At 43.9% G+C, this 70,875-nt stretch overlaps 4 protein-coding genes and 1 long non-coding RNA gene across 6 annotated transcripts; 2 read left to right on the forward strand and 3 right to left on the reverse strand.

Annotated features, from left to right (window-relative positions):
* Positions 1-1,146: 1,146 nt before the first annotated feature.
* LOC308612063 (dual specificity tyrosine-phosphorylation-regulated kinase 3-like) lies at positions 1,147-10,672 on the forward strand (the record flags this gene model as incomplete). Its single annotated transcript, XM_081224293.1, has 3 exons — positions 1,147-1,490; positions 3,361-3,469; positions 9,098-10,672. Exons 1-3 carry the CDS (start codon positions 1,414-1,416, stop codon positions 10,670-10,672), a joined length of 1,761 nt encoding a protein of 586 aa, XP_081080419.1. The 5' UTR covers positions 1,147-1,413.
* On the reverse strand, positions 10,593-17,579 carry LOC308612062 (eukaryotic translation initiation factor 2D-like). Its single transcript, XM_081224292.1, has 5 exons — positions 17,290-17,579; positions 14,604-14,711; positions 12,514-12,767; positions 11,901-12,018; positions 10,593-10,728 (listed from the first exon to the last, which is right to left on the reverse strand). The coding sequence occupies exons 1-5, from the start codon at positions 17,397-17,399 to the stop codon at positions 10,716-10,718; spliced, it is 603 nt and encodes a 200-aa protein (XP_081080418.1). The 5' UTR covers positions 17,400-17,579; the 3' UTR covers positions 10,593-10,715.
* A 343-nt stretch (positions 17,580-17,922) lies between these two features.
* On the reverse strand, positions 17,923-21,389 carry LOC308612064. The gene is made up of 3 exons (XR_014015062.1): positions 20,409-21,389; positions 19,899-20,089; positions 17,923-18,406 (listed from the first exon to the last, which is right to left on the reverse strand). It is a non-coding gene; the product is annotated as an uncharacterized lncRNA (long non-coding RNA).
* Positions 21,390-36,746: 15,357 nt separating this feature from the next.
* LOC308607369 (dual specificity tyrosine-phosphorylation-regulated kinase 3-like) lies at positions 36,747-45,962 on the forward strand (the record flags this gene model as incomplete). The annotated part of the gene is made up of 3 exons (XM_081219215.1): positions 36,747-37,047; positions 38,918-39,026; positions 44,388-45,962. Exons 1-3 carry the CDS (start codon positions 36,971-36,973, stop codon positions 45,960-45,962), a joined length of 1,761 nt encoding a protein of 586 aa, XP_081075341.1. The 5' UTR covers positions 36,747-36,970.
* On the reverse strand, positions 45,934-55,951 carry LOC308607352 (eukaryotic translation initiation factor 2D-like). 2 transcript variants are annotated; one of them, XM_081219196.1, is made up of 8 exons: positions 55,824-55,951; positions 54,723-54,913; positions 53,149-53,232; positions 52,585-52,675; positions 49,903-50,010; positions 47,811-48,064; positions 47,193-47,310; positions 45,934-46,018 (listed from the first exon to the last, which is right to left on the reverse strand). In XM_081219196.1, exons 1-8 carry the CDS (start codon positions 55,877-55,879, stop codon positions 46,006-46,008), a joined length of 915 nt encoding a protein of 304 aa, XP_081075322.1. In that variant the 5' UTR covers positions 55,880-55,951; the 3' UTR covers positions 45,934-46,005. The 2 variants fall into 2 exon arrangements, with proteins under 2 accessions (XP_081075322.1, XP_081075323.1); XM_081219197.1 differs by lacking the exon at positions 49,903-50,010.
* Between the last annotated feature and the right edge of the window lie 14,924 nt (positions 55,952-70,875).

The following is a 70,875-nucleotide window of genomic DNA, read 5'->3' on the forward strand; positions in this document are numbered from 1 at the left end:
AAGAAAACATTGATTGTAAAGTTCCCCAAACGGACACATTAGTAATTTATAAAGTGAAGAGCCTTTGGATTTTAAGGGCATTTTTACTAAAGACATGAGAACAGGGACTCTGACTTTGAGTCTCACGGAAATGAGCCTTGGATGCAAATGTTCAGGTTTCTGGACTATGCTCTGCAGGCTTGGGGCAGTGAGTCCCCAAGCCCCACCAGGTGGCGCCCGTGTTCGGCATTTCCATAACGTTTAGTTCTCTCCTCAAGGGTCAGACAGCCTGCCTCGTGTTTTGTAGGTTTAGATAATCCGACTGGCTGTTACGCTCAAGAAAACAACACTTGTGTTCTTCTGTTTTAACCTCCTTCCCTTTCACTTTCGTTCCAACTATCCAAATCCGCTTACCCTTGGTGTTGCCGAGGCATCTTAACTTTTCAGAAAAGTAAAGGGAAAACCCCCACCCATTCCAAGGAAGAAGACAGGAAGAGCCTTCTTTCCAGGGGGTCTGGTGCAGCAGGACGAAGGCTGGGAATTTGGAGACATTTAGTTCACGCTTTGCCAACCACAGATCTCCTCTGGCCTCACTTTCCTCATCCTTAAAATGGCTCTGAGCCCTACCATCCGTGGCATCCCATTGCAGGGGAGTCAGACATACCTCAGCTTAAATTCCGGATCCTAGTTAAATCTATATAAAAGAGGGATGTCATCTAGTATGGTTACCGAGGCTAAATGAAAAGATTCGTGGCGCCGGTGGTGTCACAAAATGGGTTTATTATTATTGGTTTCCTTTGTTAACTCATTACCCTCCGGAGGGACGCCCCTCAGTGGAGAAGTCTGAGAAATTACCCATGTCTTTCGTTCTTATTTTATTCATATTCAAGGGAGGTTTTAGAACTCTAGGCTGCAACTTGCTAAGAGATAGCTAGCTGACCGTGAGGTGCCGGCTGCCACTTCTGAGGCAGAAATCGGGGGCTGCTATTTCACAAACCCCCGTCAGGGCCCTTCTACCTCCCCAGCCGCGGCCCTCAGGCCTCGGCCAGCGACCAGAAAACCTCAGGCGGCGGGTTCCCAGCCTCCCGCCTCCCACCTTCCGGGGCCAGCGAGAGCTTCCGAGACACGCGCCGCTCAGTGGGGAGTGGCCTCGGCCCCGCCCCTGTGCGTGGCCACATTGTTGCGCCGAGGCGTTTCAAGGGGCGTACCGCGGTTGCTAGGCGACCACACCACTCCCCTTCCCGCCCCTGCTGCTCCTCTGGCAGTTGTCGACCCCAGCCAGTCCCGAGCGGACGCGCTGGGAGCTGCACTGTGTGGAAGAGAGGTACCGAGGAAACGTCGCGGCCCGGGAGGCAGCCGCCCCAGCTCAGGTGGACGCTGCTCGCCTGACCGTCCAAACGCCGCCCCTCCCTCCGGGGGGTCCGGAGCTAACGGATGGGAGGCACAGCTCGCGGGTCCGGGCGGAAAGATGCGGGGCCGCCAGGAGACGGACTGCCGCCCCAGCCGCGGAGGTAACGGCGCCGGGGGATAACGCGCTGGGGCTCCCGAAGGAGCCGCTGCAGCTGGCAGGCGAGGTCGGGGGGCGTGGATGGACTGCGCTGGAGGTTGAGCGAGCCCCCAAGCAGTAAGGACGAGGGAAGGGGTCTGACTCCCTCTCCGGGACTGGCCCACCCTCTTCCTCTCCATCAGCTCCCCTGCCCCCAGCCCAGCGCGGGAGTGGGCTAGAAAGGAGTTAGGCAAAGAAGAATTCCCACCCTGGGGATTATTTCTCAAGTCCTACATCGGGGGTATATGGTAGGAACTCTGAGAAGCTGGGATTTTTTTGGTGGGGCTTTTTAGCAAACTGGGGGAGACAGGGAGCAATCCCTTTTCAAATAAGCCCTGTTGCTCAGAGCAGATAACCAAGGGCTTTGCCGTGAGGGGTGTAGGTGAGGGGCTCTGCCGAGTAGGACTTTTTGTGGATCGTGTTTTGAGAGATTCTCCACCTTTCATAGGATTTTACACCTTGATGGAGAGTAGGGACCACCTGCCCACTTCATTTGCATGGAGACTACCTTTGGGTAATTTCCTTTGGCTATTTATAGGAAATCTTGTAGGTCTTCAGTCTGTCTTTTTCTTTGTAAATGTGGACGTCTGTCCCATTTTGTTTGTTTTATTCGTGCTGTTGGCAAAGAATCAGTCACATCCAGAATTTTTGGTTCTTGTCAATGAAGCAGTTTCCGTTAAAGGTATAATTTTATCAGAATGTAAGCATGTTTTTTAAAAAGAGAACATTCCAAAAATAATTTGTAGTGGGTTTTCTGTTTGGTGTTTGTTTTTGTTTTTTTTTTCTCTTTGTACTCCTATAACACATCGATTAAGAAAACTCTAGAATTTTACAAAACAGTTTTTATAAGCCACTAAAATATTCCAGCATAGTTTTAAAGATTAAAAAAAATTCTTCCCTTGCAGCTGGCTCATTATCATTGTATTCATAGTATATCATGTAAAAATGATACAATGAAATGCTGATGTGTGTTACTGGGAAATCCATGTTCTTGGTGGCAGATGAAATACATTATTCAGATCCATCCTGTGGATTAAATAAATCCTCTCCGTCTTTTGTGTTCCCTTACAGCGGTGGAGGGAGGCACAGTGTTAAAGAGCAGAGAAATTATCATTTGGCATTTAGCTTCCACCATCCACCCGAAAATTAAGTGGGTAAAGATGTGAAATCCAGTACGTTTTGTAATTTAGAGAATCCCTATAGTATTTGCTGTAGAATTCACTGTAGTTTTCTACAAGTTAGATAGATGTTAAGTAGGAAAATAAATAAATAAATATAGAGAAAGCCCTAAGAAGGCCTTTTATTTCTTGCTTGTGAGACCCAGAAGTGCATAGACTGGAACTATTCTTCCCTTTACAACATGTGGCCAACGGCTCAGAGAGGAAGGTAGAGTAGCCAGTGGTAGAGCTGAGATTAGAATCCAAGTCTCCGACTTGAAAATACAGTTCTCTGTCTTGTTTGTTTGTTCTGGTTAGCTTTTAGGCTTCAGATTTCAACTAGCCTTCGTTTTCAAGTAGTAAGTTAAATGAGATTCTTTTGATGGTCCCTATTGTTAACAACATTCAGAAAGTAAGACTTATTTTAACAAGTTCAAACTATAAACCTAGAAATGCTGTCCTTTCTTTAAAAATAAAAAAAAGGAGGAAAAGTTGGGTTTCCTCCCTTCCTCTGCCAAATACCCCTGTGGTGTGTATTCAGTGCCAAAATGCAGTGTGGACATTTGTTTGTATTAATTCTTCTTTGTAGCAGATATGAAGCAGTTAAAGGGTGTTTTGGAAATACAAATTTATATACTTCAGTTACTGACAGATTTTATCTGTAATCCTTTCAACTAGATTGGATGATTTTGTCTATGATACTGTCCTAATAGATGAAGCCAAAGGCTCACCCTGTTCAAATGCACTCTGCAATCCTTCTGAACCACCTCTACCCAGAAGACTAAATGTAAGTAAATGAAGTAATTCTTTGAGCTCTAATGGGCCTGGAAAGGAGGAAGTGTTACTTTAAATGGTCAAGGTACAGTTACATGTCACTGGTAACCCAGGCTCTTTTTTATTCACTTTTGGTTTCTCTTGACTTTGAAATAATAATTTCTGTGGTCCAAGTTCAGCTTTTCAGAACGATTTTGATTTGGAGCCCACCTATTCCTTTCAATCACTGGGGTAAATAGGGGATAAAACGACATGCTACTTTTATCTAGATAGTGTTTGTTTGTTTGTTTTTTTGCGGTACGCGGGCCTCTCACTGTTGTGGCCTCTCCCGTTGCGGAGCACAGGCTCCGGACGCGCAGGCTCAGCGGCCATGGCTGACGGGCCCAGCCACTCCGCGGCACGTGGGATCTTCCCGGACCGGGACACGAACCCGTGTCCCCTGCATCGGCAGGCGGACTCTCAACCACTGCGCCACCAGGGAAGCCCTAGATAGTGGTTATTTTTTTTTGATAGAATGATATGTGCAGTATATTATGATGGCTCATTTTAACAAGAACAAGAAACAGAAAATACCTCTGAACTTACAGATCTGCAGATTTTTCCTGCACGGTAGAAATGCAGTCCTAGCTTCTTAGTATGCTTAAGAGAACCATTTTATAGATCATAAATGAAACTTGAGCAATACATTTTGGTTTCGATGCATTTAATCATTTTGGAGCTTGCAGACATTTAGCTTTTGACACCGTTTTATGTTTAAGAGAATAAATTAATTCCCATTCCCTTGGCACTCATAGAGAGGTAGGGAGAGCAGGGTTTCGGACAAGTTCCATGACAGGGAGAATCTATCCTGTGACTTTAAAATTTGCTGCATATATCATCAACGAACAAACTGAATAATTGAGTAGACTAATTTATCAATAATTCTCCCTCCTATTTCTGTTTAAGACCTAAAATTATTTCTATGTAAAGCACTGCTTGCATTTTTCATAGTCCTTCCCAACGCTTTGTCAGCTTTTGCCATTAAAAATCAACCCCTTCACTACTTTCAAGGCTAATAATATTACAAGATACGGGCTACATATATTTGGAAGGCTGGTCACCCTATTTTTAATCTCCTTTCCAAAGTGCAGTAAGTTTCCATTCTCCACAAGCTTATTGTTTTTAATATGTAAAAACCTCTAAGAGCTCCAGAACCACCTATATACTCGTGTGTTGACTATCAGATTTCGTGGTTACTTGCTGACAATTAGCACATCTCTCTGGGAAACTTTTACAGTCCGTCATCATGTGACTTAAAGTCCATTTTAACTTTACTTCAGATTTGGCCAGTGCTGATCACCATATAGTAGGGCAATTAAATTGTATGTTTCAGGATCAAAATGAATTTTTTTACTGTGTGGTATTCAGAGTAACACAGCTTGCAAAACACAAGATTTTAGATTCTAAAACAATGGTGTCTTTGCAAATTTTGCTGAAAAAAGTGCTTTTGACCTCTTAGTAACACTTATAGTTCATTATGCCATGACTCCATTGCGAGACGCTATTGCTCATTTCACAAAGTGCTTTGGCTTCATTGTTTATCCAAGATGCCCTTACATTCTTGTTGGAAACTATAAATCATCTGCTCATAGGCTTTTATTGGGTTAGCTTTGTGTTGCAGAGATTTAGGGTCGAGAACGAGGGAGGGGTGGTGTTTTATATCTGGACGAGAAGGATATTCCTTTTCTGAATTTCTCAACAAGATCTTTAAGACTTGATTAACGCAGTTGAAGATTCTATTTGAAATGTCAAGAGTGCTCCAAATTGATCAGCTCGGTGCTTTGTGACCACCTAGAGGGGTGGGATAGGGAGGATGGGAGACGCAAGAGGGAGGAGATATGGGGACATATGTATATGTATGGCTGATTCGCTTTGTTATAAAGCAGAAACTAACACACCATTGTAAAGCAATTATACTCCAATACAGGGGTGTTAAAAAAAAAAAAAAGAGCGCTCCAAATTAACAATGTACATGAAGCATTCTTAAATGAAACATGATTAATCTGGCATTATTTGTCTCTCTGGATATAATTACATAGTTAAAATATTTGAAGTCGATAGCAGACATTGGTCAGTTCTTGTGATTATAACCCTAGACTAGAAATATATAGTGTTTTGTAACTACTTTAACATGTGTGAAAATTGTAGATTCTCGTAGAACAACGGAAGGAAGATTTTATTTATAGCACAGCAGACTTGATACATAATTGATTCAGACCAGTATTTGAGTTATTACAGGAAAGGAAAGAAAGCTAAGGCGAGAACCCCTCCCTGTGTGGAAAAATTTCTTTCTGGAATTCTTCAGATTCATTGGAGGTTCAAACCTTGACAGTCCACAGGGGACTAGACCTGAAGTGTCTTGTTCTGTTCTGGAAGCCACACTTGCAGAGAGATATAACGTGCAGCCCATAACGTGCTGAGAACGTGAATAGGATATAGTAAGGCAGCCTGACCCAGGCTGTGTGAGGTGGAGGATGTGATGGGGATGATGAGCCTCGAGAAAAAATGGTGAAGGCAGGACAGCCCCTTTTAGGTATCTGAAGGGCTTTAACATGGAAATTTGGACACTCCTGTGTAGTTCCAGAGGGCAAAATAAGACTTAATTTGCAGAGAGAGAGATTTAGGCTCACTTTAAGGAAAAACCATGAGTCAGGAAATCCAAATGACATCCTTAATCTTATTGTAATAGTTCTGTGGAAGTTAAATTTCTGTTCTTATTAACAGTCTGTACCTGAGACCCTCTCTTTACCACAAACAGAAATGAATACCTCCAGAGCCAGCACAGCCTTACATGTAGGTAGAGTAGGTGAAATGCCCAGGGGTGGACCCTGGACCACAAATACCTTTCCTACCAGCTTGTCATTGATGACCGCGGGTCCTAGAGAGTCATTCCCTTGGGTTAAGGCATTGATCTTTTTAAAGGTCAAATATGTCTGGAGAGATAACCCATTAAATTGCATGGCAAGTTGAAAGGAGGTTTTATGTGGGGGAGAAAGTGGGTGAGGTGTTTCCATGCATCCTAAGGGAAGGCTGATTGTGCAGGCCTTCACGGAGCAGAAGGCATAGTTGATGCCAGATGTCTGGTGGAGGGAGTCTGGAACTGCAGAGGAAGGCACCACAGAGAGAAAAGATAAGCTGAAAGGGGAAAGGGAGGGTGTATTGGAGTTTAAACAATATATTGAGAATTTTGCCTAATTGTTACCAGTGTTTTTAACATGTTTTATAGTTTCTGAGGGTCTTTCACATATATTACTAATTATAATTTGATTCACGCAACATCCTGCAAGGAGGTATTATTATCCACATTTTAAAGATAAAGAAATTGAGGCTAAGAAACTGGGCTAAAGGTTAAGCCTACCCTGGGACCTACAGTTTTTGAGCAGTGTAGCCAGGACCCCAACCTAGGCCTTCTGACTTCACATTTCTTCAGAATGTGTCCCCAAGATTTTAGCAGTAAATATTTAGATGCATTTAGGTTAGGTAGTAAAAATTTAAGGAAAACTGGTTTAGATGCATGCAAATATTTGGTTTTGTTATGTAAATCTACCTAAAACCAAATAATTATAATTCCCTAGTTCAGCCAAACCTATCTCCTAATAGATTGTAGTGCCTTGAGGTAACCTGTTTTTTGGCACTTTTATAATTGTGAACAATTAGTGCTCATGTGAATGTTAGATGGATGGATGAGACCTTTTTTTTTCCATCCCTAAAAACAGGAATGGTTATTTGACTTAATTGCTGATAAACAAAATGTTGCATTATATTTACATCTTAGCAAGGTATTTAGGTTCTGTCTGCCAGCCTGTTTTATTTTCTTGACTAGTGATAGTTCTCTATTTTGGTATCAGAGATCTCTCCTGGTCCGTATCTTGCCTCTTTATTTAGAAACTCAATGCCAAAGTATGGCTACCGTTGTACTGGCTGCTTTGCTTTTATGTAAGATGGTGCAGTGCCTCATTTTTGTAACTGTAGTACTATATAAATGTTTAAATTGATTAAATGACCTAAAAGAAGCAGGCAGGAACTAATGTCGTGCTCTTATAACTAAAGTAGGGGCTGTCTAAAGTATGCCAACACTTAATTTTTTTTCATCCCTTTTTTGTTTTTTATATTTACATCTTTTATATTTTTATTTATACAGGTGATGGGTCAGGTGTTGTTTGCTTAGGTTATATTAAAATTCTCTTTTTTAAATGGTTGGCCACTTTGGATCATTACCTTATAATTTGCGTTATATTTTAAGAGATCATAAAGATAGCTCAGAGCTTCTCTGGAATTATCTACCCCTGATCATAGAGGCTCTCAATCATACAGATCGGGGGTAAAGTTCTTCAGGGTCTGTTAAGAAAAACAGTTGTTCTTTGAAGTATCCCAGACTTTTTTTTTTAAACAACAGATTTAGCACTTTTTTTCTTCTTTCCTTCTAGCACATTCTTATATTTTTCTTAGTATTTTTTTTAGCGTCTGGCTTTTTCATTGTCTTTCCCTCCACCGAGTTTCAAAGAATCTTATTTCATTTCAGAGGTATTTAATAAGTAGAGTTTTCTTCTTCTTTCTTTCTTCTTTAATAAGTAGAGTTCCTTGCAGGAAAAGGTGATGCCAAATCAAGTAAAAAGAGTTGTATGCCTTTGTCACGTAGGCGTTTGCTGAGGGAGACTAGTGTATGTGTCTATGAGCAAGGGAAGGACAGAGAAAGGAGACTCTTTGTCTTTAGGAGAGTTTTACAAGAAGCACCCTGGGGCCTTAGATTCTCACTGCTATTCATCAGATACTTAAGGAATTGGCCTTGGTGATCTCAAGAGTTCTCTCTGGATTAGAAATTTTGTGATTCAATGAACTGAGATAGAAAGATGCGATCATTTATTTGGGGACCCAGGAGTAGATGATGAGGCCTTGGTTGATTCCAGGCCAAGGTCAACATTCAGCCCTACTGGAGAATAGTACAGGCACTAGGAGAAGCTGGTACCAGGTTATGTTAATGTTCTGGACCAAGATTCAGAAGACCTGGGGATCACATCCTGCCTCTGTCCCTTTATCATTTACAGAACACTTTAATATGTATTCATTTGCTCCTGGTACATGCCCTTAAGATTTGGGAAGATACTTGAAACAGTTTGTGAACAATATAGGACAGTATATATATAACAAGGGCCAGATTACGTGGCAGACTCGAAAAGCTGCAGCTAAGATGTGAGTGGAGCCATAGTTAGTATGGGCTTGGAGTAGTTCTAAGTGGAAGAGGGAGGACTAGCATTGGGCTTTGAAAGAGCGTAGGATTTGAGTGGATAGGGTGAAAAGATTCTCGGTAGGAAGACATACCAGTTAGAAGGAATCTAGCATGTTTCGGGTATGGTAAGATGACCGTCTTGTTTTGAACAAAGGGAGGCCTATGTAGTGGGGCTGGGGTGGCCACAGCAGTCAGGGAACCTAAGGATTAACATAACACGAGTTTCTAGAGACTCCTGCTTTTCTTATCTCACTTTTGGGCCTTTTAACTACACAACTGGCATGTTTTGTTGTTTTGTTCAGTCAGGGGGACGATTCTTTCGTTCTTCCACCGTTTTTAGTGACTTTAACATAGATTCACTTCTCTTTGCCGTAGATCACCACTGAGCATTTAACAAGAGATCCTACTCAGTGCTTCCTGAATGGAGGTGAGATGAAGGTAGAACAACTATTTCAAGAATCTGGCAACAGAAGATCTGATACTTTTCAGTCAGATGGCATCAACGACTCTGAAAAATGCTCTCCTACAGTTTCTCAGGGTAAAAGTTCAGATCGTTTGAATACAGTAAAATCCAGCAGTTCATCCAAAGCATCCAAAGTGTTGCCTCTGACTCCAGAACAAGCACTGAAGCAGTATAAACACCACCTCACTGCTTACGAGAAGCTGGAAATCATCAATTATCCAGAAATCTACTTTGTGGGTCCAAATGCCAAAAAAAGACATGGAGTTATCGGTGGTCCCAATAATGGGGGTTATGATGATGCAGATGGGGCCTACATTCACGTGCCTCGAGACCATCTAGCTTATCGATATGAGGTGCTGAAAATTATTGGCAAGGGCAGTTTTGGGCAGGTAGCCCGGGTCTATGATCACAAACTTCGACAGTACGTGGCCCTGAAGATGGTACGCAATGAAAAGCACCTCCATCGCCAAGCAGCCGAGGAGATCCGGATTTTGGAGCATCTTAAAAAGCAGGATAAAACCGGTAGCATGAACGTTATTCATATGCTGGAAAGTTTCACGTTCCGGAACCATGTTTGCATGGCCTTTGAGTTACTGAGCGTAGACCTTTATGAGCTCATGAAAAAAAACAAGTTCCAGGGTTTTAGTATCCAGTTGGTTCGCAAGTTTGCTCAATCCATCTTGCAATCCTTGGATGCTCTCCACAGAAACAAGATCATTCACTGTGACCTGAAGCCAGAAAACATTCTCCTGAAACACGATGGGCACAGTGCGACTAAGGTCATTGACTTTGGGTCCAGCTGTTTTGAGTACCGGAAGCTTTACACCTATATCCAGTCTCGGTTCTACAGAGCTCCAGAGATCATCTTAGGAAGCCGCTACAGCACGTCCATTGACATGTGGAGTTTTGGCTGCATCCTTGCAGAACTTTTAACAGGACATCCTCTCTTCCCTGGAGAGGATGAAGGAGACCAGCTGGCCTGTATGATGGAGCTTCTAGGGATGCCACCACCAAAACTCCTGGAGCAATCCAAACGTGCCAAGTACTTTATTAACTCCAGAGGTCTACCTCGCTACTGTTTTGTGACCAGTCGGGCAGATGGGAGGGTTGTGTTTGTGGGCGGTCGTTCACGGAGGGTTAAGAAGCGGGGTCCCCCAGGCAGCAAAGACTGGCGGACAGCACTGAAGGGGTGTGATGATTACCTCTTCATAGACTTTTTGAAAAGGTGTCTTACCTGGGACCCCTCTGCCCGCCTGACCCCAGCTCAAGCACTAAGACACCCTTGGATTAGCAAGTCTGTGCCCAGACCTCTCACCATTGAAAAGGTGTCAGGCAAAAGGGTAGTAAACCCTGCAAATGCTTTCCAGGGCCTGGGTTGCAAGCTGCCTCCAATTGTACGAATAGCCAATAAGCTTAAAGCTAACTTAATGTCAGAAACCAGTGGTGGTATACCTCTGTGCACTGTATTGCCAAAACTGATTAGCTAATGGACAGCTGGTGTGCTCAGAGATGAAATGTAGGTATTTTTAATTATCTTGCAAACCTGAAAATGGAAAAAAAGAAACAACACCAAGCCCATTAATGGATATGTTTTTGGTAGACTAGATATCTTTTTTTAACAAGGCAAAGCATTTTTATATGACTGTAAAAGAACTCTTGAAGGGCTAATTACCTAACCAGCTTGTATTGGCCATCCTGGGATACATAGTAAAAGACTTTTTATAAGTCAGTGCATCTTTTGTTATTATTGTCAGGTGTTCACCAACCTGTGTATTATTCTGTGGGTTTAAATCCTTTTCTCTCAAGGTAGACGATATACCAGAAAGTATATCCTGAACATTCACTTCTAGTCTCCCTCGGCATCTGTTCCAGAGGCTTAATTTGGGACATGGCCGTAGTTATAGATGAGACTGAAAACTAGATCTGCCGCGCACTCCAGACCCCACATGTGTATAGAATGCCTTAAAGAAGCTCACACGTAGAGGAAGAGAATTACATTAAAACCCCTTGTTTAAAAAACAGAGCAAAATTCTCAAAAAGAAAGAAGTTCAGACTTGAGGTGAAAATCAATAAGCAAATCTCCTGACATGATAATATTTACCGGGTGCTTATTAAATGTCAGGTTATTCGATCTTGACAGCAATCTTACAAGTGTTAGAAATCAGGGCTCAGAGAAGCCTGGTAATGGGCTCAAATACACCTTTGCTCCAACACCCTGGGGAGCTGGCTTTTGAGCCCAGATGGCTCAGTCTTCAAAGTCCAGGTTCAACCCACATGTAACACTCCCTCTGCTGGTGGCTGTGTGTGCGGGTCGGGTGGGGGGGTTCACACCGATTCTTCCTGCTGACACAACCTAATCTGGCCCACCTACTCTTCAGAAAGGTGAGGGGACTGAAGCCTCCAGAACAAACAGGCTGCCCCAGGGCCCTTCCGGGGCCGGACATGCTGCCCAATCCGTAAAAGAGCCCAGAATCACCACAGCACAGGCAGTGCTCAAAGCGCCTTGCGCATTTTAACCTTCATTTCCTCGACATCCTTTCACTGGCTAAAACTTAAGTCTTTAAAACTCAGTGTTTGCTAGATCAACCCTCCACTTCGCTCTTTCCACATCATGTCCCTAAAACAATTCCCCCATCAGCCTTGTCCCATCCTACCACCAAAGAGCAGGAGACAGACCCACCGCCCGGCCCCCAGCCCACACCATGCCTTCCATACCAGCAGGAGAACATGTGGCTGCCCAGGAGAGTGCTGGTGAGTAAAGGGAGGTCAGCCTTTTTGACGCGGTACTTCAAAGCACGCAAGAAGCATCTCTGCAACAGTTCGTCCATTTGCTCTGCAAGGAGAAGAACCACATCCTTCCTGAGGGCTGCAGAAGGCCCGCGCAGCACAAGATAACTCCCCGCACGGTGACATCCGTACCTCAACCCTCAGCTCTGAAGGAGCCCATTCCCAGGCACCAAAGCTCCCAGACTCTCTAGAACACTGAGCCTTTACAGAGGTCTGACCCCACAGAGGGGGTCAGGCCACAGAGTCCCACCCAGCCAGGCGCGGATGCTTCTCTGATAGAGAAGTCAGAGCCAGAAGAAAACTAAGAGGGCCGTGTAGCTGGGAACAGTCCAAATAGCAGAGCCGACGGGTATCCAGGGAAACGCGACATATGCGCAAGACTCCCAGGTAAGATGGCAAAGGGCTGTGGCACCACCCTCATCAAAACTAAGGCCTTTCCCCGCCCCTCCTGGAGCCGTGGCGCCGCTCTGGGCGGAAGCAGAGCCCAGCGCTTCAGTCCCCACACTGAGAGGCGAGCGCCCTGCTCCTGCCAGAGCTGTACCTGGAAGGGTCTTGCTGTCCGTGGGCTCTGGGCTCAGGCCCCCGACACTGGGGTCTTCTGTAGCTTCCGACGGGGACTTCTCCCCACACCTCTGCTGAACCTCCCCCTCCTCCTCCTCTCCCGCCAGGGTCAGGCGCCTCATGTCTCCCTGCAAGGTGGTGTCTGCCTGGACAGACCCCTTCTCTTCACTGAGATCTGGGGGATCCAGGGCCAGTGGAGCAATGGATGGTGGAGAGGACTTGTCTCCAGATTGCCTGCAAAAACCTCATGTCAGAAACACTGAGCAGCAGCCACAACACTCCAGCCCCGGTCAGGGGGTCAGCAGGGGTCCAGAGAGAGTAAGACCCACAGGCAGGGGTGTCCAGGAGAGGCCAGAGAACCTGGGTGTGCCTCTCAACTCTGTTTCCAATTCTGGGCCCAGAGAAGTCCCATGCCTCAGTTTCCTCATCTTTGAAATGGGGAGAGTAATTCTTGCCTTCTCCTTAACCCAAGGAATAATAATATTATTAACAGAAATTCACGACAGAGAAAAATTAAAGACAACATAGTTAAAGTGGAGCTCCCCTTCCAAAGTATTCCCTCCATATAAATTAAAAATAAAACCATTTTGAATTAAATAACCAAATGAAGACTGCAAACACATCTGTAGTACCAGGTTGGTGAAATACAAACCCAAGGTTGAGTGTATGGAACAAATTACAAACACCTGGACTGCTCAAGACTGCTCAAGACTGCTTCTGTGTTAAATCAGAATGCAATCTAAAATAGATAAATGACAAGGACCAACTGTATAGCACAGGGAACTATATTCAATACCTTGTAATAACCTTTAATGGAAAAGAATCTGAGAAAGAACATATATGTATATATCTATATCTAGAATCACTAGATATACTAATGGTCACTAGAATCACTTGGCTGTTCACCTGAAACTAACACAACATTGTACATCAACTATACCTCAACTGAAAAAAAAGAATGCAATCTAACCTGCAGAGTAGAGATTACAATGGCTTTATGCCACTAAGCCTTATGAAGACAGGAAAAAAAGGGATGCCACATAGCAGAGCGGTAAAAACAAAAAGCTTTATGTTAACTAAGATTATGCAAGTCAAACAAAGTTTTACTAACAGCCGCAGCAAGGCTTATTAAGTATGGCTACTAGTGAGGCCAGAGCGTATGTTTAGGCTATTCTGATCAGGTAAATACCATAAGTGTTTTCAAAGGGCGGGAGGACGGGAGACTGAGGCAGCCACTGATAAAACAATTTAGACAACAGGACCTTAACTGCCCAGACTAACAGTCAGAAAACAAGGTGCTGGGAGTACGTGAGTAAGCAGCCCTCAGATGCCTGCTGAAACCCACACTGATGAGGCTGTACCTCCAGCAAAGCAGGGCTTGGCCAATACTTGTAAAATAAGTAACTCCAAGACTGACTAAAAACGTAAGGGTAAATCTATACCAACAGGCCACACAACACTTGGCCAGAAGACCAGGTAGACTGCTTTCGAGAAAAGCACTACTTACTATTTTGGTTAAATGACACGAAAATAACCAGAAAATAAACTCACATACAGCTCCAGAGAGCACCCGTCACAGTGAGAAAGTGCAAGTTCCGTAATGAGGAGGAGATCCTAAATGTGGAACTTGAACAACAGGAAAGTCATCAGGTTGTCACCCTGGTGCCTGAGGATCTACTCTGCTTTGATCTGGATTCAGATGTGAGAATTCCCGAGCACTCATCATGGGGTCAGAAAATGCCTAAATGTACACGGCAGAAAAGGCCAGATCGACCAGTGCCATAAAAATAAAGAATATCACTGTACTGAGAGGCAGAGAAGACAATCCCTAAGGCCTTCTTCCAGCCCTAGGATTCTATAATTCACCTAGGAAATCAAGTTCTCTGTAATTTCTTTTCTAAACAGGCCAAAAAAAAATCTTTTCTCCACATTTTGCAAGGAAATTAATGTCTAGGGTCAGCAACTTGACTAAGGACACAGCAGGGATCAAAACTCTCGCTTCTCAATCCAGGCCCTGTGCTCCCTCCGCCCACCCAGCTCCCTATAAAACAGAAAAAGCATGGAACCCACCACAAGTGGTCCTGGTAGGTGTGGAGCACAGAGAAGCCCCTTCCCTTCAGACCTGAGGTCAGCATCTCGGCTGTGGACATGGCAGCAACTCCGATGGCAATGGGGGCTCTGAGAAGGAGGAGGTCAGAGACGAGGGTCAGGGAAAGTCTTCCAGGAGGGCACATGTCAGGACCAGGTTTCTACACATGTGTTCAAAGCACCACGGTTGCAAATCTGAAGCATCTACTTGTATCACAGAGCTAAAACTCGGTGCAGTCTCAATCTTATTCAAATTACCTACACATATGACTTTCAAAAATTCCTTGACCAAATATTCCCTTCTGTGTAAGTAACTCCTCTATTGATGATATCACTGTTATATTCTTATTATGAACCAAACCCAGCCAGGACTCAGAAGGATATTTAAAGTTCCCTTTCTTTAATTTCAAAGATATAAATTATCTCGCCTATCTTAAAAAAGGCATAGCCATCCTATATGGAAATTCAGAAGGGAGGCCATTCATATGCCATAAATTAGGCTGAGGGATGCCAGAGGGAAGAGAGAAGAGAGATACAGTGGTACCAACGAAAGGTTCCTTCTGAGTTGGTTCTTTATAACAGGCCTTGCTCTGTATAACATCTATCTAAGAACTGGATGTGTCCAAAATATCAGAAACAACCACATTTACAATAACTACAAAAAACTTCCAAAGCCCAAATGGGAAATCTCTGTCAGCCCACTGTTACTCAGCAATGCTCACACATTGCCTGTAAGGATCGGTGTCCAGCTGGCTAACAGGAGGGGAATATACAAGCCTGGCAACGTTGCCTGGACCCAAGGGAGACGATTCAAGGGCAGATTTCCCAACACCTGAACTTCAAAAAAAACGTTTGCTAATCCGGTGGCTCCACTTCCTGTGCCCATGGGTCAGTTCCTGCCACAGAATCTTTGAATTTGGCTTCTTTCCCAGTTCCTAAAAGACGGGTCTTTGTCTTCCACCCTTGGAATCGTCAATGGCTCAAGAACTTCGGTCTCGAACCTGTCTTGTAGTTTTAGTAAACTCCCTTGTACCCTCACCCCCTTCCATAAACCACCTAGGATTCATTCCCACATACATTCTAAATGCCAAACTCAGAGGCCAAATACACATTTATGTAGTTTTCTCCGATCTTGGATAGAATACTGGGGGGAAAAAACAATAATTTCACCATTCTTTTCAACTTCAAGTTTTGCTACAGGTAAACAAGGAAGGAAACATTTCTAGGTGCTTGGTTCCCAAAGGTTCAAGGAAAATGGGAGAATATGAGCAACAAAAATAAGATCTTTAAACACTGACCCCTCCCATGCCTCCCATGTTTCCCTCTCAAAGAAGCAATGAGTACAATAATAAGATGTCATTTTTCATTCAGGATGATACAAATGAAAATGACCCATCATATCCAGTGTCGGTGAGCATGTAAGGAAACAGGCTCCATATACCCTGTAGGTAGGAGGGAAAACTGACACAGTATTTTTATAGGGCAACAGAAAATATGCACGATTTTCAGCCAAACAGTTCTGCTTCCTAGTATCTACTTTAGAAAAATATTGGCACTAGTGTCCCTAGAGGCATCAGGAAGATCTTGTTTGTGATAGAGACGAAGTAGAGGCAACCACAATGTCCACTGGAAGAGGACTTTTCCCATCACCCCACAGTGGGTAAAAAGATTCAGCTTATCTGTGCTTGCTGACATGGAACATGTCCCCACTACCTGAAGTGAAAAAGTAATAGGGATAAAGTTTGTTTATTTGTATTTTTAAACATACACACCTCAAACCATACATTTTATATGCACGTGTATATATGCATTGAAGAAGGCTGACAAGGACGTGCATCAGAATGATAATGGTTACTTCGAGGAGAAAAGGATTATGGGGTGAGAGGGTTTTGATTTTTCACAACTGTTCATACCATTACTTCCTAATATATTTTAAAAAAGAGACACTGTGGTGATGGCTGAACAACCCTGTAAATATACTAAAAAAAATCACTGAATCGTACATTTGAAACAGGTGAATTTTATAGTATGAAAACTGTATCTCAATAAATCTATTAAAAATAATTAAAAGATGAGGATGATGATGTGGATGTTCGACAAAAATAATGTTGAAGTCATGCAAGGCAGGAAAGACCAAGAAAATGTCACAGACAGGAGACTAAGAAGACATGACAACTAAATGCAATGTGGTACCCTGGACTGGATTCTTGAACACAAAAAAAGAAAAAAAAGACATCGTGGGAAAACTGGGGAAATATGCATAAAGTCTGTAATAGTGTCAAAAGGACTGTACCAATGTTAATTCCTTAGTGTTGATAACTGTACTGTGGTTATACAAGATGTTATCATTACAGGAAGCTGGGTAAGGAGTATTTCAGGACTCTGTACTATACTTGAAACGCTTCTGTAAATCTAAGAAAAAAATTTTTAAAGGAGAAAAAAAACAAATAAATTTTAAAAAGGAAGAAGCAGCAGGAGGAGCAAATACACTTGGCCCAGATGTATGGACACCCCACAGGCTCACTGCCATTCCCCACTCTCTGATTGCTCAGGAAGAATATGTTTTTTCTTTTAATCCTTTATCCATATGCTGTGAAGTTGTCATTCCCACCCCTCCCAAGTTTTCCCTAAGTTTTTTCCCCATAGGCACAGCTGACTGGCACAGTACCTGTTCCCCACCAAGGCAATGGCACAGAGGTCACCCTTCTGTACCTGAGGCAGACCAGCAGGGGGCACCACTAGCCTTGGCAGCATCAAATCTGCAGGAAACAAAAGCATTGCAACTAACTCCACAGTTTACTTCATCATTTACTCATTTGCTCAACAAACATACATTTGTTAAGCATCAACTACATTATTCATAATGAAAATAAAAAGTGGCAAACTGAGGATCAGACCTTTTCCTTCTGGGAGACTAGTGGTCAAACTGAAGCACCAAGCTGAGGGTCCAGTTCCATGATCTATCTTATTCTGGTTTCCTAAATTCAGTTTATTAATCTAAAGTATAGCATATGGGGCCTCCCTGGTGGCGCAGTGGTTGAGAGTCCGCCTGCCGATGCAGGGGATACGGGTTCGTGCCCCGGTCTGGGAGGATCCCACATGCCGCGGAGCGGCTGGGCCCGTGAGCCATGGCCGCTGGGCCTGCGCGTCCGGAGCCTGTGCTCCGCAACGGGAGAGGCCACAGCAGTGAGAGGCCCACATACCGCAAAAAGAAAAAAAAAAAATAAAAATAAAAAAATAAAGTATAGCATATGGCAGTTCACAGAGCACTTTCATGTCACTTATCTTTTTTTTTTTTTTTTTTTTTTGCGGTACGCAGGCCTCTCACTGTCGTGGCCTCTCCCGTTGCGGAGCACAGGCTCCGGACGCGCAGGCTCAGCGGCCATGGCTCACGGGCCCAGCCGCTCCGCGGCATGTGGGATCTTCCCGGACCGGAGCACGAACCCGCGTCCCCTGCATCGGCAGGCGGACTCTCAACCACTGCCCCACCAGGGAAGCCCCCCATGTCACTTATCTTATTTAAGCCTTACAGCAGGGTCAGAGAGCTTATGGAAGCAGCCAAGTAAGAGATGCAACAGACATGAGGGAAAAATTCTACTTTTCAATCATATGAATGCACAAAATGGGTACATTTATTAAAGTAGTTGGCCTTTACTAAGTAGGTTTCAGCCACTATCCAGAATATAGGAAAATACTCTTACCTGCTCCCACCACCAGTTTTTCAAGCACCAGGGGCCATGTTGTAAATGTTGCTAGAAGATCAGGATAAGACCACAGGGTGTACACTGTCCAAGAAGAGAGCCAGAAAACACTTACTGCCCAAAAGTCAACCCCCTGGGGAATGGCAAAGCCAAACACTAAGGCCACATTAATCAACATGTAGAAAGAAACTCAAGTCAAAGCTAGAGAGAAGGTTGTAAGGGGATGCCCAAAGAAGCTGCATTCTTTTTTTTTTTTATTAGGTTACCCCAAGTTTGTGAAGCGGTTTATATGTTATATGCTATTTACTTGAGAATCCTTGCTTCCTTTAGCTTTAGAGACCTGCATTCTTTACATATTTATACTGGGCTCTTTGCAGTAGTTTCTCTCAATCTATGATCTTGAGAAGTTATCACTTTTACTGGTCGGAAGACACATGAAGTGAGCTACAGCTCTAAGAGTCTGTTTAGCTGCCAAAGTTGGATATTTATGTGTAAGGCTAAAACTAGTGATGAAGTGAACATCTGCTTTTGCCTGTCCAGTATCCGTTTTCCCCTCTCTGGGAACGGAGTGCCCCTTTTCCTGTGGGAAAGACATTCCATATAGTTTACATCAGGCTGACTCCCTTCTCAAAGAGGCTGCAGTCTTGAAGAAGGCGGAGACTTAAGAAACTGGGTGTCACTTGAGACTTGGAGGCACCTATTGTTCCACCTGGACGGCAGCAGCCAAACATGGCCATAGTGGATAAAAGTAGGGACAGAGCCCCAACGAGGATTCCTTTTATGTCCTCAGAAGCAAGTAATCCGAAACCAGGGCACCAGCCTGTAAGAAATTCTGAAACTTTCCCATGTTTCTTATTTTTATTCTCTCTGTTTCCACAGGGATTAGCAGTAAAACCCTTAGATCAAAAAGGGCTTGTATGTGTACAGCAGCAAAGCAGGGTGGGGGTAGGGTGGCCTGGGGTAGGAGACTGCACTGCACTGCTGCAGCCAAGCTGGGAGGAAGAAAAGGCCCCGAATGACAAAGTAGGTGTCCGCAGCCATGGAAAAGAGAAAAGGACACTGCCTCTCTGAGATCTGTGACAAAGAAAGCAAGCAAAGTATCCTGAGAGCCAGACAAGAGCCTAAGAAAGAATCCCTGTGAGACATCGCAACCAAAGTCCACCACTAAGACAGCTGGGTATGGAGTTTAACTAACCCAGCTTCTTTGCCATCACAGGATCTCTTCAGTATCTTAAGAAAATTCCACTCGTAAAAGTTTTAAGAAGCATTTTTTACATGTCCTGAAACTCCACCCTTTTCACGACCTCTGCTCCAATCCCTACTTAACCCACTAGAAACCAGTGTTTCTTCACCTCAGAATTTCCCTTGGCAACCACCCTCTTTTTGTGTTAACCCTTTTTCCCCCTCACTTCTATAGCAGTTTCTGATCTTGAAAGACCCAATTCTAGGGACACTAAGTCCAAAAAGATTCTTAGGGAGATTTTGCATTTATTTGTTTTAAGGAAGACGGATTAATGGAAGAAACAGATGTTAGGCAAGGACCATAGTAATGGCCATCTCCATCCCACTGCCATACCTGTCGGATATAGAGTTTTCTCCAGTTCAAATAGGATGGGGTTACCACCACGCACGTACACAGTCACTGCATCCCCTCTGTGAGCATACAACTTCACAGTGTTGAGTTCTTCCTTTCCAGGTACTAACTCAGAGACCTGATCCGTTCCAAGAGTGGGGAAAGCAGCTGTCACCTCGGCCCGAAGCTTCCTCCTGCAGAGAGAGCGCACACACCTGGTAGGTATGCTGCCCGGATGGATTCCAATAAATACTGAGGACTCAAGACTTACTATACGGGCTTCCCTGGTGGCGCAGTGGTTTAGTGTCTGCCTGCCGATGCAGGGGACACGGGTTCGTGCCCCAGTCCGGGAAGATCCCACATGCCGCCGAGCAGCTGGGCCGTGAGCCATGGCCGCTGAGCCTGCACATCCAGAGCCTGTGCTGCACAACGGGAGAGGCCACAACAGTGAGAGGCCCGCGTACTGCAAAAAAAAAAAAAAAAAAAAAAAAAAAAAACAAAAAAAAGACTTACTATACAATCACGAGGCCCAAGAAAAAGACTGGTTGATGATGCCGTATTCTCACTCTTCCAAAACCTCCCATTCTCTTTCTCATCCAATGTCTCATCTATTTTCACATGTTCCTGGGGCATGTCTTTCCATTTTACAAAGAGAGGGAAAAACTGAGATCCGGTAAGCGACCCAAGTTAGCCTGCCACTGGAAACTAAGCCCTGCCTTCCTGACTCCACACATAGCTCCTGGACCCACTCCTTTCTCATCTATGCTTGGCCAATCTGTCAACTTATGATTAAACAGCTCTGCTAGGGCACCAAGAATGACAACTATAGAACACTGCCTCCAAAATTCCCAAGGTGACACCTTCATTTGCAAAACTGAACAGATACACTTCTTACCACATGTGCCTTATCCCCTCTCACCTCACCCTCCACCTGTCTCTCCTGCCAGTGGTAATCACTAGACACTTCTTCTCGTATGCTTGTAGTTCTCTGTGCCCCATCTAATCTCTCCCAAGGGACTCAAAGCTCTTGGTAGGGCAGGGACCCCGTTTTCCTTCATTTTGGCATCCTCCACGACACCTTAAACAGACTGCAGTCAATACGCGCTGATTGAATTATACGCTTTCTCGTAAACTCACTAAAATATCCAAAAGACAGCCTGGGAGATAAATCAGGCCTCCTCTCCATCTTCACTCTCAAAACACGTCTAACTCACCCTTGCTCGCCCCCCGGAGTCCCTTCTCCGGCTGTACCCCTCGGCCTCCAGCCCAGAAAAGGCTGTGAGCCAGCCGAGCTTGAGAGATGTCTGGGTGCCCTGGTGGGCAGAGCAGGCTCTTCTCTCCCTCACCTGTCCGACCCCCTGATGGCCGTGTTGGACTTGACCCGAAAGGCCTTGGCAAACATGTCTGCTGGAGGGGCCTGGGGAAGAGAAGGAGACCACAGCAGCCAGGGACTGTCAGCAAAGCGCGAGCACGGCAGCTTCCCAACCCGCAGTCCTGGGGCAGCCATGCTTGGGCCCGGCTGGGAAAAGGGCCCGGCTGGAAACCGGGGCCGCGCAGCTTCGCGGCCACCCCTAATGGCAAGGCTGGGAACAGATGCATGGGGGGCGGGGCCGGAGAAGGCGGGGCGGATCCCTGCGCCGAGCGGTGCACCCTTTCGCCTCACCCCTTACGCCCGGCTCTGCGCCTAGGCGAGTGGCTTGAGCGGGTGCGTCTGTAGTATCTCTGGGGCCAACAGCGATTCCGTTCATTTTTACTCCATCAGCGTTCTAGTGTGTTGAGTAGGAGCTCTGCCAGCTCTCATTCCATGCAGTTTAGTTCAGCTGGGCAAAATTAATTGAACTCGTGTTTTCTTAAACTTGCAGGCCTCTTGAATGGTTTTCTTCAGGGCTTTTGTTTCTTAAGATCTTTACATTTTATTGCACACTTGGGGCCTCAGCTAGAATTCTTTCCGAGATTTTCTCCTTCCTGTTTTTTAATTTACATGAGGTGATAATAACAATAAGAGGGAATCCACTTTAGTCCGAGGTTTGACCTCCTGTTAAGAGGAAAAAACTATACAAATGATCTTCAAATCTGTTATTTAAATTTTTTTTTTTTTTTTTTTTTTTTTTTTTGCGGTATGCGGGCCTCTCACTGCTGTGGCCTCTCCCGTTGCGGAGCACAGGCTCCGGACGCGCAGGCTCAGCGGCCATGACTCAGGAGCCCAGCCATTCTGCGGCATGTGGGATCTTCCCGGACCGGGGCGTGAACCTGTGTCCTCTGCATCGACAAGCAGACACTCAACCACTGCGCCACCAGGGAAGCCCTAAAACGTTTTTGGTTAAAAAACCCCACATTTTTGGACCTTTTTAGGTACCTTTTGCATTCAGGCATTATTTGAGGGGATTTTGTTTGCAAAGCAATTTTAAAAACTCAGAGTGCTTATAAAAAAACTAATTTTGAGGCATAGTAAAATCAAATTATGGTTTGGCTTCTCCCTAGCAGTTTGATCTTGGGCCAATGGCTTATCCTTTCTGAAACTCTTACATTCTCTGTAAGATGTGGAGGTAATACCTACTTCACTGGGCTTCTGTGAGAAACCACTGAGATAACGCATGTGATATATTGCAGGGTGCTTTGAAATTTTCCCATAAATGGTAGATATTAGTCCAAAACAAACAAACAAAAAACAGTCTCAGGCAGGGGTGAGGGATTGGGTTTCCCTGAAAGGGACTGCTGTGTACCCTGGAGACAAGGATTTAATCACCTGGGGTCCTGGCCCCTACTAAACTTAATTTTGCTAATGAAAATTTCAGAGCAGAGTGTCCATCCACCAAGAAAAGAAAAAATCCTGATTGCTTTAATTTGGTGATACAGTCACACAGAGGAGAAGTCCATCTGGGCTATAACAAAGATGAGGCCTTGCACAGTCTCTGTCCACCACCATCTGTGCCCTTAATCTGGGGTCAGCCACAGCTCCATCTCCTCCTGCACTTCTGACCCACCATGCCTTTATTCTGAACCACCCCAGCCATAAAGCCAACGTCAGAGGAGCCCAGAGGAGGAGAGTGCCACAGATCCTTCTCTGCTTGGGCCCCCACCCAGCCACACTCGGGGGGTGTGATGCCAGACTCTGTGCTGTTGACCAGGCCTGTTGCAGTACAGCCATGGTGGAAGCAGTCTCTTTCCACGGAGCCGAGGAAGGTTATTCAAGGGCATACTAGAAATTTCAAGCTGTGAAAACTATTGTACACACCATATATCCTGGCTAAGAAGGCACAGATTAGCAGCCTAAAAATTAATTCATGGTTGACAAGTAGGAGCCAAGACCCAAGGGGATGCTGTACACAGCATCCTGCCTCCCTATTGGCAGAGCAAGATCTCCCTTTCCCCAGGAGGGTGCCATCCCAACTTCTCTGCCTGCATCAGGGACCTGTGTGCTCCCTGCCGGTGGCCCTGTTGCTAGGCAAGCTGGCTGAACCCTGAGTCCAGCAAGCCTAGATTCTTTAACTTTCCCTTTGTGGCTCCAGTACAGCCCCACAGGGCTACCAACCTGCTGCCCACTCTTGGGTAAGCTGCAAACACAGGCTCTCTTTGATTTATGATTTGTATAAAAGGAAAGGTAGAAGTTAGAGTCCAGAGGGTAGAGCCAAGAACTGTCATTCACAAGACTTCAGCCATAATCAAGGAACCGGCAACACATGCCTTGATGCATTTCGTATTAGCTATAATCAGTGACTCCATTTTTCTCCCCTTTGAGGAGTGTCTACAATGGTTACAGGTGGTTATAATATGCCTGTCCCAACACTGAATGTCAAAGTTGTTTGGGGCAGAAAGCTTGTGTCTTTTGTTCACAGATCTTCAGATCAAGAACTGTACTCAAGCAGCTATACTCAAGGAAATACACCTGAGGCTCATTATCCACAGCTGGACCTGATTTCGATGATGAGATCCTTCATTTTGAGCAGATAAAGGAGTGAAATTTGAGGGGACCTGGGGAAGAAGTTAATATGTTTTGCATTTAAGAGGCACATGCGTCATTGAAGGGCAGAGGGTAGATGATGGTAGCCAGACTCCAAGAGGGCTCTCAGTGGTCTTCATGTGCTTATGTGGTCCCCTCCCACATGAGACCAGGGCTGACTTCTGTGACCATTAGCATATGGCCAAAGTGATATTGTGTGACTCCTTATGGCTAAGTCATTGCCATTTCTACCTTGGTCTCCGAGATTTCTTGCTCTGGGGGAAAGCCCCCACCATCTTGAAAGGACACTCAGGAAGCCCTGTCAAAAGGTCCGTGTGGAGAGGAACCCATCTCCTAGCACCAACTTGCCAGCCATGTGATTGAGCCACCTTGGAAGCACAGCCTCCAGCCCTGGGCAAGTCGTCCCATCCCACATGCTTTCAAGCCTCCCAGCTGAGGCCCCAGCCACCAGGGATCAGAGACTAGCCATTCCACTACGCCCTGTCTCAAGTCCTGATCCACAGAAGTCATGAGATGGTAAATAGTCACTGTTTTAAGTTATTAAGCTTGGGGATGGTTTGTTATGATGCACTGGATAACTAATACAGGAACCCAAGCATTTCTCACTCCCAGTGCATCCTGAGATAGCCAGTTGGTCCATGTCACTGTGATTGAAGCCACAACTGTGTACAGTCCAGCTCTTCTCCCAGGAATTCATCCTCCACTGGCTCTTTTGCTTACGATGTGGAAATTGAAAACCTAAAAGCCTAAGATGTTGAACTCACAGTATAAAAGGGGGACACAGGAGGCAAAGATACGCACATCGGATGCTTGCACTTGCAAAATAAAACCACAAGGCAAATTTGAAGAAGGCAGAGTTCCACTATGCCCAGCTCAGCACTGATATGTTGCCTGGTATTCAGGGATAGGTGGGTGCCAGCCAAGACCAGAGCACCCAGTCTGAGAACAGCTGCATCCACTTCCCAGCCAGCCTGACACACATGCCCTGGGAGCCCTGAGCTGCCCCCTGCTTCAGCACGGTGAGGACTTTCTTTGTGAGTTTGATGCCCACCTGTCCTTTCTCTTTACTTGGGACTGCTCAAACTAGATATTCAGCTGGGCTTTTGAAAATCCCCTTTCCTCTTCATTGCCTCCCCCAAACTCACACACCCAAAAGCTAATGAACCTGCGCGATCCCAGGTGAGGCCTGTAGGAACCCTCAGACACTGGCAATTGGGCAAAAAAAGAGTTGTATAGCTGCTCAGAAGTAAAATCTTTTACATCTCAGAAAGTTACAGTTATTTCCTTGCCTGGGATAGATCTGGAAGGGACTGATCTAAGGTTTCTGTTGTAGAAACCTGTCGTTGGAAACCCTCAGAACCTAATAGACTCTGGGAAAACACCACAGATGACCTGCATTCCCAGGGACCTTTGAGCTCGGAGCTGGATGTCTGTGGTGAGGAGGAAGGAAAAGCCAAGGGCATGGGGTGACTGAGGAGGAATGGAAGCCCTGCAGCCAGCTGTGGGCTTCTTATTGTGGCTGTAAGAGGGAAGACCAGGCAGGGCACAGGCAAAGTCTAGATGCAAAGCCCTGGGGCTGAGTCAAGATGCTTCCTTAACTTCAAAGTCAGGCTTTCACATAGTACCAGACCCTTAGAGAAATGTTCCTTTGTAACCGATGCCTAATGTACTTCTGGATCCTGTGATCAAACCTAGAGCTAGAACTGCCCAGATCACACAGCAGAGGCTGTAGATGAAAGAGGCTCAGGGGACAAGTGCTGCAGGTATATTGCTGAATGTCACAGTTCCTCTGGTTCTGTGCTGTCCACAGCAAAGCCAAGCCCAGACAGGCTGGGTTTTGTCTATCATTTCATTTCGAGAGGACTTGAAGGCAAGAGAATTTCTAGAATCTGGGATTGGGCAACACTTCTGGAGTATGGGAAGGCTGGATGTTTAGGGGTGGATATCCAGAGAGGGGAAACTCTGGGGAAGAAGGGCAGGAACATGGGCTTCACGTCTGCAAGCGCTGATGTCTGCTTCCTTTGCTTTGGAAAGAAGCAGATGAACATCTTTGCTCAGGTCAGTGATGTCAGCCCAGCCTAGGGTTCAGGTCCAGCCTTCAGAGAGCCTGTAAATTAAGGGTGGGGACAGGATTTGACCCAAAAGTATCTGTTACAACTAGTCACAATGCCCCATTGCCCTGCTTATCTACCAACTCCACTGTCCCTCAGGCTACACAGGATTAATGACAGGGAAGAACACCGTGTGACAATGGAGGCAGAGACTGGAGGAATGCAGCCACCAGCCAAGGAATGTCAAGGGTTGCCAGCAGCCCCCAGAAGCTAGGAGAGAGACATGGAACATAGCCTCCCTCAGAGCCTCCAGAAGGAACCAACCCTGCTGACACTTTGATTTTAGACTTCTGGCCTCCTGAACTGTGAGAGAATACATTTCTGTTGTTTTCAGCCACCCAATTTGTGGTAATTTGTTAACCGCAAACAATACAAGAGAAACTAATACAAGCCCTGTGAACCTAACACAAGAGGAGTAAAAACATATGCTCACAAAAAAATCCAAACACAGGGGCTTCCCTGGTGGCGCAGTGGTTGAGAGTCTGCCTGCCGATGCAGGGGACACGGGTTCGAGCCCTGGTCTGGGAAGATCCCCCATGCCACGGAGCAACTAAGCCTGTGCACCACAACTACTGAGCCTGCACTCAAGAGCCCGCTAGCCACAACTACTGAGCCCATGTGCCACAGCTTCTAAAGCCTGTGCACCTCAACAAGAGAAGTCACTGCAATGAGAAGCCTGTGCACCGCAACGAAGAGTAGCCCCCGCTCGCCGCAACTAGAGAAAGCCTGCGAGCAGTGACAAAGACCCAACACAGCCAAAAATAAATAAATTAAATAAGTAAATTTATTTAAAAAAAGATTTTGTAAAACAGGCAAAATACAAATGATATAGCTAGTAGTATTAGTAAGGTTATAAATAAGAATTTAAGCCTAGAACTTCTATTAGGTGCAGCCCAGTATATCCCCAGGTCATCTGACTTAGCCTGTTCTATAACAAGTCTTATCTTTAAAGGAAATTATATATTGGTATTGTTTATAAGGCACCCGACCCAATTTCCTACTGTTATTAGCTAGTTATCCTTCGTATGATTTAATATACTAAAGGAGCCTTTAAACTTGAGCATAGCCTGGTGTTAGCCACATAGATACATACCAGAACTGTGTGAGGTTTCCTTCTCATAAACAGGAGGTTATGGTTTTTGACTGAGATTCCGCTTGGTGTTGTGATTGAGCTTGAGTGACCCTAAAAGAAAATTCATATTTATGGTCAGAGTCGGAGCAGGTATTATTAATTGACCAGGTGTGGGATATCACCTAGTAATATCAATAGTGGCCTAAAGAGAACTATAATTTCTTTCTTCTACAATAAATTTCCTAAGGGCTAACCAATTAGAGCCTTGGAGTGGAGAAATCCACCAAAGTAATCCAGAAGAACTGGATATAGGTAAATAGCCATATACGCCAACAATTGGATTAACTTTACACTCAGTATAAGATTGTGAAATACATTCAGTTCATAAGCAAAGTTGTGAGCAATTATCAAAGTAATTGGTAGACAGGCCTGGTCCAGCATCTTGGGTCAGATGTCTATTTCAGATGTCATCTTCTCATCCTAGTCTGGAAGTTTCTCCTCTGTTTGAGTCTTGTTTTAAGGTGATTTTAAAGTCAGCAATCCTCTCTCTAGGCCAGTCCAGTGTGGGGACACTTTTGGAAACATTAATCCAAGAGCCAATTCCTTTCAGTTTCGCTGTGCATGAGCTAGTTAAGAGTACCTGATAAGGGTCTTTCCATCTAGGTTGGAGAGAGTCCTTTAAATGATGTTTTTTCCAGTATGCATAATCCCTGGCTACAGGTCATGAGGCATCTGATCTTCATCCAAAGATAGATTACTGAGATAAACTTCAGAAACAAATTAGTGTCCTTTTAATAATTCAATTAAACTTTACAATAATATAACATAATAGCAAGGAGCTGAATCGGAAGTGAGGCTTAAGCAGTAAATACAGACCTCAATTAACAAAACTAGAATTTGATATCCACTAAAACATAAATTTTTCTCTCTAAAATTACCCTCATTTTTACCAAATATAGACCAATTAAGATTAATTTGTTTGCATATTAAGTCTAATTTTAATAAACTTGGCCTGATTACTTAGGTAAGTGTAATTGATCATATAGGATCTTTTATATTGGCCATGGGGAACTTTTCATTAGGAGTCTCGGACTGAAGTTTTTTTTAAAAAAGCCCTCTCAGGGACTTCCCTGGTGGTGCAGTGGTACAAAATCTGCCTTCCAATGCAGGGGACATGGGTTTGATCCCTGGTTGGGGAACTAAGATCCCACGTGCCACAGGGCAACTAAGCCTGTGCACCAAAACTACTGAGCCTGCGCGCCACAACTAGAGAGAGAAAGCCCACGCACCACAACTAGAGAGAAGCCTGTGTGCTGCAATGAAGACCCAGCACAGCCAAAAAAAGGAGGAAAATAAATAAATAAAATAAAGTAAATGAATATTAAAAAAACAAAAGACCTCAAGGTCAAGGAAAGCAATGCCAAAGGCTTGTCACAGATTTTGCCTTACAGATTTGGGTGAATTACTCCCTTTTCAAGATCCCCACAATATCACCAGCCAGGAGGTTGCCTTCCTTATTTATCTGATAAGGCTACTGGGAACCTATGAGTTTCCAATTTCTGAAGGAATCAGGTAGACAGAAAAGATAAATGTTTCAATTCTGTTTACAGAGGTACAACTTACCAAATTGCTGTAAGTCATAACTAGCTTGAGGGAAGGGTCTGCTTATGGCTGGAAAACACAGATTAAAAGCCAGTAATGTTTTAGACAGAAACCATAAAAATTATAACCACATTCATCAGTTCACTCAGTCCTATGTAGCTACTCGTTTCTGTTAATAGTTTCATGAAGCCATCCGGTTTTCCAGTAGAATTTTAAAATTTCTTACCCAGTTCAGCAAAATGCTCTAAAAGTTATCAGAAATCTGTACTTGTCCAAAAGTCCTTGCTATGAATCTTCTTGAAGAGGAAGCATTTTTGCAAAGGCATAAGTGTAAGACAATAACTGTCTATGAATGACAAAAGACTTAAGAAGGCACAGTTAAAGACCTGATTACAATGCTATTGACAAAGAAACTTGGTTACTGCTGTGACACTTTAGGACAATAACCAGAATTATGACGGATAAATTTTACCAGGACATACCAGATTTTTAGGAATTTTAGGTAATTTCTAGACTATGTATATTAATGATATTTACCCATGCAATACAACCTAAGAAGATTTATTACTCATTTGACAATAGTTCCCATGTAATTTAACATACCAAATGAACCTAATTAGTTTAATACCTCTCTTTGGGATGTTTCAGGGAGCCCTTTGATGCTAGCTAGAGGTCAAAGTTAGCTAGAGGTCAAAGGAACTTCTTTAGAATTTGATTTGGGAACTTTGTCAAAAAATATCTAAAAGTTTTTAAAACTCTTGGTCAAATAGGATCATAGGTCACTGTGAAACAATGCTTATCCACTTAACCAAAGTGACAAAAAGATTTCAAAGGCAATTACAGACAGTTATAACATGTTACCAGTTAAAGGTAAAAGAAACTTTATAATCTGTTATCAAAAGTGGATCAATATTCTAAGAAAACTGTGTCATCTTAACAGAGAGAAAAACCAAATTCAGGTTTTGCACCAGCTTATTTCTCAAATTCATTTACTCAATTAAATGTATTCTACACTTAGCCAATCCTGACCATGCACAGAACTCTTTTCTCAGGATTCCTTTTCCATAAACCTTCTGTAACTTTCTGTATCCATACTAGTTTGTCCCTTATTTTTTCCCATCCATAAACAACCAGCTCTAGAACAAAATTACATTTTTCCCTTAACAAAATGCAATTCCATTCCTCATACCTTCTTTTACTGAAGACACACATCCTACTTTGCTACTATATGCGGAAATGTTTCCTTTATTATCTCTAGTAGCTTTAATTACGTATTTAATTAGAATTCACAACTCTTAAAACCTTACTTTCTAGTGAAGACTAAGAAGTATGCAATTATGAACTGTTGTTTACATTTTCATTCTGTAGATTGGCAAACATAAATACCAGTAATAATTTCTAAAAAACATGTTTTTTTATAGAAAATATCTCAGTGTGGCCCCAGACATGTTTATTAATAGTCCTTAATGCCTTTAGTTTCCCTGTAAAAGGAAGCCAGTGTTCAGTACCTAAGGTTTCATTATCTTATTTTATTTGGGAATGACCTAGTCATTCAATAAACTTCCATCACTTAGCTTAATTTAGTACAACTCTAAACTTTAAAGTTGCCAAGTATCTGGAGAGAATATTTTTAAGTAGATATTCCTAAAACAATTTTCCTAAAGAGTTCACCCAAAACCTCTTTTCTCATTTACATTTAATTTAGTAATAAAACATTTCAGTATACCAAGTTATTTTTCTTGTGGACAAATTTGCAACAGATATAATAAGATCTTATTTGACTTTTATTAAACCTAGGTACAATAAAAGTATACTTAATGTTGATGACTCTAAGACATGTCTGTATTAATTAAATCTACCGACAAACCTTAATACCAGGTATTAATTTAATGCTGAATATTTCCCAGTTGACATGAACTTGAAATTCATTCTGGATAGTTTCCTTTTTTATTTCTGAGAATTTTTATAAATGCTTAATTTACTTTAAGCCAATTAAGTAGAGCTCATTTGCAAATTAATTTTGATAATACCATCCAAAGGTAAAGACATATGTGCACACATGGACATATAGACAGACACAATCAGAGATCTCATCGTTTTATTTTAAAACTTAGTCATGAATCAGGTGTTACAATATAAAACTCACTACTTTGTAACAGTTAGAATAAGTCAAATTTCAAAAGGCCTCTTTCCTCCCTGTTTTTCTCCTCAGTCTCTGGAATTAGAGATGGTCTAGATAACTGTTCCTGAGAGCCCTGGTCTCAAGGCACAGGGAGAGAAAAGCATGTTCTCCTAGAAGGACCTGTTCCCTCAAGGGTCAGAATTCTGAAAAGATGTTTTATTAAGCCAGCTTTCTCTAACAACTGCATACAAAATAAAAGAGCCCATATTGGCTATTTTCAGGGCAAAGTTTCCCTTTAATTCCAAATAAGTAAGTACTTGTAAATATAAGTTTTGGACATACATAAACCTGGCAGGGGTGTTAGTCAGAGGCTGGCTTTCTGATGCTCCTCATGTCTCTGTTTGAGAGGCTCTATATCCCATTTTAAAGTTGAATTTGTCAGGGGTAAAACTTACTAATGAAATTGTGTGATGGGCCAGTGTGCGGCTTGTGAGCTTAACTCCTCCAGGCATCACCCTAGAGTCGTTTCAGCCCTCTTATGTGGCTCAGTTTCACCCTTCAGTGGTCTAAGACCACTGTGAGTGCTCGGATCACTGAATGGCCAATTCTTATACATGATTCCTGGATGAGCAAGTCTTTTAATTAATGTGTGGATTGCCCTGTGGGACCATTGCACGGTATGAGGACTCTGCCTCCACCACTCCCATACATATCTCAGTTGCCTGAGAAAGCTCTAACTGACCAGGAGGAGTCTTGTCCCTCTTCTTTGGAGCAAAGCTCTCATGTAACATCTTCACTTTTATCCTGACAAATTCTATGAAGGCAGCCAAACTGAGGAAAAGAGTCAGATCAGCTTCTTACCAAACTACTCAGCCCAGACCGCTCAGTGTCTTTAAACTGAGCAAACCCCATTGTTTTTCAGACAGCCCACCCCCGCACACCCCGGAATGTTTCAGCCGGGGGCCAGGTACCTGTTATACACTGCCAAATAAAACTCAGGATCATCAACCAATACAGGAGATCCAAGAACCAGGAGAGACTCACCCAAATTCGTCTGGACTCTCCAAGGAGGTGGATGGACACAAGAGGTCTCTGCTGGTATCAATGTTCCAGTTTCTCCCAGGGTTCAGGTAAAGGAGAGAAGTCTGCTCTGCGTCCCTTCATGGTCACCAAAACTGTCGACTGGAAAAATATGCACAACATGAGAGTTGTGAGTTAAGTTTTATTTGGGGCGAATGAGGACTATAGCCCAGAAGACAGCCTCTCAGATAACTCTGATAAACTGCTCTGAAGAGGTAAGGGTGGAAGTCAGTATATATGTGATTTTGGTGAAGAGGGATACATGCAGTCAAGCACACATTTTGGCAGAAGCTTGTTGCTACTCATGAGGAGCAGATGTCTCCGTTTATGATTTTAGTGATTCTCTAGATATGAGAAGATGCAAGAAACTGGGCTCATAAAACCTTCTGAAAATATCCAACTATCTGAAGGCCTGTTCTGCCAATTTCTCCCAGAGCACAGAAGGCCTCATTCCTGATCTCTACCCTAAACTCCTTTCAGGGTGTGTTGAAGGTCAGCAACTGCAGTGGCTTGAGACTTCATTTTTGTAGTGCCCGATGGCAAGTGACAATTTTTAGTTGGAACCACACACCAGCTGGGTGAACTTGGACAAGTTGGTAATCTTTGAGAATGTTTTCTGAATTGTAAAATAGGGATAATACCTATCTCACAGGACTGTTATAAGTTTTAAATGAGAAAATATATGTAAAGCACTTCTGATGGTACCTGGAACATAATAGACTTAATAAATGGTAATTAGGGATTTCCCTAGTGGTCCAGTGGGTAAGACTCTGCGCTCCCAATGCAGGGGGACGGCTTCTATCCCTGGTCAGGGAACTAGACCCTGCATGCATGCTGCAACTAAAAGTCTGCATGCCGTAACTAAAGATCCCACATGCCTCAACGAAGATCCTGCGTGCCGCAGCTAAGACCCAGTGCGGCCAAAATAAATAAATGAATATATTTTTTAAAAACGGTAATTATATTAGAAAGAGTCCTGGTTAGGTTTTCAAACTTCAGAAACATAGTTTCACATGGCCCCTCAGGTCTGTCGCTGGAACTGGTCATGTTGACTTGGGAAGAGTGAGAAGAGGTGACAGATATTTTGGGAAAAGACAAATCTTTCTGGGGTTAGGGATCAATAAGGACAAACTTCAGGATTTAGGAGACATAGAACCAAGTGTCTACAGTATTGGAAGAAGCATAGGGATTTTATTGGTTGCTGTTGTTGTTGTTTTCAAGATTCTGAAGCATTAATGGGGCAACTTTCAAAGCTTGGGGAAGAGAGAGAGAGGGAAGAAGTACAGGAAGTGAAACCTTGCAGGACCCTGTGGGGCCCTCCAAGGTATAAATCCTCTCCATGTCCCCTGTTCCTTCTCTGTAGGAAATAGTCTTCATTCAGCCTCCTTGACCTTTCCTGAGTTCCAAAGGGCAGATTCAAACAGTTGCTTATCAGGGAAGGGAGGGATTGCAGAAAGAAAGGAGGAGCAATCAAGAAACAGTAGTGCAGCATGGGGCAGGTTCCTGGTTCCTCTTCAAGGAATATACATAACAATATATGTTTGAGTTCTTCTGCAGGAACTAAGGCCCCCTCCCAGGTGGAGGATGGTAACTTCAGGCTAAGCACTAGATTCTGGGAACACCACCCTCTTACCTCACCACCAACCAATCAGAAGTCTGTACAAGGTAGAAGATAATGAAGACTCTGACCCCTTCCCCAAATGATTCTCCTTTTGAAAACTTTCATGGTCCAGCAGAATCTCTGGAGTTGGTTTTTGGACACAAGTCTGCCTTCTCCCCAGGTTGCCAGCCTCCTGAATAAAGCAACCTTTCCTTTCCAAGCAACACTTGCCTCTCAAGTATGGGTTTTTGAGTGGTGAACAGCTGAACCTGAGTTTGGTAACAGAAGTCCATGAGGTTCAGAAGAGAGACAGCTTTCTGAAACTTCAGAAAAATGACATGGTTTGAGTGTTTCCGTGAGTTAAATCTCTGTTTCTGAAAATAGCTATACATGTTTCTGGAGCTCAGGTGAACTTGAGGTCGACATAGCTTGGGGAAAATGGTGAGTTTCATAGGTTCTCTATAAATGATTTTTTTAAAGTGCATTCCAATTTTGTGATTAATATGGTATACTATGCATTATGGCACATCATGCTGCAAAGAATAATTTATAGTTATTGAAGAGAATTTAAACATAACCCACCAACAGTTGTTTCATCACAATATTCCAGGTGCATGTGGCCATAGGAATATTTTCTTCATATTTACATTTGAAACTGTTATAATCACATTCGGAATGTTCTGATGATTTTTGAAGAGGCTGGAATAGTCCCATTTTTCTTGTTTATTTTTTAGGGGTTCCTTATTTTGCAGATATATTAGAACTGGCTTCAACAGGCAAGCAGGTATCTTACTGGATATTTGGCTAATCCACGATAGGTAAATCTGGCTTTAGCTGCACTGAGAGAGACAATGGAAATTTTGAACTACTCTTGAGTGGGGCTAGGGAGCATAAGCAGATAGGGTAGGGGATCCTTGGAGAAAAAGAACCAGGCATGGCTTTCTTGACAGAAGCCATTTTGTTATCTAAGCCTGGCCACAATGCTTGCCCTTGCACAGGTCTCAGTAATTAATGATCTTAAGGGAAGAAAAGAATGCAGAAACATTACCTGTTATTAGGCAAGAGAAGTTCTAAAGAGTCCCAGTTCTCTTTCAATGGCAAAGATTAGCCTGAAGTGCTCAGCAACCAGATCAACTGGAACCTTAGGGATAATGATGTTGACGTTTTATGAACTTCATGACTTCAATCAACTGAAGCTTGAGCTCTGTCAATCATGAATATGCTTAAAACTTCTCCAGTTTGACAGTTCTGGGAGACACTGTTTTGGGAAAGATCCTCAGGGTTCTCCTTACTTGCTGCAAGTAATAAATCCTTCCTTCTCTCACTCTGTGATTTCATTGCATCTTTTGGCTCAACACCCACCAAGAGGCAAACCCAGTTTCTTGGTAACGGGAAGGGAAGAAAGGGCGTAAATGATGTAGAAGCGGCTCAGGAGCTGGAGCGCACAGGGCAGCAGTTCAGCTGGGGTGTGGGGGCTCCTGCTAGATCCCCCATTGGGCTTTAATCCAGCCACACTGTTATGAAACAGGGGCTCCTTGAAGAAATTACTTGGGTCACTAAGGTCGGAGACTCATGAAGTGCCAGCATCCTCGTGTAATCCTCCCTCCCGTGACCTTGGGATCAGTAGCCTAAAGACAAAGGAGGCCTCTGTGCTTCCTATCTCAGGGGCAGGAAGGGGAGCAGAATGCCTCAAGGTGGCTTACATAGCTATGTCTTAAAGCAGACTTGGAGAGAGCAGTGATTCAGAAGGAGGTAAGAAAACTTGGGGGGGGGCAAGTCCTATCGAAACGTTTAGTGCAGTAAAGTGGTCTGAGGGGTCCACATAAGTACTAAGAACAATGATTACTTAATACAAGTTTGCAACCTTAGAGCTGGAAAGGACCTCAGCAACAATCTAGTCCAAACCTTTCGCTGCCATGGAACTCTTCCTTCAAACAACATCTTCCATAGGAGTCTAAATACAAACCCACATGAAAGCAGGATTGTTCTGGTTGGGGAGGGGTGGGGGAGGGGCTGGGCGAGGCTAGGGAAAAAAAGCTTATTCATAAGATTAGAAAAAAATTTTAAATCATCATGGAAGAAAATCTTTGAATTTATATTTTTATCATAGGCTAAAGAAAACATTGATTGTAAAGTTCCCCAAACGGACACATTAGTAATTTATAAAGTGAAGAGCCTTTGGATTTTAAGGGCATTTTTACTAAAGACATGAGAACAGGGACTCTGACTTTGAGTCTCACGGAAATGAGCCTTGGATGCAAATGTTCAGGTTTCTGGACTATGCTCTGCAGGCTTGGGGCAGTGAGTCCCCAAGCCCCACCAGGTGGCGCCCGTGTTCGGCATTTCCATAACGTTTAGTTCTCTCCTCAAGGGTCAGACAGCCTGCCTCGTGTTTTGTAGGTTTAGATAATCCGACTGGCTGTTACGCTCAAGAAAACAACACTTGTGTTCTTCTGTTTTAACCTCCTTCCCTTTCACTTTCGTTCCAAGTATCCAAATCCGCTTACCCTTGGTGTTGCCGAGGCATCTTAACTTTTCAGAAAAGTAAAGGGAAGACCCCCACCCATTCCAAGGAAGAAGACAGGAAGAGCCTTCTTTCCAGGGGGTCTGGTGCAGCAGGACGAAGGCTGGGAATTTGGAGACATTTAGTTCACGCTTTGCCAACCACAGATCTCCTCTGGCCTCACTTTCCTCATCCTTAAAATGGCTCTGAGCCCTACCATCCGTGGCATCCCATTGCAGGGGAGTCAGACATACCTCAGCTTAAATTCCGGATCCTAGTTAAATCTATATAAAAGAGGGATGTCATCTAGTATGGTTACCGAGGCTAAATGAAAAGATTCGTGGCGCCGGTGGTGTCACAAAATGGGTTTATTATTATTGGTTTCCTTTGTTAACTCATTACCCTCCGGAGGGACGCCCCTCAGTGGAGAAGTCTGAGAAATTACCCATGTCTTTCGTTCTTATTTTATTCATATTCAAGGGAGGTTTTAGAACTCTAGGCTGCAACTTGCTAAGAGATAGCTAGCTGACCGTGAGGTGCCGGCTGCCACTTCTGAGGCAGAAATCGGGGGCTGCTATTTCACAAACCCCCGTCAGGGCCCTTCTACCTCCCCAGCCGCGGCCCTCAGGCCTCGGCCAGCGACCAGAAAACCTCAGGCGGCGGGTTCCCAGCCTCCCGCCTCCCACCTTCCGGGGCCAGCGAGAGCTTCCGAGACACGCGCCGCTCAGTGGGGAGTGGCCTCGGCCCCGCCCCCGTGCGTGGCCACATTGTTGCGCCGAGGCGTTTCAAGGGGCGTACCGCGGTTGCTAGGCGACCACACCACTCCCCTTCCCGCCCCTGCTGCTCCTCTGGCAGTTGTCGACCCCAGCCAGTCCCGAGCGGACGCGCTGGGAGCTGCACTGTGTGGAAGAGAGGTACCGAGGAAACGTCGCGGCCCGGGAGGCAGCCGCCCCAGCTCAGGTGGACGCTGCTCGCCTGACCGTCCAAACGCCGCCCCTCCCTCCGGGGGGTCCGGAGCTAACGGATGGGAGGCACAGCTCGCGGGTCCGGGCGGAAAGATGCGGGGCCGCCAGGAGACGGACTGCCGCCCCAGCCGCGGAGGTAACGGCGCCGGGGGATAACGCGCTAGGGCTCCCGAAGGAGCCGCTGCAGCTGGCAGGCGAGGTCGGGGGGCGTGGATGGACTGCGCTGGAGGTTGAGCGAGCCCCCAAGCAGTAAGGACGAGGGAAGGGGTCTGACTCCCTCTCCGGGACTGGCCCACCCTCTTCCTCTCCATCAGCTCCCCTGCCCCCAGCCCAGCGCGGGAGTGGGCTAGAAAGGAGTTAGGCAAAGAAGAATTCCCACCCTGGGGATTATTTCTCAAGTCCTACATCGGGGGTATATGGTAGGAACTCTGAGAAGCTGGGATTTTTTTGGTGGGGCTTTTTAGCAAACTGGGGGAGACAGGGAGCAATCCCTTTTCAAATAAGCCCTGTTGCTCAGAGCAGATAACCAAGGGCTTTGCCGTGAGGGGTGTAGGTGAGGGGCTCTGCCGAGTAGGACTTTTTGTGGATCGTGTTTTGAGAGATTCTCCACCTTTCATAGGATTTTACACCTTGATGGAGAGTAGGGACCACCTGCCCACTTCATTTGCATGGAGACTACCTTTGGGTAATTTCCTTTGGCTATTTATAGGAAATCTTGTAGGTCTTCAGTCTGTCTTTTTCTTTGTAAATGTGGACGTCTGTCCCATTTTGTTTGTTTTATTCGTGCTGTTGGCAAAGAATCAGTCACATCCAGAATTTTTGGTTCTTGTCAATGAAGCAGTTTCCGTTAAAGGTATAATTTTATCAGAATGTAAGCATGTTTTTTAAAAAGAGAACATTCCAAAAATAATTTGTAGTGGGTTTTCTGTTTGGTGTTTGTTTTTGTTTTTTTTTTCTCTTTGTACTCCTATAACACATCGATTAAGAAAACTCTAGAATTTTACAAAACAGTTTTTATAAGCCACTAAAATATTCCAGCATAGTTTTAAAGATTAAAAAAAATTCTTCCCTTGCAGCTGGCTCATTATCATTGTATTCATAGTATATCATGTAAAAATGATACAATGAAATGCTGATGTGTGTTACTGGGAAATCCATGTTCTTGGTGGCAGATGAAATACATTATTCAGATCCATCCTGTGGATTAAATAAATCCTCTCCGTCTTTTGTGTTCCCTTACAGCGGTGGAGGGAGGCACAGTGTTAAAGAGCAGAGAAATTATCATTTGGCATTTAGCTTCCACCATCCACCCGAAAATTAAGTGGGTAAAGATGTGAAATCCAGTACGTTTTGTAATTTAGAGAATCCCTATAGTATTTGCTGTAGAATTCACTGTAGTTTTCTACAAGTTAGATAGATGTTAAGTAGGAAAATAAATAAATAAATATAGAGAAAGCCCTAAGAAGGCCTTTTATTTCTTGCTTGTGAGACCCAGAAGTGCATAGACTGGAACTATTCTTCCCTTTACAACATGTGGCCAACGGCTCAGAGAGGAAGGTAGAGTAGCCAGTGGTAGAGCTGAGATTAGAATCCAAGTCTCCGACTTGAAAATACAGTTCTCTGTCTTGTTTGTTTGTTCTGGTTAGCTTTTAGGCTTCAGATTTCAACTAGCCTTCGTTTTCAAGTAGTAAGTTAAATGAGATTCTTTTGATGGTCCCTATTGTTAACAACATTCAGAAAGTAAGACTTATTTTAACAAGTTCAAACTATAAACCTAGAAATGCTGTCCTTTCTTTAAAAATAAAAAAAAGGAGGAAAAGTTGGGTTTCCTCCCTTCCTCTGCCAAATACCCCTGTGGTGTGTATTCAGTGCCAAAATGCAGTGTGGACATTTGTTTGTATTAATTCTTCTTTGTAGCAGATATGAAGCAGTTAAAGGGTGTTTTGGAAATACAAATTTATATACTTCAGTTACTGACAGATTTTATCTGTAATCCTTTCAACTAGATTGGATGATTTTGTCTATGATACTGTCCTAATAGATGAAGCCAAAGGCTCACCCTGTTCAAATGCACTCTGCAATCCTTCTGAACCACCTCTACCCAGAAGACTAAATGTAAGTAAATGAAGTAATTCTTTGAGCTCTAATGGGCCTGGAAAGGAGGAAGTGTTACTTTAAATGGTCAAGGTACAGTTACATGTCACTGGTAACCCAGGCTCTTTTTTATTCACTTTTGGTTTCTCTTGACTTTGAAATAATAATTTCTGTGGTCCAAGTTCAGCTTTTCAGAACGATTTTGATTTGGAGCCCACCTATTCCTTTCAATCACTGGGGTAAATAGGGGATAAAACGACATGCTACTTTTATCTAGATAGTGTTTGTTTGTTTGTTTTTTTGCGGTACGCGGGCCTCTCACTGTTGTGGCCTCTCCCGTTGCGGAGCACAGGCTCCGGACGCGCAGGCTCAGCGGCCATGGCTGACGGGCCCAGCCACTCCGCGGCACGTGGGATCTTCCCGGACCGGGACACGAACCCGTGTCCCCTGCATCGGCAGGCGGACTCTCAACCACTGCGCCACCAGGGAAGCCCTAGATAGTGGTTATTTTTTTTTGATAGAATGATATGTGCAGTATATTATGATGGCTCATTTTAACAAGAACAGGAAACAGAAAATACCTCTGAACTTACAGATCTGCAGATTTTTCCTGCACGGTAGAAATGCAGTCCTAGCTTCTTAGTATGCTTAAGAGAACCATTTTATAGATCATAAATGAAACTTGAGCAATACATTTTGGTTTCGATGCATTTAATCATTTTGGAGCTTGCAGACATTTAGCTTTTGACACCGTTTTATGTTTAAGAGAATAAATTAATTCCCATTCCCTTGGCACTCATAGAGAGGTAGGGAGAGCAGGGTTTCGGACAAGTTCCATGACAGGGAGAATCTATCCTGTGACTTTAAAATTTGCTGCATATATCATCAACGAACAAACTGAATAATTGAGTAGACTAATTTATCAATAATTCTCCCTCCTATTTCTGTTTAAGACCTAAAATTATTTCTATGTAAAGCACTGCTTGCATTTTTCATAGTCCTTCCCAACGCTTTGTCAGCTTTTGCCATTAAAAATCAACCCCTTCACTACTTTCAAGGCTAATAATATTACAAGATACGGGCTACATATATTTGGAAGGCTGGTCACCCTATTTTTAATCTCCTTTCCAAAGTGCAGTAAGTTTCCATTCTCCACAAGCTTATTGTTTTTAATATGTAAAAACCTCTAAGAGCTCCAGAACCACCTATATACTCGTGTGTTGACTATCAGATTTCGTGGTTACTTGCTGACAATTAGCACATCTCTCTGGGAAACTTTTACAGTCCGTCATCATGTGACTTAAAGTCCATTTTAACTTTACTTCAGATTTGGCCAGTGCTGATCACCATATAGTAGGGCAATTAAATTGTATGTTTCAGGATCAAAATGATTTTTTTTACTGTGTGGTATTCAGAGTAACACAGCTTGCAAAACACAAGATTTTAGATTCTAAAACAATGGTGTCTTTGCAAATTTTGCTGAAAAAAGTGCTTTTGACCTCTTAGTAACACTTATAGTTCATTATGCCATGACTCCATTGCGAGACGCTATTGCTCATTTCACAAAGTGCTTTGGCTTCATTGTTTATCCAAGATGCCCTTACATTCTTGTTGGAAACTATAAATCATCTGCTCATAGGCTTTTATTGGGTTAGCTTTGTGTTGCAGAGATTTAGGGTCGAGAACGAGGGAGGGGTGGTGTTTTATATCTGGACGAGAAGGATATTCCTTTTCTGAATTTCTCAACAAGATCTTTAAGACTTGATTAACGCAGTTGAAGATTCTATTTGAAATGTCAAGAGTGCTCCAAATTGATCAGCTCGGTGCTTTGTGACCACCTAGAGGGGTGGGATAGGGAGGATGGGAGACGCAAGAGGGAGGAGATATGGGGACATATGTATATGTATGGCTGATTCGCTTTGTTATAAAGCAGAAACTAACACACCATTGTAAAGCAATTATACTCCAATACAGGGGTGTTAAAAAAAAAAAAAAGAGCGCTCCAAATTAACAATGTACATGAAGCATTCTTAAATGAAACATGATTAATCTGGCATTATTTGTCTCTCTGGATATAATTACATAGTTAAAATATTTGAAGTCGATAGCAGACATTGGTCAGTTCTTGTGATTATAACCCTAGACTAGAAATATATAGTGTTTTGTAACTACTTTAACATGTGTGAAAATTGTAGATTCTCGTAGAACAACGGAAGGAAGATTTTATTTATAGCACAGCAGACTTGATACATAATTGATTCAGACCAGTATTTGAGTTATTACAGGAAAGGAAAGAAAGCTAAGGCGAGAACCCCTCCCTGTGTGGAAAAATTTCTTTCTGGAATTCTTCAGATTCATTGGAGGTTCAAACCTTGACAGTCCACAGGGGACTAGACCTGAAGTGTCTTGTTCTGTTCTGGAAGCCACACTTGCAGAGAGATATAACGTGCAGCCCATAACGTGCTGAGAACGTGAATAGGATATAGTAAGGCAGCCTGACCCAGGCTGTGTGAGGTGGAGGATGTGATGGGGATGATGAGCCTCGAGAAAAAATGGTGAAGGCAGGACAGCCCCTTTTAGGTATCTGAAGGGCTTTAACATGGAAATTTGGACACTCCTGTGTAGTTCCAGAGGGCAAAATAAGACTTAATTTGCAGAGAGAGAGATTTAGGCTCACTTTAAGGAAAAACCATGAGTCAGGAAATCCAAATGACATCCTTAATCTTATTGTAATAGTTCTGTGGAAGTTAAATTTCTGTTCTTATTAACAGTCTGTACCTGAGACCCTCTCTTTACCACAAACAGAAATGAATACCTCCAGAGCCAGCACAGCCTTACATGTAGGTAGAGTAGGTGAAATGCCCAGGGGTGGACCCTGGACCACAAATACCTTTCCTACCAGCTTGTCATTGATGACCGCGGGTCCTAGAGAGTCATTCCCTTGGGTTAAGGCATTGATCTTTTTAAAGGTCAAATATGTCTGGAGAGATAACCCATTAAATTGCATGGCAAGTTGAAAGGAGGTTTTATGTGGGGGAGAAAGTGGGTGAGGTGTTTCCATGCATCCTAAGGGAAGGCTGATTGTGCAGGCCTTCACGGAGCAGAAGGCATAGTTGATGCCAGATGTCTGGTGGAGGGAGTCTGGAACTGCAGAGGAAGGCACCACAGAGAGAAAAGATAAGCTGAAAGGGGAAAGGGAGGGTGTATTGGAGTTTAAACAATATATTGAGAATTTTGCCTAATTGTTACCAGTGTTTTTAACATGTTTTATAGTTTCTGAGGGTCTTTCACATATATTACTAATTATAATTTGATTCACGCAACATCCTGCAAGGAGGTATTATTATCCACATTTTAAAGATAAAGAAATTGAGGCTAAGAAACTGGGCTAAAGGTTAAGCCTACCCTGGGACCTACAGTTTTTGAGCAGTGTAGCCAGGACCCCAACCTAGGCCTTCTGACTTCACATTTCTTCAGAATGTGTCCCCAAGATTTTAGCAGTAAATATTTAGATGCATTTAGGTTAGGTAGTAAAAATTTAAGGAAAACTGGTTTAGATGCATGCAAATATTTGGTTTTGTTATGTAAATCTACCTAAAACCAAATAATTATAATTCCCTAGTTCAGCCAAACCTATCTCCTAATAGATTGTAGTGCCTTGAGGTAACCTGTTTTTTGGCACTTTTATAATTGTGAACAATTAGTGCTCATGTGAATGTTAGATGGATGGATGAGACCTTTTTTTTTCCATCCCTAAAAACAGGAATGGTTATTTGACTTAATTGCTGATAAACAAAATGTTGCATTATATTTACATCTTAGCAAGGTATTTAGGTTCTGTCTGCCAGCCTGTTTTATTTTCTTGACTAGTGATAGTTCTCTATTTTGGTATCAGAGATCTCTCCTGGTCCGTATCTTGCCTCTTTATTTAGAAACTCAATGCCAAAGTATGGCTACCGTTGTACTGGCTGCTTTGCTTTTATGTAAGATGGTGCAGTGCCTCATTTTTGTAACTGTAGTACTATATAAATGTTTAAATTGATTAAATGACCTAAAAGAAGCAGGCAGGAACTAATGTCGTGCTCTTATAACTAAAGTAGGGGCTGTCTAAAGTATGCCAACACTTAATTTTTTTTCATCCCTTTTTTGTTTTTTATATTTACATCTTTTATATTTTTATTTATACAGGTGATGGGTCAGGTGTTGTTTGCTTAGGTTATATTAAAATTCTCTTTTTTAAATGGTTGGCCACTTTGGATCATTACCTTATAATTTGCGTTATATTTTAAGAGATCATAAAGATAGCTCAGAGCTTCTCTGGAATTATCTACCCCTGATCATAGAGGCTCTCAATCATACAGATCGGGGGTAAAGTTCTTCAGGGTCTGTTAAGAAAAACAGTCAAGTAAAAAGAGTTGTATGCCTTTGTCACGTAGGCGTTTGCTGAGGGAGACTAGTGTATGTGTCTGAGCAAGGGAAGGACAGAGAAAGGAGACTCTTTGTCTTTAGGAGAGTTTTACAAGAAGCACCCTGGGGCCTTAGATTCTCACTGCTATTCATCAGATACTTAAAGAATTGGCCTTGGTGATCTCAAGAGTTCTCTCTGGATTAGAAATTTTGTGATTCAATGAACTGAGATAGAAAGATGCGATCATTTATTTGGGGACCCAGGAGTAGATGATGAGGCCTTGGTTGATTCCAGGCCAAGGTCAACATTCAGCCCTACTGGAGAATAGTACAGGCACTAGGAGAAGCTGGTACCAGGTTATGTTAATGTTCTGGACCAAGATTCAGAAGACCTGGGGATCACATCCTGCCTCTGTCCCTTTATCATTTACAGAACACTTTAATATGTATTCATTTGCTCCTGGTACATGCCCTTAAGATTTGGGAAGATTGAACAATATAGGACAGTATATATATAACAAGGGCCAGATTACGTGGCAGACTCGAAAAGCTGCAGCTAAGATGTGAGTGGAGCCATAGTTAGTATGGGCTTGGAGTAGTTCTAAGTGGAAGAGGGAGGAGTAGCATTGGGCTTTGAAAGAGCGTAGGATTTGAGTGGATGGGGTGAAAAGATTCTCGGTAGGAAGACATACCAGTTAGAAGGAATCTAGCATGTTTCGGGTATGGTAAGATGACCGTTTTGTTTTCAACAAAGGGAGGCCTATGTAGTGGGGCTGGGGTGGCCACAGCAGTCAGGGAACCTAAGGATTAACATAACACGAGTTTCTAGAGACTCCTGCTTTTCTTATCTCACTTTTGGGCCTTTTAACTACACAATTGGCATGTTTTGTTGTTTTGTTCAGTCAGGGGGACGATTCTTTCGTTCTTCCACCGTTTTTAGTGACTTTAACATAGATTCACTTCTCTTTGCCGTAGATCACCACTGAGCATTTAACAAGAGATCCTACTCAGTGCTTCCTGAATGGAGGTGAGATGAAGGTAGAACAACTATTTCAAGAATCTGGCAACAGAAGATCTGATACTTTTCAGTCGGATGGCATCAACGACTCTGAAAAATGCTCTCCTACAGTTTCTCAGGGTAAAAGTTCAGATCGTTTGAATACAGTAAAATCCAGCAGTTCATCCAAAGCATCCAAAGTGTTGCCTCTGACTCCAGAACAAGCACTGAAGCAGTATAAACACCACCTCACTGCTTATGAGAAGCTGGAAATCATCAATTATCCAGAAATTTACTTTGTGGGTCCAAATGCCAAAAAAAGACATGGAGTTATCGGTGGTCCCAATAATGGGGGTTATGATGATGCAGATGGGGCCTACATTCACGTGCCTCGAGACCATCTAGCTTATCGATATGAGGTGCTGAAAATTATTGGCAAGGGCAGTTTTGGGCAGGTAGCCCGGGTCTATGATCACAAACTTCGACAGTACGTGGCCCTGAAGATGGTACGCAATGAAAAGCACCTCCATCGCCAAGCAGCCGAGGAGATCCGGATTTTGGAGCATCTTAAAAAGCGGGATAAGACCGGTAGCATGAACGTTATTCATATGCTGGAAAGTTTCACGTTCCGGAACCATGTTTGCATGGCCTTTGAGTTACTGAGCGTAGACCTTTATGAGCTCATGAAAAAAAACAAGTTCCAGGGTTTTAGTATCCAGTTGGTTCGCAAGTTTGCTCAATCCATCTTGCAATCCTTGGATGCTCTCCACAGAAACAAGATCATTCACTGTGACCTGAAGCCAGAAAACATTCTCCTGAAACACTATGGGCACAGTGCGACTAAGGTCATTGACTTTGGGTCCAGCTGTTTTGAGTACCGGAAGCTTTACACCTATATCCAGTCTCGGTTCTACAGAGCTCCAGAGATCATCTTAGGAAGCCGCTACAGCACGTCCATTGACATGTGGAGTTTTGGCTGCATCCTTGCAGAACTTTTAACAGGACATCCTCTCTTCCCTGGAGAGGATGAAGGAGACCAGCTGGCCTGTATGATGGAGCTTCTAGGGATGCCACCACCAAAACTCCTGGAGCAATCCAAACATGCCAAGTACTTTATTAACTCCAGGGGCCTACCTCGCTACTGTTTTGTGACCAGTCGGGCAGATGGGAGTGTTGTGTTTGTGGGCGGTCGTTCACGGAGGGGTAAGAAGCGGGGTCCCCCAGGCAGCAAAGACTGGCGGACAGCACTGAAGGGGTGTGATGATTACTTCTTCATAGACTTTTTGAAAAGGTGTCTTACCTGGGACCCCTCTGCCCGCCTGACCCCAGCTCAAGCACTAAGACACCCTTGGATTAGCAAGTCTGTGCCCAGACCTCTCACCATTGAAAAGGTGTCAGGCAAAAGGGTAGTAAACCCTGCAAATGCTTTCCAGGGCCTGGGTTGCAAGCTGCCTCCAATTGTACGAATAGCCAATAAGCTTAAAGCTAACTTAATGTCAGAAACCAGTGGTGGTATACCTCTGTGCACCGTATTGCCAAAACTGATTAGCTAATGGACAGCTGGTGTGCTCAGAGATGAAATGTAGGTATTTTTAATTATCTTGCAAACCTGAAAATGGAAGAAAAGAAACAACACCAAGCCCATTAATGGATATGTTTTTGGTAGACTAGATATCTTTTTTTAACAAGGCAAAGCATTTTTATATGACTGTAAAAGAACTCTTGAAGGGCTAATTACCTAACCAGCTTGTATTGGCCATCCTGGGATACATAGTAAAAGACTTTTTATAAGTCAGTGCATCTTTTGTTATTATTGTCAGGTGTTCACCAACCTGTGTATTATTCTGTGGGTTTAAATCCTTTTCTCTCAAGGTAGACGATATACCAGAAAGTATATCCTGAACATTCACTTCTAGTCTCCCTCGGCATCTGTTCCAGAGGCTTAATTTGGGACATGGCCGTAGTTATAGATGAGACTGAAAACTAGATCTGCCGCACACTCCAGACCCCACATGTGTATAGAATGCCTTAAAGAAGCTCACACGTAGAGGAAGAGAATTACATTAAAACCCCTTGTTTAAAAAACAGAGCAAAATTCTCAAAAAGAAAGAAGTTCAGACTTGAGGTGAAAATCAATAAGCAAATCTCCTGACATGATAATATTTACTGGGTGCTTATTAAATGTCAGGTTATTCGATCTTGACAGCAATCTTACAAGTGTTAGAAATCAGGGCTCAGAGAAGCCTAGTAATGGGCTCAAATACACCTTTGCTCCAACACCCTGGGGAGCTGGCTTTTGAGCCCAGATGGCTCAGTCTTCAAAGTCCAGGTTCAACCCACATGTAACACTCCCTCTGCTGGTGGCTGTGTGTGCGGGTCGGGTGGGGGGGTTCACACCGATTCTTCCTGCTGACACAACCTAATCTGGCCCACCTACTCTTCAGAAAGGTGTGAGGGGACTGAAGCCTCCAGAACAAACAGGCTGCCCCAGGGCCCTTCCGGGGCCGGACATGCTGCCCAATCTGTAAAAGAGCCCAGAATCACCACAGCAGAGGCAGTGCTCAAAGCGCCTTGCGCATTTTAACCTTCATTTCCTCGACATCCTTTCACTGGCTAAAACTTAAGTCTTTAAAACTCAGTGTTTGCTAGATCAACCCTCCACTTCGCTCTTTCCACATCATGTCCCTAAAACAATTCCCCCATCAGCCTTGTCCCATCCTACCACCAAAGAGCAGGAGACAGACCCACCGCCCGGCCCCCAGCCCACACCATGCCTTCCATACCAGCAGGAGAACATGTGGCTGCCCAGGAGAGTGCTGGTGAGTAAAGGGAGGTCAGCCTTTTTGACGCGGTACTTCAAAGCACGCAAGAAGCATCTCTGCAACAGTTCGTCCATTTGCTCTGCAAGGAGAAGACAAGAACCACATCCTTCCTGAAGGCCGCAGAAGGCCCGCGCAGCACAAGATAACTCCCCGCACGGTGACATCCGTACCTCACCCCTCAGCTCTGAAGGAGCCCATTCCCAGGCACCAAAGCTCCCAGACTCTCTAGAACACTGAGCCTTTACAGAGGTCTGACCCCACAGAGGGGGTCAGGCCACAAAGTCCCACCCAGCCAGGCGCAGATGCTTCTCTGATAGAGAAGTCAGAGCCAGAAGAAAACTAAGAGGGCCGTGTAGCTGGGAACAGTCCAAATAGCAGAGCCGACGGGTATCCAGGGAAACGCGACATATGCGCAAGACTCCCAGGTAAGATGGCAAAGGGCTGTGGCACCACCCTCACCAAAACTAAGGCCTTTCCCCGCCCCTCCCGGAGCCGTGGCGCCGCTCTGGGCGGAAGCAGAGCCCAGCGCTTCAGTCCCCACACTGAGAGGCGAGCGCCCTGCTCCTGCCAGAGCTGTACCTGGAAGGGTCTTGCTGTCCGTGGGCTCTGGGCTCAGGCCCCCGACACTGGGGTCTTCTGTAGCTTCCGACGGGGACTTCTCCCCACACCTCTGCTGAACCTCCCCCTCCTCCTCCTCTCCCGCCAGGGTCAGGCGCCTCATGTCTCCCTGCAAGGTGGTGTCTGCCTGGACAGACCCCTTCTCTTCACTGAGATCTGGGGGATCCAGGGCCAGTGGAGCAATGGATGGTGGAGAGGACTTGTCTCCAGATCGCCTGCAAAAACCTCATGTCAGAAACACTGAGCAGCAGCCACAACACTCCAGCCCCGGTCAGGGGGTCAGCAGGGGTCCAGAGAGAGTAAGACCCACAGGCAGGGGTGTCCAGGAGAGGCCAGAGAACCTGGGTGTGCCTCTCAACTCTGTTTCCAATTCTGGGCCCAGAGAAGTCCCATGCCTCAGTTTCCTCATCTTTGAAATGGGGAGAGTAATTCTTGCCTCCTCCTTAACCCAAGGAATAATAATATTATTAACAGAAATTCAGGGACAGAGAAAAATTAAAGACAACATAGTTAAAGTGGAGCTCCCCTTCCAAAGTATTCCCTCCATATAAATTAAAAATAAAACCATTTTGAATTAAATAGCCAAATGAAGATTGCAAACGCATCTGTAGTACCAGGTTGGTGAAATACAAACCCAAGGTTGAGCGTATGGAACAAATTACAAACACCTGGACTGCTCAAGACTGCTCAAGACTGCTTCTGTGTTAAATCAGAATGCAATCTAAAATAGATAAATGACAAGGACCAACTGTATAGCACAGGGAACTATATTCAATACCTTGTAATAACCTTTAATGGAAAAGAATCTGAGAAAGAACATATATGTATATATCTATATCTAGAATCACTAGATATACTAATGGTCACTAGAATCACTTGGCTGTTCACCTGAAACTAACACAACATTGTACATCAACTATACCTCAACTGAAAAAAAAGAATGCAATCTAACCTGCAGAGTAGAGATTACAATGGCTTTATGCCACTAAGCCTTATGAAGACAGGAAAAAAAGGGATGCCACATAGCAGAGCGGTAAAAACAAAAAGCTTTATGTTAACTAAGATTATGCAAGTCAAACAAAGTTTTACTAACAGCCGCAGCAAGGCTTATTAAGTATGGCTACTAGTGAGGCCAGAGCGTATGTTTAGGCTATTCTGATCAGGTAAATACCATAAGTGTTTTCAAAGGGCGGGAGGACGGGAGACTGAGGCAGCCACTGATAAAACAATTTAGACAACAGGACCTTAACTGCCCAGACTAACAGTCAGAAAACAAGGTGCTGGGAGTACGTGAGTAAGCAGCCCTCAGATGCCTGCTGAAACCCACACTGATGAGGCTGTACCTCCAGCAAAGCAGGGCTTGGCCAATACTTGTAAAATAAGTAACTCCAAGACTGACTAAAAACGTAAGGGTAAATCTATACCAACAGGCCACACAACACTTGGCCAGAAGACCAGGTAGACTGCTTTCGAGAAAAGCACTACTTACTATTTTGGTTAAATGACACGAAAATAACCAGAAAATAAACTCACATACAGCTCCAGAGAGCAACCGTCACAGTGAGAAAGTGCAAGTTCCGTAATGAGGAGGAGATCCTAAATGTGGAACTTGAACAACAGGAAAGTCATCAGGTTGTCACCCTGGTGCCTGAGGATCTACTCTGCTTTGATCTGGATTCAGATGTGAGAATTCCCGAGCACTCATCATGGGGTCAGAAAATGCCTAAATGTACACGGCAGAAAAGGCCAGATCGACCAGTGCCATAAAAATAAAGAATATCACTGTACTGAGAGGCAGAGAAGACAATCCCTAAGGCCTTCTTCCAGCCCTAGGATTCTATAATTCACCTAGGAAATCAAGTTCTCTGTAATTTCTTTTCTAAACAGGCCAAAAAAAAAATCTTTTCTCCACATTTTGCAAGGAAATTAATGTCTAGGGTCAGCAACTTGACTAAGGACACAGCAGGGATCAAAACTCTCGCTTCTCAATCCAGGCCCTGTGCTCCCTCCGCCCACCCAGCTCCCTATAAAACAGAAAAAGCATGGAACCCACCACAAGTGGTCCTGGTAGGTGTGGAGCACAGAGAAGCCCCTTCCCTTCAGACCTGAGGTCAGCATCTCGGCTGTGGACATGGCAGCAACTCCGATGGCAATGGGGGCTCTGAGAAGGAGGAGGTCAGAGACGAGGGTCAGGGAAAGTCTTCCAGGAGGGCACATGTCAGGACCAGGTTTCTACACATGTGTTCAAAGCACCACGGTTGCAAATCTGAAGCATCTACTTGTATCACAGAGCTAAAACTCGGTGCAGTCTCAATCTTATTCAAATTACCTACACATATGACTTTCAAAAATTCCTTGACCAAATATTCCCTTCTGTGTAAGTAACTCCTCTATTGATGATATCACTGTTATATTCTTATTATGAACCAAACCCAGCCAGGACTCAGAAGGATATTTAAAGTTCCCTTTCTTTAATTTCAAAGATATAAATTATCTCCCCTATCTTAAAAAAGGCATAGCCATCCTATATGGAAATTCAGAAGGGAGGCCATTCATATGCCATAAATTAGGCTGAGGGATGCCAGAGGGAAGAGAGAAGAGAGATACAGTGGTACCAACGAAAGGTTCCTTCTGAGTTGGTTCTTTATAACAGGCCTTGCTCTGTATAACATCTATCTAAGAACTGGATGTGTCCAAAATATCAGAAACAACCACATTTACAATAACTACAAAAAACTTCCAAAGCCCAAATGGGAAATCTCTGTCAGCCCACTGTTACTCAGCAATGCTCACACATTGCCTGTAAGGATCGGTGTCCAGCTGGCTAACAGGAGGGGAATATACAAGCCTGGCAACGTTGCCTGGACCCAAGGGAGACGATTCAAGGGCAGATTTCCCAACACCTGAACTTCAAAAAAAAACGTTTGCTAATCCGGTGGCTCCACTTCCTGTGCCCATGGGTCAGTTCCTGCCACAGAATCTTTGAATTTGGCTTCTTTCCCAGTTCCTAAAAGACGGGTCTTTGTCTTCCACCCTTGGAGTCGTCAATGGCTCAAGAACTTCGGTCTCGAACCTGTCTTGTAGTTTTAGTAAACTCCCTTGTACCCTCACCCCCTTCCATAAACCACCTAGGATTCATTCCCACATACATTCTAAATGCCAAACTCAGAGGCCAAATACACATTTATGTAGTTTTCTCCGATCTTGGATAGAATACTGGGGGGAAAAACAATAATTTCACCATTCTTTTCAACTTCAAGTTTTGCTACAGGTAAACAAGGGAGGAAACATTTCTAGGTGCTTGGTTCCCAAAGGTTCAAGGAAAATGGGAGAATATGAGCAACAAAAATAAGATCTTTAAACACTGACCCCTCCCATGCCTCCCATGTTTCCCTCTCAAAGAAGCAATGAGTAAAATAATAAGATGTCATTTTTCATTCAGGATGATACAAATGAAAATGATTCATCATATCCAGTGTCGGTGAGCATGTAAGGAAACAGGCTCCATATACCCTGTAGGTAGGAGGGAAAACTGACACAGCATTTTTATAGGGCAACAGAAAATATGCACGATCTTCAGCCAAACAGTTCTGCTTCCTAGTATCTACTTTAGAAAAATATTGGCACTAGTGTCCCTAGAGGCACCAGGAAGATCTTGTTTGTGATAGAGACGAAGTAGAGGCAACCACAATGTCCACTGGAAGAGGACTTTTCCCATCACCCCACAGTGGGTAAAAAGATTCAGCTTATCTGTGCTTGCTGACATGGAACATGTCCCCACTACCTGAAGTGAAAAAGTAATAGGGATAAAGTTTGTTTATTTGTATTTTTAAACATACACACCCCAAACCATACATTTTATATGCACGTGTATATATGCATTGAAGAAGGCTGACAAGGACGTGCATCAGAATGATAATGGTTACTTCTAGGAGAAAAGGATTATGGGGTGAGAGGGTTTTGATTTTTCACAACTGTTCATACCATTACTTCCTAATTTATTTTAAAAAAGAGACACTGTGGTGATGGCTGAACAACCCTGTAAATATACTAAAAAAAATCACTGAATCGTACATTTGAAACAGGTGAATTTTATAGTATGAAAACTATATCTCAATAAATCTATTAAAAATAATTAAAAGATGAGGATGATGATGTGGATGTTCGACAAAAATAATGTTGAAGTCATGCAAGGCAGGAAAGACCAAGAAAATGTCACAGACAGGAGACTAAGAAGACATGACAACTAAATGCAATGTGGTACCCTGGACTGGATTCTTGAACACAAAAAAAGGAAAAAAAGACATCGTGGGAAAACTGGGGAAATATGCATAAAGTCTGTAATAGTGTCAAAAGGACTGTACCAATGTTAATTCCTTAGTGTTGATAACTGTACTGTGGTTATACAAGATGTTATCATTACAGGAAGCTGGGTAAGGAGTATTTCAGGACTCTGTACTATACTTGCAACTCTTCTGTAAATCTAAGAAAAAAATGTTTAAAGGAGAAAAAAAACAAATTTTAAAAAGGAAGAAGCAGCAGGAGGAGCAAATACACTTGGCCCAGATGTATGGACACCCCACAGGCTCACTGCCATTCCCCACTCTCTGATTGCTCAGGAAGAATACGTTTTTTCTTTTAATCCTTTATCCATATGCTGTGAAGTTGTCATTCCCACCCCTCCCAAGTTTTCCCTAAGTTGTTTCCCCATAGGCACAGCTGACTGGCACAGTACCTGTTCCCCACCAAGGCAATGGCACAGAGGTCACCCTTCTGTACCTGAGGCAGACCAGCAGGGGGCACCACTAGCCCTGGCAGCATCAAATCTGCAGGAAACTAAAGCATTGCAACTAACTCCACAGTTTACTTCATCATTTACTCATTTGCTCAACAAACATACATTTGTTAAGCATCAACTACATTATTCATAATGAAAATAAAAAGTGGCAAACTGAGGATCAGACCTTTTCCTTCTGGGAGACTAGTGGTCAAACTGAAGCACCAAGCTGAGGGTCCAGTTCCATGATCTATCTTATTCTGGTTTCCTAAATTCAGTTTATTAATCTAAAGTATAGCATATGGCAGTTCACAGAGCACTTTCATGTCACTTATCTTATTTAAGCCTTACAGCAGGGTCAGAGAGCTTATGGAAGCAGCCAAGTAAGAGATGCAACAGACATGAGGGAAAAATTCTATTTTTCAATCATATGAATGCACAAAATGGGTACATTTATTAAAGTAGTTGGCCTTTACTAAGTAGGTTTCAGCCACTATCCAGAATATAGGAAAATACTCTTACCTGCTCCCCCCACCAGTTTTTCAAGCACCAGGGGCCACGTTGTAAATGTTGCTAGAAGATCAGGATAAGACCACAGGGTGTACACTGTCCAAGAAGAGAGCCAGAAAACACTTACTGCCCAAAGGTCAACCCCCTGGGGAATGGCAAAGCCAAACACTAAGGCCACATTAATCAACATGTAGAAAAGAAACTCAAGTCAAAGCTAGAGAGAAGGTTGTAAGGGGATGCCCAAAGAAGTTGCATTCTTTCTTTTGATTAGGTTACCGCAAGTTTGTGAAGCGGTTTATATGTTATATGCTATTTACTTGAGAATCCTTGCTTCCTTTAGCCTTAGAGACCTGCATTCTTAACATATTTATACTGAGCTCTTTGCAGTAGTTTCTCTCAATCTATGATCTTGAGAAGTTATCACTTTTACTGGTCGGAAGACACATGAAGTGAGCTACAGCTCTAAGAGTCTATTTAGCTGCCAAAGTTGGATATTTATGTGTAAGGCTAAAACTAGTGATGAAGTGAACATCTGCTTTTGCCTGTCCAGTATCCCTTTTCCCCTCTCTGGGAACTGAGTGCCCCTTTTCCTGTGGGAAACACATTCCATATAGTTTACATCAGGCTGACTCCCTTCTCAAAGAGGCTGCAGTCTTGAAGAAGGCGGAGACTTAAGAAACTGGGTATCGCTTGAGACTTGGAGGCACCTATTGTTCCACCTGGACGGCAGCAGCCAAACATGGCCATAGTGGATAAAAGTAGGGACAGAGCCCCAACGAGGATTCCTTTTATGTCCTCAGAAGCAAGTAATCCGAAACCAGGGCACCAGCCTGTAAGAAATTCTGAAACTTTCCCATGTTTCTTATTTTTATTCTCTCTGTTTCCACAGGGATTAGCAGTAAAACCCTTAGATCAAAAAGGGCTTGTATGTGTACAGCAGCAAAGCAGGGTGGGGGTAGGGTGACCTGGGGTAGGAGACTGCACTGCACTGCTGCAGCCAAGCTGGGAGGAAGAAAAGCCCCCGAATGACAAAGTAGGTGTCCGCAGCCATGGAAAAGAGAAAAGGACACTGCCTCTCTGAGATCTGTGACAAAGAAAGCAAGCAAAGTACCCTGAGAGCCAGACAAGAGCCTAAGAAAGAATCCCTGTGAGACATCTCAACCAAAGTCCACCACTAAGACAGCTGGGTATGGAGTTTAACTAACCCAGCTTCTTTCCCATCACAGGATCTCTTCAGTAGCTTAAGAAAATTCCACTCGTGAAAGTTTTAAGAAGCATTTTTTACATGCCCTGAAACTCCACCCTTTTCACGACCTCTGCTCCAATCCCTACTTAACCCACTAGAAACCAGTGTTTCTTCACCTCAGAATTTCCCTTGGCAACCACCCTCTTTTTGTGTTAACCCTTTTTCCCCCTCACTTCTATAGCAGTTTCTGATCTTGAAAGACCCAATTCTAGGGACACTAAGTCCAAAAAGATTCTTAGGGAGATTTTGCATTTATTTGTTTTAAGGAAGACGGATTAATGGAAGAAACAGATGTTAGGCAAGGACCATAGTAATGGCCATCTCCATCCCACTGCCATACCTGTCGGATATAGAGTTTTCTCCAGTTCAAATAGGATGGGGTTACCACCACGCACGTACACAGTCACTGCATCCCCTCTGTGAGCATACAACTTCACAGTGTTGAGTTCTTCCTTTCCAGGTACTAACTCAGAGACCTGATCCGTTCCAAGAGTGGGGAAAGCAGCTGTCACCTCGGCCCGAAGCTTCCTCCTGCAGAGAGAGCGCACACACCTGGTAGGTATGCTGCCCGGATGGATTCCAATAAATACTGAGGACTCAAGACTTACTATACAATCACGAGGCCCAAGAAAAAGACTGGTTGATGATGCCGTATTCTCACTCTTCCAAAACCTCCCATTCTCTTTCTCATCCAATGTCTCATCTATTTTCACATGTTCCTGGGGCATGTCTTTCCATTTTACAAAGAGAGGGAAAAACTGAGATCCGGTAAGCGACCCAAGTTAGCCTGCCACTGGAAACTAAGCCCTGCCTTCCTGACTCCACACATAGCTCCTGGACCCACTCCTTTCTCATCTATGCTTGGCCAATCTGTCAACTTATGATTAAACAGCTCTGCTAGGGCACCAAGAATGACAACTATAGAACACTGCCTCCAAAATTCCCAAGGTGACACCTTCATTTGCAAAACTGAACAGATACACTTCTTACCACATGTGCCTTATCCCCTCTCACCTCACCCTCCACCTGTCTCTCCTGCCAGTGGTAATCACTAGACACTTCTTCTCGTATGCTTGTAGTTCTCTGTGCCCCATCTAATCTCTCCCAAGGGACTCAAAGCTCTTGGTAGGGCAGGGACCCCGTTTTCCTTCATTTTGGCATCCTCCACGACACCTTAAACAGACTGCAGTCAATACGCGCTGATTGAATTATACGCTTTCTCGTAAACTCACTAAAATATCCAAAAGACAGCCTGGGAGATAAATCAGGCCTCCTCTCCATCTTCACTCTCAAAACACGTCTAACTCACCCTTGCCCGCCCCCCGGGGTCCCTTCTCCGGCTGTACCCCTCGGCCTCCAGCCCAGAAAAGGCTGTGAGCCAGCCGAGCTTGAGAGATGTCTGGGTGCCCTGGTGGGCAGAGCAGGCTCTTCTCTCCCTCACCTGTCCGACCCCCTGATGGCCGTGTTGGACTTGACCCGAAAGGCCTTGGCAAACATGTCTGCTGGAGGGGCCTGGGGAAGAGAAGGAGACCACAGCAGCCAGGGACTGTCAGCAAAGCGCGAGCACGGCGGCTTCCCAACCCGCAGTCCTGGGGCAGCCATGCTTGGGCCCGGCTGGGAAAAGGGCCCGGCTGGAAACCGGGGCCGCGCAGCTTCGCGGCCACCCCTAATGGCAAGGCTGGGAACTGAAGCATGGGGGGCGGGGCCGGAGAAGGCGGGGCGGATCCCTGCGCCGAGCGGTGCACCCTTTCGCCTCACCCCTTACGCCCGGCTCTGCGCCTAGGCGAGTGGCTTGAGCGGGCGCGTCTGTAGTATCTCTGGGGCCAACAGCGATTCCGTTCATTTTTGCTCCATCAGCGTTCTAGTGTGTTGAGTAGGAGCTCTGCCAGCTCTCATTCCATGCAGTTTAGTTCAGCTGGGCAAAATTAATTGAACTCGTGTTTTCTTAAACTTGCAGGCCTCTTGAATGGTTTTCTTCAGGGCTTTTGTTTCTTAAGATCTTTACATTTTATTGCACACTTGGGGCCTCAGCTAGAATTCTTTCCGAGATTTTCTCCTTCCTGTTTTTTAATTTACATGAGGTGATAATAACAATAAGAGGGAATCCACTTTAGTCCGAGGTTTGACCTCCTGTTAAGAGGAAACAACTATACAAATGATCTTCAAATCTGTTATTTAAATTTTTTTTTTTTTTTTTTTTTTTTTTTGCGGTATGCGGGCCTCTCACTGCTGTGGCCTCTCCCGTTGCGGAGCACAGGCTCCGCGGCCATGACTCAGGCTCAGCGGCCCAGCCGCTCCGCGGCACGTGGGATCTTCCCGGACCAGGGCGCGAACCTGTGTCCCCTGCATCGGCAAGCAGACGCTCAACCACTGCGCCACCAGGGAAGCCCTAAAACATTTTTGGATAAAAAACCCCACATTTTTGGACCTTTTTAGGTACCTTTTGCATTCAGGCATTATTTGAGGGGATTTTGTTTGCAAAGCAATTTTAAAAACTCAGAGTGCTTATAAAAAAACTAATTTTGAGGCATAGTAAAATCAAATTATGGTTTGGCTTCTCCCTAGCAGTTTGATCTTGGGCCAATGGCTTATCCTTTCTGAAACTGTTACATTCTCTGTAAGATGTGGAGGTAATACCTACTTCACTGGGCTTCTGTGAGAAACCACTGAGATAACGCATGTGATATATTGCAGGGTGCTTTGAAATTTTCCCATAAATGGTAGATATTAGTCCAAAACAAACAAACAAAAAACAGTCTCAGGCAGGGGTGAGGGATTGGGTTTCCCTGAAAGGGACTGCTGTGTACCCTGGAGACAAGGATTTAATCACCTGGGGTCCTGGCCCCTACTAAACTTAATTTTGCTAATGAAAATTTCAGAGCAGAGTGTCCATCCACCAAGAAAAAAAAAATCCTGATTGCTTTAATTTGGTGATACAGTCACACAGAGGAGAAGTCCATCTGGGCTATAACAAAGATGAGGCCTTGCACAGTCTCTGTCCACCACCATCTGTGCCCTTAATCTGGGGTCAGCCACAGCTCCATCTCCTCCTGCACTTCTGACCCACCATGCCTTTATTGTGAACCACCCCAGCCATAAAGCCAACGTCAGAGGAGCCCAGAGGAGGAGAGTGCCACAGATCCTTCTCCGCTTGGGCCCCCACCCAGCCACACTCGGGGGGGTGTGGTGCCAGACTCTGTGCTGTTGACCAGGCCTATTGCAGTACAGCCATGGAAGCAGTCTCTGACCAAGGAGCCGAGGAAGGTTATTCAAGGGCATACTAGAAATTTCAAGCTGTGAAAACTATTGTACACACCATATGTCCTGGCTAAGAAGGCACAGATTAGCAGCCTAAAAATTAATTCATGGTTGACAAGTAGGAGCCAAGACCCAAGGGGATGCTGTACACAGCATCCTGCCTCCCTATTGGCAGAGCAAGATCTCCCTTTCCCCAGGAGGGTGCCATCCCAACTTCTCTGCCTGCATCAGGGACCTGTGTGCTCCCTGCCGGTGGCCCTGTTGCTAGGCAAGCTGGCTGAACCCTGAGTCCAGCAAGCCTAGATTCTTTAACTTTCCCTTTGTGGCTCCAGTACAGCCCCACAGGGCTACCAACCTGCTGCCCACTCTTGGGTAAGCTGCAAACACAGGCTCTCTTTGATTTATGATTTGTATAAAAGGAAAGGTAGAAGTTAGAGTCCAGAGGGTAGAGCCAAGAACTGTCATTCACAAGACTTCAGCCATAATCAAGGAACTGGCAACACATGCCTTGATGCATTTCGTATTAGCTATAATCAGTGACTCCATTTTTCTCCCCTTTGAGGAGTGTCTACAATGGTTACAGGTGGTTATAATATGCCTGTCCCAACACTGAATGTCAAATTTGTTTGGGGCAGAAAGCTTGTGTCTTTTGTTCACAGATCTTCAGATCAAGAACTGTACTCAAGCAGCTATACTCAAGGAAATACACCTGAGGCTCATTATCCACAGCTGGACCTGATTTAGAAGATGAGATCCTTCATTTTGAGCAGATAAAGGAGTGAAATTTGAGGGGACCTGGGGAAGAAGTTAATATGTTTTGCATTTAAGAGGCACATGCGTCATTGAAGGGCAGAGGGTAGATGATGATAGCCAGACTCCAAGAGGGCTCTCAGTGGTCTTCGTGTGCTTATGTGGTCCCCTCCCACATGAGACCAGGGCTGACTTCTGTGACCATTAGCATATGGCCAAAGTGATATTGTGTGACTCCTTATGGCTAAGTCATTGCCATTTCTACCTTGGTCTCCGAGATTTCTTGCTCTGGGGGAAACCCCCCGCCATCTTGAAAGGACACTCAGGAAGCCCTGTCAAAAGGTCCGTGTGGAGAGGAACCCATCTCCTAGCACCAACTTGCCAGCCATGTGATTGAGCCACCTTGGAAGCACAGCCTCCAGCCCTGGGCAAGTCGTCCCATCCCACATGCTTTCAAGCCTCCCAGCTGAGGCCCCAGCCACCAGGGATCAGAGACTAGCCATTCCACTACGCCCTGTCTCAAGTCCTGATCCACAGAAGTCATGAGATGGTAAATAGTTACTGTTTTAAGTTATTAAGCTTGGGGATGGTTTGTTATGATGCACTGGATAACTAATACAGGAACCCAAGCATTTCTCACTCCCAGTGCATCCTGAGATAGCCAGTTGGTCCATGTCACTGCGATTGAAGCCACAACTGTGTACAGTCCAGCTCTTCTCCCAGGAAATCATCCTCCACTGGCTCTTTTGCTTACGATGTGGAAATTGAAAACCTAAAAGCCTAAGATGTTGAACTCACAATATAAAAGGGGGACACAGGAGGCAAAGATATGCACATCGGATGCTTGCACTTGCAAAATAAAACCACAAGGCAAATTTGAAGAAGGCAGAGTTCCACTATGCCCAGCTCAGCACTGATATGTTGCCTGGTATTCAGGGATAGGTGGGTGCCAGCCAAGACCAGAGCACCCAGTCTGAGAACAGCTGCATCCACTTCCCAGCCAGCCAGCCACACATGCCCTGGGAGCCCTGAGCTGCCCCCTGCTTCAGCACGGTGAGGACTTTCTTTGTGAGTTTGATGCCCACCTGTCCTTTCTCTTTTCTTGGGACTGCTCAAACTAGATATTCAGCTGGGCTTTTGAAAATCCCCTTTCCTCTTCATTGCCTCCCCCAAACTCACACACCCAAAAGCTAATGAACCTGCGCGATCCCAGGTGAGGCCTGTAGGAACCCTCAGACACTGGCAATTGGGCAAAAAAAGAGTTGTGTAGCTGCTCAGAAGTAAAATCTTTTACATCTCAGAAAGTTACAGTTATTTCCTTGCCTGGGATAGATCTGGAAGGGACTGATCTAAGGTTTCTGTTGCAGAAACCTGTCGTTGGAAACCCTCAGAACCTAATAGACTCTGGGAAAACACCACAGATGACCTGCATTCCCAGGGACCTTTGAGCTCGGAGCTGGATGTCTGTGGTGAGGAAGAAGGAAAAGCCAAGGGCATGGGGTGACCGAGGAGGAATGGAAGCCCTGCAGCCAGCTGTGGGCTTCTTATTGTGGCTGTAAGAGGGAAGACCAGGCAGGGCACAGGCAAAGTCTAGATGCAAAGCCCTGGGGCTGAGTCAAGATGCTTCCTTAACTTCAAAGTCAGGCTTTCACATAGTACCAGACCCTTAGAGAAATGTTCCTTTGTAACTGATGCCTAATGTACTTCTGGATCCTGTGATCAAACCTAGAGCTAGAACTGCCCAGATCACACAGCAGAGGCTGTAGATGAAAGAGGCTCAGGGGACAAATGCTGCAGGTATATTGCTGAATGTCACAGTTCCTCTGGTTCTGTGCTGTCCACAGCAAAGCCAAGCCCAGACAGGCTGGGTTTTGTCTATCATTTCATTTCGAGAGGACTTGAAGGCAAGAGAATTTCTAGAATCTGGGATTGGGCAACACTTCTGGAGTATGGGAAGGCTGGATGTTTAGGGGTGGATATCCAGAGAGGGGAAACTCTGGGGAAGAAGGGCAGGAACATGGGCTTCACGTCTGCAAGCGCTGATGTCTGCTTCCTTTGCTTTGGAAAGAAGCAGATGAACATCTTTGCTCGGGTCAGTGATGTCAGCCCAGCCTAGGGTTCAGGTCCAGCCTTCAGAGAGCCTGTAAATTAAGGGTGGGGACAGGATTTGACCCAAAAGTATCCCTTACAACTAGTCACAATGCCCCATTGCCCTGCTTATCTACCAACTCCACTGTCCCTCAGGCTACACAGGATTAATGACAGGGAAGAACACCGTGTGACAATGGAGGCAGAGACTGGAGGAATGCAGCCACCAGCCAAGGAATGTCAAGGGTTGCCAGCAGCCCCCAGAAGCTAGGAGAGAGACATGGAACATAGCCTCCCTCAGAGCCTCCAGAAGGAACCAACCCTGCTGACACTTTGATTTTAGACTTCTGGCCTCCTGAACTGTGAGAGAATACATTTCTGTTGTTTTCAGCCACCCAATTTGTGGTAATTTGTTAACCGCAAACAAATACAAGAGAAACTAATACAAGCCCTGTGAAACTAATACAAGAGGAGTAAAAACATATGCTCACAAAAAGATCCGAACACAGGGGCTTCCCTGGTGGCGCAGTGGTTGAGAGTCTTCCTGCCGATGCAGGGGACACGGGTTCGAGCCCCGGTCTGGGAAGATCCCACATGCCGTGGAGTGGCTGGTCCCGTGAGCCACAACTACTGAGCCTGTGTATCTGGAGCCTGTGCTCCGCAACAAGACAGGCCGCGACAGTGAGAGGCCTGCGCACCGCGATGAAGAGTGGCCCCCGCTTGCTGCAACTTGAGAAAGCCCTTGCACACATTCGAAGACCCAACCCAGCCAAAAATTAATTAATTAATTAATTAATTAAAAAAAAAAAAGCAAACAAACAAAAGTGAAGACTCCCCAGCATCAGGGTGACCAGCAAGTACTATTTTGAAGGGAGTAGTGGATATTAAGACAGATTTCCATCTTTCAGGGAGTGGTTTCTAAAATTCTGGTGACATTGACATCTTTGCTGAGAGCCTGCTATATGCCAGGCACTGTACTTGATGTGGGGAATATGAAGATTATCAATAAAACAAAGTGCCCGTCTCAGGGAGTGAGACAGACCCATGCACACATCATTATAATCAGGGCCAGTGGAAATACCCGGATTTTCCTCAAACCCAGATATGTGCTTATTTGTTTAGAGGAGAGAGGGACTGAGCTGGTCAGGGAAAAGGGCAGAGAAGAACAGCTTTCAGACCTAAAATCCCTGCAGACAACTGAACCCACCCTCCACAGAAGGCAGTTTCGACATCATGTTTTCCTGAAGGTCCCTTGGGAGTCCTACCTTTGTCCCCCAACTGTCCCCACAAGGCGCTTATCCAAGAATTTCTTCCAGGCACGTATGGTTGTCTCCATAAGAGAAATCCAGATAAAAACAATATTCTCCATCTTTGTACATTTCTGGTTAATTTTAACCCTCCTAATGGACTAACTCCCTGGGAAAATGTTTGACTACAACATCCCTTAATCCAGCTTTTACTGTAATACAAAGAGGTACATGAAATTAGAGGGTTATGAACATTGAGACATATTGGTAGGGCCCTTAGAGTTGGGATTAAATTATCTCACATGAGAAGTACTTCACGAGTTGTTTTACAGAGCATAGGGGGCATTTTTGATGGAGAGGGCAACCTGCTTCCCTCATTCAGGTGACAGGTGAGATGCATTTCAAAGCCTGGTGTCCAGGCATTTGAGATTGGGAAGGTGAAGATTTCCAGTAGCCAGGTGACTCAATGTGGATTATCAGGATTTAAGTGACACCAGTAAAGCTGATCTCCAATGTCCAGCTAGTAAATATCAGCGAGTTTTGCTGCCCAACATCCATTCATCCCTTTTCTGGAATCTACTATAGCAATTTTTCTCTGGAGAATTGCTGTCTCCCTAACTCCTTGTCTAATGTACTTCAGATGACACTGCTTTTTGCTCCAGGTGGCTCTAGCCTGACCAATCAGAGTACTGCATTTTCCTGGCCAGAGATTTGTTTCAAGGATGGATCCAATCAAAGCCCACAATATATCGTGAGACTTTGTGGAAACCACTGAGACAGCTTTTCCATGGAGTTGATCCTGGAACCGCTGGTATGCATCTTGTTTGCACAGAAGAAGCCTGAGAATGAAGCCAGTGTGAGACAAGCAATGGGGAGAGAACAGAACATACACCATACCTGAATTAAGCCCTACTGCTTTTAAAAATTGCAAAAAAAAGAAAAAAGTTTATAATACATCTTCTTTAAGCAGTTTTCGTTGGGTTTTTTGATACTTGCAATAGAAAAAGTCCTGACCTGTACACTAGGTGATAGAGAATTGGTTTCCTTGGCCCACGCGCCATGAGTAGAGCAGACTTAGTAGGCTTCCAAAGTACAGGTGACCCAGTAGAACTTAATCTCCAAGGTCCACACTAGTGAGTTCCAAACCTTATTGATGACCAACAGACACAACAAAAATATCAGTGGAGCTCCTTACCAAGAAATTCTTGATCACTCTATCTGGTGAAATGGAGGATAGGCAGAAATGGATATTTTTCAAAAGCACCCGTATCATTTATCTATTGCAGTGCCCCAAAACTTAATGGCTTAAAATAACAATACCTATTTGCTCACAGTTCTCAAGGGGCTGCTGACTTGGTTCTTCTGTTAGATTTGCTTGGGATCCTCATGTGGCTGCTGTCATGTGGCAACTCGTCTCCTGTCTCACGTGCTAGCAGTTGATGTTGGCTGAGGATTCTCCACCAATCTAGCTGCAACTTGTCCATATGGTGGCAGCAGATAAGAGAGAGAGAGAGAGAGAAACTGTAAGGTCTCTGAGGCCTAAACTCGTGAGCACACAAGACCAATTCCATCCCATTCTATTGGTCAAAGCAAGTCACATGGCTAGCCAAAGTCAGGAACTGGGAAACTAATCTCCACCACCTAATAGGAGTAGCTGCAAAGAATATGTGGCCGTGTCTAATCTACCATAGTACCCAAGCTTCTTAAGCTTTAATGTAACAAATACCACAAACTTAATGGAGTAAAACAACACAGATTTAATATCTTACGATTCTGGAAGTCAGAAGTCCTAAAATCAATTGGTTGGCAGAGCTGTGTTCTTTCTGGAGGCGCTAGGGGAGAATCTGTTTCCTTACTTTTTTCAGCTTCTAGAAGCCACCTTCATTCCTTGTTTTGCAGCCCCCTCCTCAAGCTTTAAGACCAAAACCAAGCATCAGATCTCCCCACCTCCCCGACTTCTGCTTCCATTGTCACATCTTCGTCTCTGACCCTCCTGCCTCCCTCTTCCATTTTATAAAGACGCTTATGGTTACACTGGGCCCATCCTGATAATTTAAGATAATCTCCCGAATTTAAGATCCTTAATCACACTGCAAAGTCCCTTTCGCCATTTAAGGTGACATACTGACAGGTTCTGGAGATTAGGACACGGACATCTTTGGAGGATGATTATTCTGTTACCACATTTGGGAATCTTAGATCAAGGGAAACTGTCACATAATTCAAAGGATCCAGTGATCTAGTCTGGGTTACCCTGACAGGCTCTGCATGCTCAGGCAGCATACAGGCAGTCAACGGACTGGGCTCCATTTTTTTTTTAATATTTATTTGTTTATTTGGCTGCACCAGGTCTTAGTTGTGACACGTGGGATCTTCGTTGCCGCATGCAGGATCTTCATTGTGGTGTGCAGGATCTTTTAGTTGCAGCATGTGGGATCTAGTTCCCTGACCAGGGATTGAACCCAGGCCCCCTGCATTGGGAGCATGGAGTCTTAACCACTGGACCACCAGGGAAGCCCCAGGACTGGGCTTTAGATTCAAGCAGACCAAGGTTTGAATTCCAGTTCACCACTGTCAACTGAAAAAAAGTACACAACGTGAGAGTTGTGATTAAGTTTTATTGGGGTCAAAATGAAGACTATATCCCAAGAGACAGCCTCTGAGATAACTCTGAGGAACTGCTCTGAAGAAGTAAGGGGGGAGGTCAGTATATATGTGATTTTGGTGAAGGAGGATACGTGCAATCTAGCACACATTTTGGTAGAGGGTTGCTGCTAGTCACAAGGAAAAAATGTCTCCATTAATGATTTTAGTGTTTTTCTAGATACGAGAAGATGCAAGAAATGGGGCTCATAAAATCTTACCCTAAAAATATCTATCTGAAGGCCTGTTCTGCCAGTTTTTCCCAGAGCACAGAATGCCTCATCCCTGATCTCTCCTCCGAACTCCTTTCAGGGTGTGTTGAAGGTCAGCCACTGCAGTGGCCAGTGACTTCATTCTTGTGGTGCCAGATGGCAAGTGACAATTTTTAGTTGGCAGTGCCCGATCATGGTCATAAATTCGACCATGGTTTGGGAGGCACTTCGTGAGCATTTTGTCCCAGAGTGCTAAGGCATTCCTGCACCACGTGAGGGTTTCGTCGATAGGCAACTCAATGTGCTGTTACTGGACTAGGCCCTATTAACAGTAGCCAAAGTCTCTGGACCACAAGACAGTCTCACTAGTCTGTTATGGTACAGGAAATGATTCCCTCTTGTTGCCTTTCCCCATATCAAGAGTTACACTATTACGATCATTGATGTGACATAGAACTATGTATATGGTCAACTGCTTCAAGTTCACCTAGTCATTATTTTATCAAAGTCTCAGTCACACATTTGATAATGCAAAAAACAACAATTTTAGGGCTTCCCTGGTGGCACAGTGGTTAAGAATCCGCCTGCCAATGCAGGGGACACGGGTTCGAGCCCTGGTCTGGGAAGATCCCCCATGCCACGGAGCAACTAAGCCTGTGCACCACAACTACTGAGCCTGCGCTCTAGAGCCCGCGAGCCACAACTACTGAGCCCGCGTGCCACAACTACTAAAGCCTGTGCACCTCAACAAGAGAAGCCACCGCAATGAGAAGCCTGTGCACTGCAACGAAGAGTAGCCCCTGCTCGCCGCAACTAGAGAAAGCCTGCGAGCAGTGACGAAGACCCAACACAGCCAAAAATAAATAAATTAAATAAGTAAATTTATTTAAAAAAAGATTTTGTAAAACAGGCAAAATACAAATGATATAGCTAGTAGTATTAGTAAGGTTATAAATAAGAATTTAAGCCTAGAACTTCTATTAGGTGCAGCCCAGTATATCCCCAGGTCATCTGACTTAGCCTGTTCTATAACAAGTCTTATCTTTAAAGGAAATTATATATTGGTATTGTTTATAAGGCACCCGACCCAATTTCCTACTGTTATTAGCTAGTTATCCTTCGTATGATTTAATATACTAAAGGAGCCTTTAAACTTGAGCATAGCCTGGTGTTAGCCACATAGATACATACCAGAACTGTGTGAGGTTTCCTTGTCATAAACAGGAGGTTATGGTTTTTGACTGAGATTCCACTTGGTGTTCTGATTGAGCTTGAGTGACCCTAAAAGAAAATTCATATTTATGGTCAGAGTCGGAGCAGGTATTATTAATTGACCAGGTGTGGGATATCACCTAGTAATATCAATAGTGGCCTAAAGAGAACTATAATTTCTTTCTTCTACAATAAATTTCCTAAGGGCTAACCAATTAGAGCCTTGGAGTGGAGAAATCCACCAAAGTAATCCAGAAGAACTGGATATAGGTAAATAGCCATATACGCCAACAATTGGATTAACTTTACACTCAGTATAAGATTGTGAAATACATTCAGTTCATAAGCAAAGTTGTGAGCAATTATCAAAGTAATTGGTAGACAGGCCTGGTCCAGCATCTTGGGTCAGATGTCTATTTCAGATGTCATCTTCTCATCCTAGTCTGGAAGTTTCTCCTCTGTTTGAGTCTTGTTTTAAGGTGATTTTAAAGTCAGCAATCCTCTCTCTAGGCCAGTCCAGTGTGGGGACACTTTTGGAAACATTAATCCAAGAGTCAATTCCTTTCAGTTTCGCTGTGCATGAGCTAGTTAAGAGTACCTGATAAGGGTCTTTCCATCTAGGTTGGAGAGAGTCCTTTAAATGATGTTTTTTCCAGTATGCATAATCCCTGGCTACAGGTCATGAGGCATCTGATCTTCATCCAAAGATAGATTACTGAGATAAACTTCAGAAACAAATTAGTGTCCTTTTAATAATTCAATTAAACTTTACAATAATATAACATAATAGCAAGGAGCTGAATCGGAAGTGAGGCTTAAGCAGTAAATACAGACCTCAATTAACAAAACTAGAATTTGATATCCACTAAAACATAAATTTTTCTCTCTAAAATTACCCTCATTTTTACCAAATATAGACCAATTAAGATTAATTTGTTTGCATATTAAGTCTAATTTTAATAAACTTGGCCTGATTACTTAGGTAAGTGTAATTGATCATATAGGATCTTTTATATTGGCCATGGGGAACTTTTCATTAGGAGTCTCGGACTGAAGTTTTTTTTAAAAAAGCCCTCTCAGGGACTTCCCTGGTGGTGCAGTGGTACAAAATCTGCCTTCCAATGCAGGGGACATGGGTTTGATCCCTGGTTGGGGAACTAAGATCCCACGTGCCACAGGGCAACTAAGCCTGTGCACCAAAACTACTGAGCCTGCGCGCCACAACTAGAGAGAGAAAGCCCACGCACCACAACTAGAGAGAAGCCTGTGTGCTGCAATGAAGACCCAGCACAGCCAAAAAAAGGAGGAAAATAAATAAATAAAATAAAGTAAATGAATATTAAAAAAACAAAAGACCTCAAGGTCAAGGAAAGCAATGCCAAAGGCTTGTCACAGATTTTGCCTTACAGATTTGGGTGAATTACTCCCTTTTCAAGATCCCCACAATATCACCAGCCAGGAGGTTGCCTTCCTTATTTATCTGATAAGGCTACTGGGAACCTATGAGTTTCCAATTTCTGAAGGAATCAGGTAGACAGAAAAGATAAATGTTTCAATTCTGTTTACAGAGGTACAACTTACCAAATTGCTGTAAGTCATAACTAGCTTGAGGGAAGGGTCTGCTTATGGCTGGAAAACACAGATTAAAAGCCAGTAATGTTTTAGACAGAAACCATAAAAATTATAACCACATTCATCAGTTCACTCAGTCCTATGTAACTAATCGTTTCTGTTAATAGTTTCATGAAGCCATCCGGTTTTCCAGTAGAATTTTTAAATTTCTTACCCAGTTCAGCAAAATGCTCTAAAAGTTATCAGAAATCTGTACTTGTCCAAAAGTCCTTGCTATGAATCTTCTTGAAGAGGAAGCATTTTTGCATAGGCATAAGTGTAAGACAATAACTGTCTATGAATGACAAAAGACTTAAGAAGGCACAGTTAAAGACCTGATTACAATGCTATTGACAAAGAAACTTGGTTACTGCTGTGACACTTTAGGATAATAACCAGAATTATGACGGATAAATTTTACCAGGACATACCAGATTTTTAGGAATTTTAGGTAATTTCTAGACTATGTATATTAATGATATTTACCCATGCAATACAACCTAAGAAGATTTATTACTCATTTGACAATAGTTCCCATGTAATTTAACATACCAAATGAACCTAATTAGTTTAATACCCCTCTTTGGGATGTTTCAGGGAGCCCTTTGAAGCTAGCTAGAGGTCAAAGGAACATCTTTAGAATTTGATTTGGGAACTTTGTCAAAAAATATCTAAAAGTTTTTAAAACTCTTGGTCAAATAGGATCATAGGTCACTGTGAAACAATGCTTATCCACTTAACCAAAGTGACACAAAGATTTCAAAGGCAATTACACACAGTTATAACATATTACCAGTTAAAGGTTAAAGAAACTTTACAATCTGTTATCAAAAGTGGATCAATATTCTAAGAAAACTGTGTCATCTTAACCGAGAGAAAATCCAAATTCAGGTTTTGCACCAGCTTATTTCTAAAATTCATTTACTCAATTAAACTTATTCTACACTTAGCCAATCCTGACCATGGTCGCCAAAACTGTCGACTGGAAAAATATGCACAACATGAGAGTTGTGAGTTAAGTTTTATTTGGGGCGAATGAGGACTATAGCCCAGAAGACAGCCTCTCAGATAACTCTGATAAACTGCTCTGAAGAGGTAAGGGCGGAAGTCAGTATATATGTGATTTTGGTGAAGAGGGATACATGCAGTCAAGCACACATTTTGGCAGAAGGTTGCTGCTACTCATGAGGAGCAGATGTCTCCATTTATGATTTTAGTGATTCTCTAGATATGAGAAGATGCAAGAAACTGGGCTCATAAAACCTTCTGAAAATATCCAACTATCTGAAGGACTGTTCTGCCAATTTCTCCCAGAGCACAGAAGGCCTCATTCCTGATCTCTACCCTAAACTCCTTTCAGGGTGTGTTGAAGGTCAGCAACTGCAGTGGCTTGAGACTTCATTTTTGTAGTGCCCGATGGCAAGTGACAATTTTTAGTTGGAACCACACACCAGCTGGGTGAACTTGGACAAGTTGGTAATCTTTGAGAATGTTTTCTGAATTGTAAAATAGGGATAATACCTATCTCACAGGACTGTTATAAGTTTTAAATGAGAAAATATATGTAAAGCACTTCTGATGGTACCTGGAACATAATAGACTTAATAAATGGTAATTAGGGATTTCCCTAGTGGTCCAGTGGGTAAGACTCTGCGCTCCCAATGCAGGGGGACGGCTTCTATCCCTGGTCAGGGAACTAGACCCTGCATGCATGCTGCAACTAAAAGTCTGCATGCCGTAACTAAAGATCCCACATGCCTCAACGAGGATCCTGCGTGCCGCAGCTAAGACCCAGTGCGGCCAAAATAAATAAATGAATATATTTTTAAAAAACGGTAATTATATTAGAAAGAGTCCTGGTTAGGTTTTCAAACTTCAGAAACATAGTTTCACATGGCCCCTCAGGTCTGTCGCTGGAACTGGTCATGTTGACTTGGGAAGAGTGAGAAGAGGTGACAGATATTTTGGGAAAAGACAAATCTTTCTGGGGTTAGGGATCAATAAGGACAAACTTCAGGATTTAGGAGACATAGAACCAAGTGTCTACAGTATTGGAAGAAGCATAGGGATTTTATTGGTTGCTGTTGTTGTTGTTTTCAAGATTCTGAAGCATTAATGGGGCAACTTTCAAAGCTTGGGGAAGAGAGAGAGAGGGAAGAAGTACAGGACGTGAAACCTTGCAGGACCCTGTGGGGCCCTCCAAGGTATAAATCCTTTCCATGTCCCCTGTTTCTTCTCTGTAGGAAATAGTCTTCATTCAGCCTCCTTGACCTTTCCTGAGTTCCAAAGGGCAGATTCAAACAGTTGCTTATCAGGGAAGGGAGGGATTGCAGAAAGAAAGGAGGAGCAATCAAGAAACAGTAGTGCAGCATGGGGCAGGTTCCTGGTTCCTCTTCAAGGAATATACATAACAATATATGTTTGAGTTCTTCTGCAGGAACTAAGGCCCCCTCCCAGGTGGAGGATGGTAACTTCAGGCTAAGCACTAGATTCTGGGAACACCACCCTCTTACCTCACCACCAACCAATCAGAAGTCTGTACAAGGTAGAAGATAATGAAGACTCTGACCCCTTCCCCAAATGATTCTCCTTTTGAAAACTTTCATGGTCCAGCAGAATCTCTGGAGTTGGTTTTTGGACACAAGTCTGCCTTCTCCCCAGGTTGCCAGCCTCCTGAATAAAGCAACCTTTCCTTTCCAAGCAACACTTGCCTCTCAAGTATGGGTTTTTGAGTGGTGAACAGCTGAACCTGAGTTTGGTAGCAGAAGTCCATGAGGTTCAGAAGAGAGACAGCTTTCTGAAACTTCAGAAAAATGACGTGGTTTTAGTGTTTCCGTGAGTTAAATCTCTGTTTCTGAAAATAGCTATACATGTTTCTGGAGCTCAGGTGAACTTGAGGTCGACATAGCTTGAGGAAAATGGTGAGTTTCATAGGTTCTCTATAAATGATTTTTTAAAGTGCATTCCAATTTTGTGATTAATATGGTATACTATGCATTATGGCACATCATGCTGCAAAGAATAATTTATAGTTATTGAAAAGAATTTAAACTTAACCCACCAACAGGTGTTTCATCACAAAATTCCAGGTGCATGTGGCCATAGGAATATTTTCTTCATCTTTACATTTGAAACTGTTATAATCACATTCGGAATGTTCTGATGATTTTTGAAGAGGCTGGAATAGTCCCATTTTTCTTGTTTATTTTTTAGGGGTTCCTTATTTTGCAGATATATTAGAACTGGCTTCAACAAGCAAGCAGGTATCTTACAGGATATTTGGCTAATCCACGATAGGTAAATCTGGCTTTAGCTGCACTGAGAGAGACAATGGAAATTTTGAACTACTCTTGAGTGGGGCTAGGGAGCATAAGCAGATAGGGTAGGGGATCCTTGGAGAAAAAGAACCAGGCATGGCTTTCTTGACAGAAGCCATTTTGTTATCTAAGCCTGGCCACAATGCGTGCCCTTG

The sequence above is a fragment of the Mesoplodon bidens genome, assembly GCF_964165515.1.
Source record: "Mesoplodon bidens genome assembly, chromosome: 2".
In the NCBI taxonomy this organism is placed as follows: Eukaryota; Metazoa; Chordata; class Mammalia; order Artiodactyla; family Ziphiidae; genus Mesoplodon; species Mesoplodon bidens.

Coding starts and splice junctions, on each gene's coding strand:
- LOC308612062 (XM_081224292.1), bottom strand. CDS start 17,399: ATGCTTTTGTTTCCTGCAGATTTGATGCTGCCAAGGCTAGTGGTGCCC. Junction 12,768..14,603: donor ACCTACCAGGACCACTTGTG/GTGGGTTCCATG, acceptor AGGTTTTTGCAG/GCAATCTGGAGACAAGTCCT. Junction 12,019..12,513: donor GGACAGCAAGACCCTTCCAG/GTACAGCTCTGG, acceptor TTCTCCTTGCAG/AGCAAATGGACGAACTGTTG.
- LOC308607352 (XM_081219196.1), bottom strand. CDS start 55,879: ATGTTTGCCAAGGCCTTTCGGGTCAAGTCCAACACGGCCATCAGGGGG. Junction 52,676..53,148: donor AAAACTGGTGGGGGGAGCAG/GTAAGAGTATTT, acceptor AGTTTCCTGCAG/ATTTGATGCTGCCAGGGCTA. Junction 48,065..49,902: donor ACCTACCAGGACCACTTGTG/GTGGGTTCCATG, acceptor AGGTTTTTGCAG/GCGATCTGGAGACAAGTCCT.